This window comes from Oryctolagus cuniculus, chromosome 6 (genome assembly GCF_964237555.1).
Source record: "Oryctolagus cuniculus chromosome 6, mOryCun1.1, whole genome shotgun sequence".
Classification (NCBI taxonomy): Eukaryota; Metazoa; Chordata; class Mammalia; order Lagomorpha; family Leporidae; genus Oryctolagus; species Oryctolagus cuniculus.
In genome coordinates this window covers 63,049,280-63,118,626 of record NC_091437.1, presented here as the reverse complement: position 1 = coordinate 63,118,626, position 69,347 = coordinate 63,049,280, and the positions used below count along the sequence as shown (strand labels likewise).

Sequence of the window (69,347 nt, the reverse complement as noted above, 5' to 3'; positions counted from 1 at the left end):
GCCTGAGGAGCCCGACTCCAGAGAGAACTGGAAAGTAGGAGGCGTGGCTGAGCCTGCTGCAGGCAGGCTGAGGCCCTGACTCGGCGGGTAGGGCATGGGGCTGGGGCTGAGCACGGTACCTGTCGGGCCAGAGGGAAGCGGGACAACTTCTGCACCGTGGCGGGCTGCCGAGCACGCCGGCCGTGGAGCACCTGCCCTCGGTATAACCCGGCCAGCAGCAGGAGCACAGCCAGAGCCAGAGAGCCAGAGGCATACAGGATGATGTCTGTGTACCTGGCCTCGGGTGAGGCTGCTGTCCATGTGGGGTCCTCCTCTGCCCGCGCAGACAGATGCACACAGAGAAAGATGGACAAATGGACTGGTGAGTGGTCAGGCTGGCCAGCCCTGCGCTCTCTGTCTCAGGCTTTGCACATGCACACACACACATACATGCACACATACTAAGAAAGCGGCAGTCAGACCCATCTCAAACACCTATACCCCAGAAGGTGCCACAGACAGCCACGTGCAGAATGAAACCCATAAACCCATGGGCCACACCCCCCAGCCCAGACCTCACGGATTCACCAGAGACCACAATAGGGACCAAGTAAGATGGCAGCCTGCTCCGGCCCCCTAAGGCGCTCACCTGGCAGCACGGTGAGCCAGGCCGACTGGTAGGAGAGGCCGATGGAGTTGCCGGCCAGGCAGGTGTACTCGCCCGCGTCCTCGGCCGAAACGTTTCGCAGGTACAGGACTTCCACTTCGGAGCTGTTGATGTCTGCGGTCTGGAGAAGAGGGACACATTAGGGGGTGACGGCAGGGCTTGGGGCGGCCGCTGGGTCCCCCGCTCCCCAGCCATGGGTGGCAGGAGGGGAGGGCTTATGCACCTTCAGCACTTGCACATAGGGGAAGCCGTCGGCGCCAAAGCTGCTGCCGTTGATGACGATGTGTTTCAGCCACTGGATGTGGGGCTGGGCATCACTGTACACCTTGCACAGCAGCTCCACGTCACTGCCCGCCACAGCCGTGGTGTTGGCCGGCAGCCCCGCCTGCAGGATGGGCCGGTGCGGGGAGCGCTCTGGGGGCCGGGTCGGGCCGTGAACCCTGAGCAGCGGCACCCGGACAGGCACCCTGCTCCCCTGCCTCTTCCAGGAAGGCCCTTCCTAACAGGCAGCTCAAACCGTGGCCAGCGCCCGCTACCCTACTTAAACCTTCTATGGCTCCCTGCTACCTTTGGGTGAAGAATGACTTCTCAGCCTAGCATTCAAAACCCTCCAGGGCCGGGTCCCCCGTAAATGCCACACCTCAGACGGGCATCTCCTTGCAAATGCACTGCACCCCTGCACTCTGGTGCCTTAGCTGTGCTGCAGCTCTCGGCCCCCCTGCTCTTCTCATTCCCGCTCTGGGCAGACCCCCTGACTCCGGGTGTCACCCTCTGGGCCACCTGGTCACTTTGAGCTGCTTGCCCCAGCTGAGGCCCAGTCTGTGTTACCTGCCCTGCCCCCCATGCACGGCTTCCCCCCGCCCATGCGCTCACCCAGCACATCCAGCAGGTAGCTGTAGCGGATGCTGCCCAGAGGGTTCTCCACCAGGCAGGTGTACGTGCCCCGGTCCGAGGGCACCACGCTTTCCATCACCAGGCTCCAGTGTTGGTGGCGCAGCTGGGGCAGAGGAAGGGGCCGCCATGGAACCCCCATCTCCCAGAGGGGACAGGGCACGAGGAGGCTGCGTCTTGTCCACAAGCTTAGACTCTGAGGTCAGGCCAAGGGTGTAGATCTTGGGACACAGGAGAAGGCCTGGGGGACCTGAGAGCCTGCGGTGGGAGACTTTTGAGTCTGCCTCTCCCTCGCTGGGCCACCTGAGCATGGAGTGATTGCCCTCTCTGAGCTGTAGCTTCCTCTGTGCAGGCCGCACAGGAGACCTGGAAGAAGCTCCTGGCTCCTGGCTTTGGACAGGCGCAGCCCTGGCCATTGCGACCATTTGGGGAGTGAACCAGTGGATGGAAGACCTCTCTCTCTCTCTACCTCTCTGTAACTCTGCCTTTCAAATAAATCAATCTTAAAGAGAGAGAGGAGATGCCAAAGCGTCCTGAGGCTTGCTGGCCCGGGGTTCTTCCAGCCGCACAGTTGGGGTTGCTGAGCGGGGAAGGCACTTGGTGGGGTAGCCGGATCGCCCCAGTCTGAAGCCTGGTGCTTCCCAGTTGCCTTCCACATTAGATTCACAGGTGCCAGGGGCCCGGGGGGAAATGAAGTCTGGGAGCAGATGGTCTGGGACTCCACAGCCTCACCCGAATCCCTCCAATGCGGTTCTCCCCATGGAAGGCCTGTCCGTCCTTGAGCCAGCGGATGGTGGGCATGGGGTTGCCTGCGGCTGGGCAGCGGAACTTGATGGTGTTCCCGGCAGGCACTGCATGCAGTTTCTTCTCCATGCGCTGGGGGTGTGTCCAGTATGGAGCTGGGGGGGGAGGAGGTGGGCGTACTGAGTGCCCCCCACCCCTCGTTTCAGTGACCAGATGGGGCGATGTGGACACGAGTCCTGGAAGCCTCACACCGACCTTGCTGAGGGTAACTGTGCCTGTTCGGGGAGCCCCTGTGGGCCTTGGGGTCCTCAGGATCGTCACTGGAGACCGAGGAGTCTGTGTCAGGGACAGAGCAAGCATCTGAGGACCAAGAGAGGGAGTCTCTCTCCCCGGGGACCTCAGCCGCCCCCGCCAGCCCCTCTTACCATCCACAGCCAAGGTGAGATTGTGCAGGACCGTCATGGAGCCTCGAGCCAGGCAGAGGTAGCGGCCGGCATCCTCGGGCAGGAAGCTGGCAATCTCCAGGCGGCCCCTCCAGCCCCGCACCCGGCCGGCAGGTGCTAAGCGACTGCCCTCCTTGTACCAGTGGCCGCCCCGCTCAGCCCGCCTGCAGCACAGCCGCACGGGCTGCCCAAGGGCCACGGTCAGTTCCTGCTCGGGCTGTTCCAGGCTGGGGGCTGGGCAGGGTTCTGTGGGCCGAGCACAGAACGCAGTGAGCCCCGCCACTCCGATGGGAGGCGGCCCCCTTGCGTATGAAGAACATGCTGCCCACGTGGGGCCCGGGCACCCAAGGACACGTGCTGGACATGCCACTCCTCCGCACGCAGCTGTGGGCCCACGCCACAGCGCCGAGGTGGGCCACACGCACACAAGTACTTGGCACGCATGCTGGACATGCTACACTCGGGACACACGTACACACACATACACAGACACTCAAAGGCACATGCTATACGTGCCACACGTGCTGCCTGGGCCGCCAAGCTACACACTGATGCACAGAACACACACACACACACACACACACACCCACGCAGCCAAGCGCTCACCCCCGGCTCTGCAGCCCAGCTGAGGGCCCAGCGCCCTGCAAGGCCCGTCCTCTGGAGCGCAGTGATAGATAGTGGCCGCTTGCTGGGAGCCAGACACAGAGTCTCAGAGGCTGAGGCCTGCCCTGCCACCGCCTTCTCAGGGCTTGGGCTGGGACCCTCTCCGGCTCTGCTCAGCCAGCAGCCCCCTCCCAGGTTCACGCTTCCCACCCCTGCGACCCTCTCCCACCTTTGGGGCCATACCCAGCTCCACTTCCTCAGAAGCCTCAAGGGACAAGGCTGGAGCCCCAGGTGCCCCCAGCAGGACCCCCAGCAGGGCCAGTAGCACCCACATCTTCCTGCAGCTCCCAGGACTCAGGCTGGAACTCCTGGAACAGGGGGCAAAAAGAGCAGCTGCCACACGTGCGTCTGGGCCAGCGCTATTGCCCTATTTTGCAGATGAAGAAACTGAGGCAGGTTGGTCCAAGCCCCTAGCCCGGCTGTGGCAAGGCAGAGACTGGAACCAGCTCTGTTGCTGCTGCCGCTGCCGGAGCCCAGGGCCTCCCCCTGGTTGCTGGTGCAGGGGGAGCTGGGCTCGGCTTCCTGCTCTGCCTGGGTCCTGCTGAGACCCTGGCACAAGTTCACAGAAAGAGCAGTTTGGGGATTCTTTCCTTGGAGCGAGGCAGAGAATGGAGAAATATCTGCTGTTCGCTCTCAGCACACATAATTTACTTTTTGCTGAATAAAGAAATTTATTGCTGAAGAGCCAAAAAAAAAAAAAAAGTGAAATGTGATAGCAGGCCAAACGTCAGCAGCTGCATGTTGTTGGGGCTGACCCCTACCCCTAGGGTATTCCTGGCACCCATGCCTAGCAACTGGGTGCTTGCACCAACAAGGCAGCACTCCCCACGTGGAGCAGGGAGAGGGCCTCATTCGGAAGCCCCGCAACCCCACACAGGAGTTTCTGTAGACTCTAAAGTGTCAGCACCAAGTTCAAGTCTCGGCTCCCACCAGCTTGCAAGTCCTGGGCTGTCCCGCTCCAGGCTGTTTTGAGATAAAAGCGGTGATATATGTGGGGACTAGGCACGTGGCATACTGGCATGTCCTCCCCGCCCCTCTTGTCACCTGTCACCCTGGTCTGCCCTCAGCCGGTCAGCTCTGGTCCTGTCAGGTACGAGGTGCACACCCATCTCATTTGGTCACTTTCTTCCCAGTGCTACTGAGCACGTCTCTGTCCCCCCAAAGGAACACTCAGAACCAAGCAAGGGGACAGGCTGTGGTCCCAGGCAGCCACTGGCTATTCCCTGGGGCTGGGTGCCAGCCAGGTGTCAGTGGTGTCTGCAGATGCGCCTTCCTGGAAGCCCACCACATCTCTCTGCAGCCGGGTCCCCCCCTCCCAGCCCTCTCTGTATTTCCTGTCCCTCCCCGGGGCAGGCCACGGTGGTGTCTGCTTGGGCCTTTGCAAACCTCCTCTGTTCTCAGCCTCTGCAAGGGCTTTGGGAAACACACGTCTGTCAAGTGCCCCCTCCGTCGGTTAAAGGCTCCCTGCACCCTGCAGGAAGCAGTCCCCGCGGCTCGTGTGTCTCCCAGGCCCCCTCTCTGCCCTGGCCAATCTCCCTTCACGAGCACGGAACCCACCGCCTTTCAAAACCCGGCGCCTCCGTGCCCTTCATCCCTCTTCTCCATCCCGCTCAGCTCTTTCTGTGACTGAGCCCAGCCCACCCCAGGGCTCCGCAAAGCGCCCCCTCTGCCTCGGGGCACAGCTCCGCGGGCAGTGGGGTGGGGACGCCTGGGACCCCAGGCTGCCCTGACCTCCCAACCTCAAACCTTGGCCGGGTCACCGCGGCGGCTGGCCACCCGCCCGGCGCGTGGGACCAGAGCTCCCGACTCCAGCATCAGACGGTCCCGGGTTATCCAGCCTCCGCACTCCCGCGCCGGAGGGCCCTGGGCCAGCGCTGCACCTCTCCGGGCGTCGGCCTCCCCTGCTCTGCCGCCCAAGGACAAGAGCGCTCTCCCCACCCGCCCGGCCACCTTCGGGGGGAGGTGCGAGCCGAAGGGTCCCCCTCCCCCGGGAGCTGCACCCGCCCCCGCCCGGGTGGGCAATGAGTAACCAGCTCCGTGGCCACGGTGCTCTTTGGACGGAGCGGGACAAAAGGCCCTGTGTGCGCTGTGGGTTACTGATTTACCGCCCTTCCACCCCCGCGCCGAGAGGACGCCCCCGTGCCGGGAGGGGGCAACCCCTGGACCCCGCCGTCGCTCGCCCCCTGGCGGCAGGGGGTGAAGTCCGGGCCCGCACGGGTCCTGGCTCACCTCGAACCTGCGTGGCTCCGCTGCCCGCACCAGGGTCCTGCTCACCTGGTTCCCCCGCGCCTCGCTCCCTGCTCACCCGATCCCCGCGCCCGGCGGGGCCTGCAGATAGCCCCGGCGCTGCTCCGCCCGCGGCGGGAGAGCCAGGAATAAACTCGCTACAGCGGCGTGGCCGCGGGCAGCTGCCCAGCCCCGCCCCGGCCCCGCCCCCGGCCGGTAGTACCTCTCAGGGGCGTGGCAGGGCTCCGCAGCCACGCCCACCTAGGTCCCAAAGCGGCGACCCAGCATCACCGCCAGCCGGCCAGGGCCAGCCTGGCTACTACAAGCCACCTCCTCCGGCCCACCCAGACCCCTGGCGGGGCTTCCAAGTTCTCGTCCACTGCCCAGCCGTGTCTCCTGCTCGTCACCCCTCGGGGAAGGAAACATTGACCCTAGCCTTGCTCCGCCATCTCTGTGCAGTGGACTGACTGCCCCACGTCCGCTCATTTGGCAACCTGCACAGTGACAGTTCTTTCTAGAAAATATTTATTTATTTATTTGAAAGGCAGAGTGACGAGAGAAGGAGAATCAGAGGTCGTCCATCTGCTGGTTCACTCCCCAAATGGCAGAGCCAGGAAGCCAGGAGCCTGGAAGTCCATCGGCATCTCCCACGAGGGTGGCAGAGGCTGGGCCATCTTCCACCTGCCTTCCCAGGAGCATTTGCAGGGAGCTGGATTGGAAACAGAGCAGCTGGACTTGAACCAGTGCTCTGATTTGGGATGCTGGTGGATGTAAGCGGTGGCTTAAGCCATGGAGCCTCAACTCCAAGTCCAGAGTGATTTTTTAAAAGATTTATTTAGGGGGCCAGCGCTGTGGCATAGCAGGTAATACTGCTGCCTGCGGTGCAAGCAGCCCATGTGGGTGCCGGTTTGAGTCTCAGCTGCCCCACTTCCGATCCAGCTCTCTGCTATGGGCTGCCCCAGCCTGAGAGATCTGGAAGGGAGGAGAGGAGAAGAGGGAGGAGGAGGAGAGGGGAGGGGAGGGGGAAAAGAAAAGAAATCTCTCTTTTTGGCAATGTGGCAATGTAGTTTATGGTTTTTAAAAGTATATTTATTTATTTATTTATTGAAGAGACAGAATTACAGGGAGAGAGAGAGAAAGGTCTTCCATCCCCTGGTTCACTCCCCAAATGGTCACAATGGCCAGGCTGGGCCAGACCAAACTCAGGAGCCAGGAGCTTCTTCCAGGTCTCCCATGTGGGTGCAGGGGTCCAAACACTTGGGCCATCTTCCACTGCTATGATCAGGGAGCTGGCTGGGAAGTGGAGCAGCCAAGATTCAAACCAGCGCCCATATGGGATGCTGACATCTCAGGTGACTGCTTTACCTGCTATGCCATAACGTCAGTCCCACCTGAGTTATATTTTAAATACAAATCTGACTGTTTTATCTTCCCCTTTAATTTTCCAGTAGCTTCTCACAAAATTATATATAGGTTTTTAGCATAACCTGGCCCCTGCCCACATCTCCAGATTGAACCTTCATGCCCTTTTATCTTGCTCCCACCCTGCCCCTGGGCCTTTGCATGTGATTTCCCTCTTCCTGGAACGCGCTGTCCCGTCTTGGTCTGGTGAAGTCTGTCTCCTTCTCAGGTCCTGCTCCTCTTGCTTCTTCTGGGAGCACTGAGCTCACCGGGTGCTGCAGAGCTGCCTTTTCCTGAGTGATTCAGAGCACAGCTTGCAGCACTGGGCTGTGTGCCCTCACCTCTCAGCACTGTCGCACACAGCCTTGGCGGGTCCCTCCATCCCTGTCTTCATCCTGTTGGCAGGAAAGTGGTAGCTGATAGCATCAACCTCAAGAGGTTGTTGCAAGAAGCAGACCTGTGGGTGTGTGCAAAGCCATCATCCAGCATTTGCTTTGCAATGCTAGCTGTGATTACTTCTTATTTTTTTAAAGAATTATTTTATTTATTTGAAAGACAGCATTACAGAGAGAGAGAGGTCTCCCACCCGCTGGTTTACTCCCCAGATGGCCGCAATGGCCAGAGCTGCACCGATCTGAAGCCAGGAGCCAGGAGCTTCTTCCGGGTCTCCCACGTGGGTGCAGGGGCCCAAGGACTTGGGCCATCTTCCACTGCTTTCCCAGGCCATAGCAGAGAGCTGGATTGGAAGTGGAGCAGCCGGGACTCGAACTGGTGCCCATATGGGATGCCAGCACCGCAGATGGCAGCTTTACCTGCTGCACCATTATGATCACTTTTTGATCTGGGATTTCTTCATATTTGCCAGTATTGTAGCTGAACCATCAGGAATGTAAATGATTGTGAAGTGTTCCCTCTGGGGAGGCAGGAGCTGTGCCCACGGACCTGGCCGCCGTGTTAAGTGCAGGGTACACGCAGGTGCCTCCCAGATAGCTCCACTCTCGGTGTGCTCTGGTCGGCCTCACCTGCAGAGACCCATGCTGCGGCCAAACTAGAAGGCCAGGCACCCTCTGACCCTCTGACCTGTGACCCCTCACCTGAGACGAGGCCCTCTCCTCCCCCGCAGGCTCTGGGAGAAGCGCAGAGGCGCTGCCCGCTTAGCAGCTTCCGTCCGTATTGTCATGCGAGAGTCCAGCTCTTCCCGGCCTCACTCCGAAGGCGGGTGGGGGAGGAAGGGGCATCTCTTTGCATAACTAAAAGGCCCATTAATGCAATTTTTTGTTTTTCCTTTTCAGACAAAGGAACACCCTCTTCCCCAAAGATAAACCGGAAAAGAACTGGTTCTCCTTTAAAAACAGTTTGTCAGAATCCATCCCCAGCCCCCGGCCTGGCTGCAGTGCCCCGGGAAAGATGAGACTCCTGCCTTGGGGCGCTGCCCTCCAGGGAGGGGCCTCACCAGACCCCAGGTTCCCAGAGAGGCCCGGCTCTCCATCTTTGGTCCCTTAGTAAAGAGGTTTGTGGGGGACAGAGTAAGCACCAGCAGCCGTCCGACCCTGCCCCGCGGCTGGCGCTCACAGACCAGGGCCTTTCCCAGCTTTATCCGAGCCCTGCTAGCTCACGGTATGTGAGCAGCCGCCTTGTCTCCCTGGATGCCTACCCCTCAGCTCCCAGGCCCCAGCCCACGCCCCCAGAATGTGCCCCCCGCCCCCCTCTGCTCTGCCCCCTCCCCACACTCACAGCCTCCCACACTGGTCCTGTGTACAGTCTGATGCGCTGCCCCCACGCTCAGCCACAAGAATTTGCTGAAAGCTCGCGGGCCCCCCGCTGCTCTGAATCCCAGGGAGAGAGCAGTGAATTGGCCACCCTTCCCGGAGCTGCTGGCCCTGGCGTGGGGGCAGTGAGAGGCGGCCCGGCCTCCTCTCCCTCACACTCTCACTTTCTTGCTAACACTCTCACCAGCCAGGCTTGCAGCCTCTCTCTCAAAGATTTCTCTCTCTCTCTCTCTCTCTCTCTCTCTCTCTCTCTCACACACACACACACACACACACTCTTGCTTAGCAAAGGCAAGACCCTACCATCCTAAGATCCTGCCTTTAGCCTGTCTCTGCCTCAGTTTCTCCTTCCAGAAAAATGGGTGCACTCCTGCGTCTCACTTCAGGGATTCTGGGAAAATGCACAAGGTAGCAGATGGTGAGTTTCACCAGAACAGGAAATTGGTAACACGTACAGCATTGGCTGGGTTCCCACTGGGTGCCAGGTGCTGTGCTTGGTGTTGTCTGTCCTTTGACCTTTTCCCCAGGACAAATGGTTTATGAAGCCTTAGCCCACGGGGCCCAGGGTCCTGGCTGCTCCACTTCTAATCCAGCTCTCTGCTAATGGCCTGGAAGAACAGTAGAAGATGATCCCAAAAGCTTGGGCCCCTGCACCCATGTGGGAGACCTGGGAAAAGCTCCTGACTCCTGGCTTCAGATCAGCCCAGCTCCGGCCATGGCAGCCATTTGGGGAGTGAACCAGCAGATGGAGGATCTCTCTCTCTCTCTCTCTCTCTCTCTCTCTCTCTCTCTCTCCCCCCCTTTCAAATAAATAAATAAACAAACCTTTAAAAAAAAAAAAAAAAGCATAGCCCCGTCTTGTAGGCAAGGAAACAGAAGCTTGGGCAGATGGAATGACTTGGCCGGCACCGCGGCTCACTAGGCTAATCCTCCACCTAGTGGCGCCGGCACACCGGGTTCTAGTCCCGGTCGGGGCGCCAGATTCTGTCCTGGTTGCCCCTCTTCCAGGCCAGCTCTCTGCTGTGGCCAGGGAGTGCAGTGGAGGATGGCCCAAGTACTTGGGCCCTGCACCCCATGGGAGACCAGGAGAAACACCTGGCTCCTGGCTTTGGATCAGCGGGGTGCGCCAGCCGCGGCGGCCATTGGAGGGTGAACCAATGGCAAAGGAAGACCTTTCTCTCTGTCTCTCTCTCTCACTGTCCACTCTGCCTGTCTAAATAAATAAATAAGATGGAATGACTTATTTGAGGTCACCTAGGAAGGGTGTCACAAAACTGAGGCTGCAACCCTAGTTTTGGGGCCCAAGAGGGATTGAGAGCTAAGGGTGACTCCAACGGCTCAGCCAGCAGCCACTTTGGCCCCGTCCCCAGCTGTGGCTCCTGGGGAAAGTGGAGACTCACCCCACATGGAGTGTGCGCCGGACAGCCGCCAGGCCTGGGCTCTGCCCTCCCTTTCGCCAGAGCTGATGGGGTGCCCAAGGAGCCCCAGGCCCGGCTAAGCGTTTGCAGCGCCAGAACCTCTGGAGTGCCGGGCTGGGCCCGGAGGGTCTCCTGAGGCCAGCCTCCACCCCCCCCACCTGCCCAGGAGCAGAGTGTGGGGGGGAGGGCAGACGTCGCCTGGTGCCAACGATGTTGCTGTTGGCTGGCAGCCGGCCGTGGGAACACTGGGCTGTTGTGTGGAGAGCTGGGCCGTGGAGCCCGTGGGGCCTCTGCCCAGGCCCCGCTCCAGCCCTGCTCTGGCCTGAGCGCTGGCCCTCGCCTCTGACCCAGTCCTGTTCTTTCTTGTCTTCCTCCTTTCATATCTTCCTTTCAAAACATATTTTTTTTTAATGTGGGGGAAATCTCAAAAGGCACTCATGCGTCGCGTAAGCATGTTTTTTGGTCAGCAGTGGGTTACGGGGATGGCGGTGCTTCCACGAGGCCGCGCTGGGGCCGAGGAGGTCCTGTTGCCTGGGGTTTTCATCCTGCCTCTCTCCTGTTCGCTGGCTATGGGGCTACAGTCGCCCCCCGTGTTCAGGGCAGAGACACGCTATGTAGGTTTGTAACCTGGGAGCAGCAGGCTGGACTCCCAGCTTAGGTGTGCACGTGATGGTGTTCGTACAACAGAACATTTCTCAGAGTGCATCCCGTCAGTAAGCAACACGGGGTGCTGCGGAAACCGCACACGGGGTAACACCGGTCACCCATACTCAGAATTCACCATTGCTACCCACTCACCATTTTTTGCAAACTTCCCCCTCTCCTTTTTTTTTTTTTTTTTTTTTTTTTAATATACTCGAAGGGCAGAGTGACACACAGAGAGAGGGAGAGACAGAGAAAGAGAGATTTTCCATCCAATGGTTTACTCCCCAAACAGCCACAATGATCAGGGCCGGGCCAGGCTGGAGCCAGGAGCCAGGGATTTCCTCATCCGGGTCTCCCACATGGATGCAGGGGCCATCTGCTGCTGCTTTCCCAGGTGCATTAGCAGGGAGCTGGTTTGGAAGTGGAGCTGGGATTCGAACCAGCACCCTTATGGGATGCTGGCGTTATAGGCAGTGGCTTAACCTGGTACACCCCAGCGCCAGTCCTACAAAGCCTTTTCTACCCACACAGGCTCCAGGGAGGTATGGCTTGGCTGCTTAAAACGGAGGTGACATTGACAGCGACTGAGTAATTAAGGGTTGGTGTTAGAGTCCGGGATATCTGGGTCTGAATCCTGAGGAAGTCCCGGAGCGTCAAGCCTCAGTCTCTCTGTGAAATGGGAGCACTGCTTCTAGTGTGGGGTCTCCGTGTGGCGAGGATGCATGCAATGACCAGTGCGCATACCTGGCGCACAGCCCAGGCCCAGGGAAGAGTGGCCGATAGGAATATTGACAAGGGATGGGCCCAGGACCCACCCAATAGCACTGGGGAAGGGCAGGAGGGAGGGACTGTGAGGGAAGCCCTCGCTCAGCTCTCTTATCGCCCCGTGCTCCACCCAGCTTCAGTTCCCGGCACATCTGTGTCTAATTCACACTCTGGAGACAGCGAGGCGTGGGGTGCAGGCTGCCCAGGGCGTGTTTGGGAAGGCAGGGAGCCCGGAGCTGAGGCTGGCAGCCCGGGAGGGCTCTGGGGGGGGTGTCCTCAGACACAGACGCGTGGGGAGGGGATCGGAGGCCAGCAGATCCCGGCGGGCGCCGTGGTGCAGGCTCTGGTTGGCTAGGAGAGGGACCTCTTGGGGCTGTCAAGCTTTTCAAGGCTCAGCGCTCCCTGGAGCCGAGAACCGCAGGGAAGCGGGAAGCAAGCCTTGGAGGGCACGAGCCTTCCCTGACATCCGCCCAGACCACCGGGGTTTTGTTGGAGCTCAAACAGCAGAGACTGTACGTGGCCCGGGCTTAAACAAAACAGTTTATGGATCTCACCTTAAAGCCCCAAGTCTGGAGGCAGGGGAAGGGGGACCTGAAGTTAGGGTTTTGAGGTCTTTCTACTTTTCTAGATTTTTCTGTCATGATTGCAAGGTGGTGGCTTCAGCTCCAGCCATCGAACCTGTGCTCAGGCAGGAGGCAGAAAGGAAGAAGCCGCGGAGTTGAGTTTGTACCCACAGCTCCGATTCCACCTGCTTGGCCAGACTGAGACACACAGCTGCCCCTGGCTACGAAGGAGGGGGGCGCATATCTGTTCTGCTGGGCGCATTGCCTGGGTCTCTAACAAACTAGGGGCTGAGAGTCTGTATCGTGATCTCATCTGCCTCAAAATGGCTTCATTTGGGGGCTGGTGTTGTGGCCTACAGGGTCAAGCCACCGCCTGTGACACCAGCATCCCAAATGGGGGCCAGTTGAAGCTCCTGGCTGCTGGCTCCGGCCTGGCCATTACAGCTGTTTGTGGAGTGGTCCAACAGATGGAAGGCTTTTTCTCTACCTCTCTCTCTGCCTCTGCCTTTCAAATAAATAAATAAATAATTTTTTTAATAAAATGATTTATTTTTCATTTTTATTTTTTGAAGATTTTTTAAAAAAATATTTGAAAAGCAGAGTGACAGAGAAATGCAGAGACAGAGAGAGAGAGAGAGATCTTCCATCCTCTGCTTCGCTCCCCAAATGATCACCACATCTGGGGCTGGGCCAGGCTAAAGCCAGGAGCCAGGAACTCCATTCAGATTTCCCATATGGGTGCAGGGGCCTAAGAACTTGGGCCGTCTTCCACTGTTTCCCAGGTGCATTAGCAGGGAGCTAGATCGTAAGTGGAGCAACTGGGACTGAAACCAGCACTACTATGTGGGATGCTGGCGTTGCAAATAGCGGCTTTACCTGCTGCACCACAACACCAGCCCTGACTTTTATTTTTGCTTATTTGAGAGGCAGAGAGACAAAGAGGGAGACAGGGATAGCGCTCCCACCTCCTGGCTCACTCCCCAAATGTGTACAGCAGCCCCTAGAAGCTGGGAGCCAGGAGCCCAGTTCAGGTCTCCCACCTGGGTGGCAGAGGCAGAAAACCTCCAGCCATCACCTGCTGCTTCCCAGGGCACTCATTAGCAGGCAGCTGAAATCAGGGGCAGAGCTGGGGCTCAAACCCAGGGACCCTGCCATGCAATGCAGAGCCTTCCAGAGCCTTCCTAGGGGTGGTGCTTGGCACTGCAGCGAAGCTGCTGCTTGGGACACCCACACTCCACATCCCGGTTCCTGGGTCGAGTCCCAGCAGCACTGCTGTCCATTCCAGCTTCCTGTTGGTGTGTGCCCTGGGAGGCAGCAGATGCTGGCTCCAGTAGGTGGACCATTGCCACCTAGGCTGGGTTTTGGGCTCCTACCTTGGAGCTCAAAACTACTTTGGCTCAGCTCTGGCTATTGTGGGTTTTGGGGGAGTAAACCAACAGATAGAGAATCTCTATCCCTTTGTTTCTTAAAAAATTTTTTTGGTTTGTTTGTTTTAACTTGTTTTTGAAAATTTTATTTGAAAGGCAGAGTTACAGAGAGAGGAGACAGAGGAAAGAGAGAGAGAGAGGGAGAGAGAGAGAGAGAGAGAGAGAGAGAGAAAGGTCTTCCATCCACTGGTTCACTCCCCAGATAGCTGCAGTGGCTGGAGTTGGGTCCATCTGAAGCCAGGAGCTTCTTCCAGGTCTCCCACATGGGTGCAGGGGCCCAAGGACTTGGGCCATCTTCTACTGCTTTCCCAGGCCATAGCAGAGAGCTGGATCGGAAGTGGAGCAGCTGGGACTCTAACTGGCACCCATAAGGGATGCTGGCATTGCAGGTGGCAGCTTTACCCACTATGCCACAGTGCCAAGCCCTCCTCTTTCTGTCTTTTAAATAAATAAGATAAATAAAAATGAAATAGAATGAAGACCCTTCCTGACTCCCGTGCACTGGACATCTAAACCCTCTGTCTCTGCTAACAACCCCTCAGGTTTGCTTTGGGGTCCTGGTGCTGTGTTCCTTCCCCGCCGCCTGGGTCTCGATAGGCACCTGCCCCCAGACTCTGCTAGCACCTGGGCTCCGTCTCCCACCATTGTCTACGTTCACTGAAACATCACGCTGTGCCTCATAAATATGTACAATTATTCAGAGTTAATTGAAAACATTTTTAAATGATAAGGAGCTGGAAATGCCAACTAACCTCATTTGGGCATTGCACATTTTTTTTAAAGACAGTAAAGTTTCTGCTTTTGTCTTTTATAGATGTGTTTATTTATTTGCAAGTCAGAGTTACACAGAGATAGGAAGAGAGAGAGAGAGGTGTTCCATCTGCTGGTTCACTGACCAAATAGGCACACTTTCATCTGCTGGTTCATTCCCCAAAGAGCTACAGCAGCCAGGACTAGGCCAGGCTGAAGCCAGGAGCCAGGAGCATCTTCCGGGTCTCCCATGTGGGTGCAGGGGCCCAAGCACTTGGGCCATCTTCTGCTGCATTTCCAGGAACATTAGCAGAGAGCTGGATCAGAAGTGGAACAACTGGGACTTGAACTGGTACCCAAATGGGATGCTGGCATCACAGGCAGTGGCCTTATCCACTATGTCACAGCGTCGGCCCTGGTCATTACACATTGTGTACTTGTATCAGATAATCACACTGCACTTCATAAACATGTCCAGTTAAGATAATAATAATTTGAAGGACAGATGTGTGCAGCAGGTTAAGATGCTCCTTGGGGTGCGCATATCACATGTCGGGGTGCACATATCACATGTCGGAGCGCCCCTTCCTGTGCCAGCTTTTCTGCTTCCAATCTAGTTTCCTGCTAATGTGCCTGAGAAGGCAGAGGAAGATGGCCCTCGTCCTTGGGTTTCTGCCAACAGAGACCAGGATCAAGCTCCCGGCTCCTGGCTTCAGTTTGGTCCAGCTCTGGCTGTTGCAGCCGTTTGGGGAGTGAACCGGCAGGTGGAAGAGCTCTCTGTGTCTCCCTCTCTCTCTCTGTAGCTCTGCCTTTCAAATAAACACATCTCTAAAACATAAAATTCAAAAAATGGAAAAGATTTTTTTTAAAAAGAATATTCCATCTCCTAGGACATTGGGATTGGGTTAGAGACAGAGCTGATTGGGACCCGTGTAGATCTTGTAAAAATTTTTTAAAAGATTTATTTTATTTATTCAAAAGGCAGAATGACAGAGGGAGGGAGAGACAGAGAGAGGGAAAGATAAAGAGATTTTTCACCTGCTGGTTTACTTCTTACAGGGCTGCAATGGCTGGGACCTGGCCAGACCAAAGCCAAGAGCAGGGAACTTCTGGGTCTGCCACATGGGTGCGGGGTGCTTTCTCAGGAGCATTGGCAGGGAGCTGGATCGGAAGTGGAGCAGCCGGGACTCGAACCAGTGCCCATATGGATCCGGTGTTGCAAGCAGCCATTTAACTCACCAGGACACCTATAAATTACTTCCAATGCCTAATGCAATGTAATGCTATGAACATAGTTGTTGCACTCTATTATTGTTTAGGGAATAATGACAAGGGAAAAAAGCCTTCAGTATGGACTGATTTAAAAAAAAACATACACTTGGGGCCGGAGCTATGGTACAGTAGATTAATCCTCCACTTGCCGCACGGGCATCCCATATCGATGCAAGTTCTAGTCCCAGCTAGTCCTCTTCTGATTCACCTCTCTGCTGTGGCTTGAGAAAGCAGTGGAAAATGGCCCAAGTGCTTGGGCCTTTGCACCCGTGTGGGAGACCGGGAAGAAACTCCTGGCTTCTGGCTTCGGATTGGCCCAGCTCTGGCTGTTGCGGCCATTTGGGGAGTGGACCCATTGGTGGAAGACCCTTCTCTCTATTTTTCCCTCTGTCTGTAACTCTACCTATCAAATAAATAAAATCTTAATATATAAATGTATTTATTTTAAAGGCAGAAAGACAAAGAGGGAAAAGACACACACACACACACATATCTGCCATCCACTGGTTCACTTCCCAAATTGCTACGACAGCCAGGACTGGGCCAGGCCAAAGCTAGGAGCCCTGAACCCCATCCTGGTCTCCCACAGGGTTGTGCAAGGGCCCAAGCACTTGGGCCATCCTCCGCTGCTTTCCCCGGGCCATAGCAGGGAGCTGGATCAGGGCTGAGATTCAAATGCCAGCGTCTAAGCAGCAGCTTAACCCGCTGAGCCCCAACACCTGTCCCTGGACCTGATCTTTCCCCCAAATATTTTCATTCTGATTGAATGTGCAGGTGCGGGACCCTGGGGTACGGAGGGCCGGTTGCACTTGGCACTTACAGGTCAGCAGGTGCATCCTGTAATCACCCCTACTTGTTCAAAACCTTCCTGTGAACTGCCTGCCCAGGTAGGAAGAGGGCTTCATGTAGGGCCATTGCAGTAGGCGCAGCAGAGAGATTGGGCTCCACTCTGTCTGCAGCATGGGGTGTGTGTGGGGGGGTGGGGGATGGGGGGGAGGGCTGATAGCCAGGGGGCTGGCTGGGGGCTCTGGAGGGGACTGCTAAGAAGGCGTCCTGGCAGAGGGCGTTCTGGCTAAACCAATCTGACTGCATTCTTGCTGAGGACAGGCCAGGACTCTGACCTCACCTGGGCAGCGGTGGGGATGAAGCACCTGCTCAGCCGGCCAGCGCTGGTGATGGAATGCTGAGGCCGGAGCTGGCTGGCGAACCGGACTGAGCAGGGCTCTTAGCAGAAAATGGCTTTTGCAGGGAACTGGGTTTTATGGGAAGAAGGTCCAGAGGCCTCGGTAAAGTTTGGCCAAGCCAAGGAGCTTTGTCCGTGTCTCTCCTCCCACGGGGCTCCGCAGCTGGGGCTTCCCCTCGGAGCGGCCATGTGTTTTGTGACTTATTCTCAGCAGTCACCCTGGGTCTGCTTTGTTCTCTCTGTGAGTCGTTAGGTACAGCCCCGTGGAGGAGGTGGACACTCTGCCCGATGTCCTGAAAGGGGCATATGAAAATGCTGTGGTCACAGGTCAGAACCACCACAAGACTGTCGCTCGGGGAGGGGTGTGGTGGTCACCGGGACCCTCGTAAGGTTTCAGGAACGCTGCCCGAGGCCCAGCTCGCCTCTGCTGGGAGAGGCTGGAGAACCACGGAGAACCATGCTCCCTTCCTCAGCTTCTCCTCCAACTAAGGTCTCGGCTCTGTCCATGCGTGCACCCTGCATCTCGGACAGCCCGGGAGGACCCAGCCTGGGGTGGGGGAAGTCCAGGAGGAAAGCGCCCGGGAGTGCTTGTGTGTGTGTGTGTGTGTGTGTGTGTATAGGACGCTTGTATGTGTGCATAGGATGCTTGTATGTGTGTGTAGGATGCTTGTGTGTGTGTGTGTAGGATGCTTGTGTGTGTGTGTAGGACGCTTGTATGTGTGTGTAGGATTTGTGTGTGTGTAGGATGTGTGTGTGTGTGTAGGATGCTTGTGTGTATATGTAGGATGCTTGTATGTGTGTGTAGGATGTGTGTGTGTGTGTAGGATGCGTGTATGTGTGTAGGATGCTTGTATGTGTGTGTAGGATGTGTGTGTGTGTGTAGGATGCTTGTGTGTATAGGATGCTTGTATGTGTGTGTAGGATGTGTGTGTGTGTGTAGGATGCTTGTGTGTGTGTGTAGGATGTGTGTGTGTATAGGATGCTTGTGTGTGTGTAGGATGCTTGTATGTGTGTGTAGGATGTGTGTGTGTGTAGGATGCTTGTGTGTATAGGATGCTTGTATGTGTGTGTAGGATGTGTGTGTGTGTGTAGGATGCTTGTGTGTGTGTGTAGGATGTGTGTGTGTATAGGATGCTTGTGTGTGTGTAGGATGCTTGTATGTGTGTGTAGGATGCTTGTGTGTGTGTGTGTGTAGGATGCTTGTGTGTGTGTGTAGGACGCTTGTATGTGTGTATAGGATGTGTGTGTGTGTGTAGGATGTGTGTGTGTGTGTAGGATGCTTGTGTGTGTGTGTAGGATGCTTGTGTGTGTGTGTAGGATGTGTGTGTGTGTAGGATGCTTGTGTGTGTGTAGGATGCTTGTATGTGTGTGTGTGTGTAGGATGCTTGTGTGTACGTGTGTAGGATGCTTGTATGTGTGTGTAGGAGGTGTGTGTGTAGGATGCTTGTGTGTGTGTGTAGGATGCTTGTGTGTGTGTGTGTAGGATGCTTGTGTGTACGTGTGTAGGACGCTTGTATGTGTGTGTAGGATGTTTGTGTGTATGTGTAGGATGCCTGTGTGTGTGTGTGTGTGGTGTGGAGTGGGCACTGTGGTAACAGCGACAGGCTCTGGGCCCAGGCCAGTGGCCCTGGAAGCAGATGGGCGAGTTAGTGGCACCGGCAGCCTGTGAGGTGTGGTGCCCTTCCTGCGCTGTCCCGCAGTGTGATAGGGACGGGACCCCAGCCGTGTAGCCTGAGCCTAGTTCTTTTTCTCTTTCACTTTTTTTTTTTTTTTTTGACAGGCAGAGTGGACAGTGAGAGAGACAGAGAGAAAGGTCTTCCTTTGCCGTTGGTTCACCCTCCAATGGCCGCAGCGGCTGCCGCACTGCGCTGATCCGGTGGCAGGAGCCAGGTACTTCTCCTGGTCTCCCATGGGGTGCAGGGCCCAAGCACTTGGGCCATCCTCCACTGCACTCCCTGGCCACAGCAGAGAGCTGGCCTGGAAGAGGGGCAACCGGGACAGAATCCGGCGGCCTGACTGGGACTAGAACCCGGTGTGCCGGCGCCGCAAGGCAGAGGATTAGCTTAGTGAGCCGCGGCACCAGCCTTCACTTTCTTTTTAAGATTTATTTCTTTGGGGCTGGTGCTGTGGCGCAGTAGGCTAAACCTCCCCTTGTAGCACTGGCATCCCATGTGGGCGCTGGTTTGAGTCCCAGCTGCTCCTCTACTGATTCAGCTCTCTGCCATGGCCTGGGAAAACAGTAGAAGATGGCCAAGTCCTTGGACCCCTGCACCTGCGTGGGAGACCTAGAAGCTCCTGGCTTCTGGCTTCGGATTGGCCCAGCTCTGGCCATTGTGATCATTTGGGGAGTGAACCATGGATGGAAGACTTCTCTGTCTCTTCCTCTATGTCTGTAACTCTGCCTCTCAAATAAACAAATAAAATCTTAAAAAAAAAAAAAAGACTTTTTATTTGAAAGGCAGGAGAGAGAGACAGAGACAGAGAGACACGGAGAGAGAGAGAATTGTCCATCTGCTGGTTCATTCCCCAAATGGCCACAACAGCCAAGTCTGGGCCTGGGCTTAGGCCAGGAGCCAGGAGATTGAACTCTCTGGGTCTTGCACGTGGATGGCAGGGGTCCAAGCACTTGGACCATTCTCCACTGCCTTCCCAGGCACATTAGCAGGAAGCTGGATTGGAAGTGGAGGAGCCGGGACTTCAACCAGCACTCAGATATGGGACGGGATGCGAGCATCCCACACGGTGATCCAACCCACTGTACCCCAGCGTCTGCCCTGAGCCTAGGTCTTGAGCACTCCTGGGGAGCTCCTTAAGCTCATAGGAGCTGCTTTGTTTCTTGTGTCTCCTGCAAGAAGTCTTGATACTCTCGTGGGGCCTGACTCCTGCCATCCTCTAGTGGCTGCCTGGTGGCTTAGTCTCTTCCTGTGAGGTGAGAAGCACCTTCCTCCCTCAGGGCCTTGGCACATGCTGCTCCTTGCCTGGATTTCCTCTGCCTCCCCAGCCTCCCTCCCACCCTCAGGCTAATTCCTCAACTTCAATGTCCACTCCTCAGGGAGACAGCTGGCCCTGCCCCTGGCCTGGGCTAAGGCCTCCTATTATTCTCTGGCTACCTTTGGGTTTTCCTTTGTGGCGTTTGTTACCATTGCAGCATTGTTTGTGTGATGCGTCCCCTAGGAGAGACTGTGTCTCCTTCCAGGGCCCTGGCATGCAGCAGGGAGGGGCTGAGGAAAATCGAATTCCCTGTTGCACAGTTCCTAAGGCCCCTCCCAGTCCAGTCCTAAAAGCCCTCTGGCCCACCCCCATTCAGCCCTGCTCAGCCCTGCTCAGCCCTGGCCACTTCCCGACCTTCAGGGCGCTAGCTCTTCAGCTCTAAGCAGCAGAGATGCCAACTCAGACATTTTTTTTAAAGATTTTATTTATTTATTTGAGAGGCAGAGTTACAGAGAGAGGGAGAGACTGAGAGAAAGGCCTTCCTTCCACTAGTTCCCTCCCTAAATGGCCGCAGCTGATCCGAAGCCAAGAGCCAGAAGCCAGGAACCAGGAGCCAGGAGCTTCTTCCGGGTCTCCCATGCAGGTACCAGGGGCCCAAGGACTTGGCCATCTTCTACTGCTTTCCCAGGCCACAGCAGAGAGCTGGACTGGAAGAGGAGCAGCCGGAATTAGAACCGGCAGCCATACGGGATGCCAGCACTGCAGGTGGAGGATTAACCTACTGTGCCATAGTGCCGGCCCCAACTCAGACATTTGAAAGTCCAGGTAAAATCAGGTTTCGGGAACATCTGGATCCTAACGACCTAATAGTGTGGCGCTCAGACTCATTCTCTCTTCAGCTGTCTTCCCCAGGGCTCCATTCTCATTCTGAGGCCGGTGTTCCCCAAGAGGTGACAGAGGAGGCCTCTAACAGCTCCAGGCTCCTTCTTGATTGCTTTAGGAAAAGCCAGGAGGGTGGAGGTCATCCTGCCCCTGACCAGAAGCTGAGGGTGCGGCTGCCCTAGGGCGATCCCATCACAGGTGGGAAGGTAAACAGGTCCCAGGTGGATAAGCGGAGGTTACTGCACCTGACAGCTCTGGGACCCAGGGATGTAAAACCTTTCAGGATTCCACGAAAGGCTGTGCGCCCTGGCTTCTCTCACGTGCCAGCAGGGGACATGCAAGGGCTTTTTTCATTTAAGGTTTTTAAATTTATTTGGAAGGCAGAGTGACACACACTCGCGCACACACACACACACACACACAGAGGGAGAGAGGGGAGGAGGGGGAGAGGGAGAGGGGGAGAGAGAGAGGGGGAGAGAGAGAGAGAAAGAGAGAGAGAGAGAGAGAGAGAGAGAGAGAGAGAGATCTCATCTGCTGGTTCACTCTCCAAGTGGCTGTAGTGGCTGGGGCTGGGCCAAGAGGAAGCCAGGAATCTGGGACTCCATTTGGGTCTCCTACATGGGTGGCAGCGGCCCAAGCACTTGGGCCATCCTCTGCTGTCTTCCCAGGCATATCAGCAGGGAGCTGGATCAGAAGCGGAGCGGCCAGGACCCACACAGATGCTCTGAGAGGGGATGCTGGTGTCTCAGTTGTTCCTCAGCTCTGCTCCTCCCACTCCTAATCTTGAAGGGAGAAATGACAAAGTCACATTGCAAAAGGACAGAGACACAGGGGGACCTACTGCTTTCCCAGGCCACAGCAGAGAGCTGGGTCTGAAGTGGAGCAGCCGGGACTCAAACCTGTGCCCACACGGGATGCCGGCACCACAGGTGGCGGCTTTACCTGCTATGCCACAGCACCGGCCCCTAGGTCCTTTCTTAACCCCCTTCCCACCCCAGAAACTGGCTCTTCTGACCAAGGACTGTATTCAAGTAGCCTGTCTTGTGAAATTCTAAGCTCCATGGTATGGCCTGGGAGAGCAGTGGAAGATGACCCAAGTCCCTGGGCCCCTGCACCCGCGTGGGAGATCCAGAAGAAGCTCCTGGCTTCAGATAGGTGCAGCTCTGGCTGTTGCAGCCATCTCAGAACCAGCAGATGGAAGACCTCTCTCTCTCTGCCTTTCAAATAAGTAAGTAAATCTTTAAAAAAAATCCCGGCAGTGGCCCTTACCAGCCCGGACCCACGCTTTATTCATTTGCTTATCAATTTACTTGCTCACCAGTTACTGAAACACAATTGTAATCCTATGGGAGGCTCCAGGGACCTGGCAGGATGACTGAGACCCAGTGCTGTCCTCAACGAGCTTCTGGATTGAAGAGGAATTCAGCAGGTCACCACAACACAGTGCGGTCAGGGCCGTGGCAGAAGGACGCATCGGAGGACCAATGGCTCACTCGGGGGGGGGGGGTGATCTCGGGGTGAGTGGTGGTCGTGGGTGACAAAGGGGAACTGGAGGAAGCGTTAGGCAGAGCTCTTGGCTGTTGGTGACAGAAATCCCGCCCGCCCTGGCTTAGGGAGAAGTCCCAAGTGGGAAATCCTGGAGATGACTATTCCCAGGCATGGCATCTGGCTCCTCTGCTCTTGCCAGTCCCCTCTATGTGGGCTTCAGTCTCAGACAGACTGTTCTGAAGTGCTGGCCAGGACGGCCACACACCTGTCCTCACATGGCTCCATCACACGGGCTGGGTTCCTCTGGAACCAGGCGCCCAGAACCACAGGGTGCAAGAATGACGCAGAGATGTCATCCAGAGGGAGTCAAGCAAGGACTGGGAGCAGGCCCGACTTCCGGTGCGCTCCCAAGCAGGTGACTAAATTGCAGCCCTCCCATGTGGGAGGGGTCGGGCAGCCTTGGGAAGGGAAAGGGAACAAGTTGCTGGTGCACACTCCGCGAGACTCCGCCCCTGGTTTCTCCTGTGAAGCGAAGCCTGTCCAGCTGTCTTTGTAGAGTTAGACGGATCCCAAATATAGGGGCCCAGGAAACATCGCCCTTTTCTCTTTGAATAGGTTGGGTCTGGGTTTGAACAGGTAGGATGGGGGGTGGGGGTGGGGGTTGCTCTACTTCGCCTAGCGGGAAAAAAAAGGCAGCGTGCTCCACCTGGTGGCCACCAGGAGCACTGCGCTATTGGGTTGACTCCGGAACCGGCCTCTTGAGTTCCTGGAGCATTTCTGCGCACTGAGCTGGGGACTTTTCTCGGGCTGGGCCTGGTGAGATTGCGAGGCAGATGGACTCGGGGAGCTGGTGTTGTTCTATCGTATTTGACGGGAGAGACTGAGCATCAGAGGGTCTGGTCGGGGCTGTTGGGAGGGAAGGGCTTTCTTCCGAACCTGAGCCCTCCCCCCACGCCCCAGGAACTGTGGTTTATTGCGATAACCACTTCACAGACAGTGACAGGGCCTCAGGTTGGCAGCAGGAGGGTCCCAGACCAGCATCCCTCACGGCTGCTCTCTGGGCAGCTTTGTGGATCTGTGTCTGCCCCGGAGGTTATTACGTCCCAAACACTTGCTCTGCATGCATCTCTGGGATAAGAGCGCGACTTCCTGTCTTCTCCACAGGGGTCATCCGCCTCAGTCTCTGGGGACCTGGGATAAGCTGGTTCCCCAGCAGTGCAGTGGGCGGTAGTTTCTTGTTGGAGCCCAGGGAAGAATCACCTGTGGTCACTATGTTGTACCCCCCACCCCCCGCCATCAAATTGAATTAGGTTTCTGAAATTTGATAAATCAATGAATCTTTTTTTAAAAAAAGATTTTTATTCATTTATATTTGAAAGGCAGAGTTACAGAGAGGCAGAGGCAGAGAGAGGAGGTCTTCCATCTGCTGGTTCACCCCCCAAATGGCCGCAACAGCTGGAACTGTGCCAATCCGAAGCCAGGAGCCAGGAGCTTCTTCTGGGTCTCCCATGCAGGTGCAGGGGCCCAAGGACTTGGGTCATTTTCTACTGCTTTCCCAGGCCACAGCAGAGAGCTGGATCGGAAGTGGAGCAGCCAGGACTCGAACCGGTGTCCATATGAGATGCTGGCACTGCAGGCGGTGGCTTTACCGCTACGCCACAGCACCGGTGCCAAATCACTGAATTTTTTTTTTTTTTTTATACAGGCAGAGTGGACAGTGAGAGAGAGAGACAGAGAGAAAGGTCTTCCTTTGCCGTTGGTTCACCCTCCAATGGCTGCTGCAGCCAGTGCGCTGTGGCCGGCGCACCATGCTGATCCGATGGCAGGAGCCAGGTGCTTCTCCTGGTCTCCCATGGGGTGCAGGGCCCAAGCACTTGGGCCATCCTCCACTGCACTCCCTGGCCACAGCAGAGAGCTGGCCTGGAAGAGGGGCAACCGGGACAGAATCTGGCGCCCCGACCGGGACTAGAACCTGGTGTGCCGGCACCGCAAGGCGGAGGATTAGCCTAGTGAGCCGCGGCGCCAGCCCCAAATCACTGAATCTTAACACAGGGCTCTGTGTCAGATGCTGTCTGCCTGTGGCCTCATCTCCCCAGGGCACTTGGACAAAAACAGAAGGAGCAGCAGCCATCATTTATGGAGCACTCATCACGTCTCAGGCGTGCAGTTCACGTCCGCCCAGTCTTCTCATTTTCGCCAAACCCCTGTGAGGTAGGGATTGCTGTTCCACCCTGAGGCAGAGGTCACGCGATCACACGGCAGTGGCAGAGTTGGGACAGGAAGCCTGGCTGCCGGGTCCCGGATCCCGAGGCACTTGCCATTACCCCACACAGCCTCTCCAAGGCAGATCCTCCCCAGGGCGCCCTCTGATGTTTACCTGCGGGCACAGATGTCTGAGACCATTCCAGACTAGAAACATCCAAACAGTTACTTATTATTTGCAGGACAGAGACAGAGATAGAGAGAGATAGAGAGACAGAGACAGAGAGAATTTCTCGCATATGCTGGTTCACTCAATCAGGCCTCCCTTATGGTGACCCCAACCACTTGAGCCATCCCCACTGCCCCCAGGCTCTGCGTTGTTAGGAAGCTGGAGTCAGGAGCAGGAACTGCAAATAGAATTCAGGTACCTGAATGTGGGACGTGTGTGTTTTAACTGCAAGGCGGAACGCCTGCCTCTTAAGCCTGATATTAGGGAAGCTAAGATTAAAAAACAACAAAATAAAACAGGGGCTGGTGTTGTGGCACAGTAGGTTAAGCTGTCACCTGCGACACTGGCATCCCATAAAAATGCCGGCTTGGGTCCCAGCTGCTACACTTCTGAAGCAGCTCCCTGATTATGCACCTGACAAAGCAGTGGAAGATAAACCAAGAGCTAGGGTCCCTGCCACCCACGTGGGAGACCTGGCTGCTGGCTTCAGGCTGGTCCACTCCCAGTCTCTGCGGCCATTGGGAGAGTGAAACCATGGATGGAGGATCTCTCTCTGTCTCTCCTCTCTCTCTTATTCAAATAAATAAATAAATCTTTTTAAAAGGTTTATTTATTAGCCGGCGCCGTGGCTCAATAGGCTAATCCTCCACCTTGCGGCGCCGGCACACCGGGTTCTAGTCCCGGTTGGGGTGCCGGATTCTGTCCCGGTTGCCCCTCTTCCAGGCCAGCTCTCTGCTATGGCCAGGGAGTGCAGTGGAGGATGGCCCAGGTGCTTGGGCCCTGCACCCCATGGGAGACCAGGAAAAGCACCTGGCTCCTGGCTCCTGCCAGGATCAGCGCGGTGCGCCGGCTGCAGCGGCGGCCATTGGAGGGTGAACCAGCGGCAAAGGAAGACCTTTCTCTCTCTGTCTCTCTCTCACTGTCCACTCTGCCTGTCAAAAAAAAAAAAAAAAAAAAAAAAAAAAAAAAAAAAAAAAAAAGGTTTATTTATTTATTTGAAAGGCAAAGTTACAGAGAAAGGGGAGAGAGAGAGACTGATTTTCCATCCACTGGTTCATTCCCCAAATGGCTGCAATGATCGGAGCTGTGCTGATCTGAAGCCAGGAGCCAGGAGCTTCTTCCAGGTCTCCCACGTGGGTGCAGGGGCCCAAGGACTTGGGACATCTTTTTCTTCTTCTTCTTTTTTTTAAAGAAAAATTGTATTTATTTGAAAGACAGAGTTACAGAGAGAGGTAGAGCCACAGAAAGGTCTTCCATCTGCTGGTTCACTCCCCAGTGACCACAATGGCCAGAGCTGAGCTGATCTGAAGCCAGGAACCAGGAGCTTCTTCCGGGTCTCCCACGTGGGTGCAGGAGCCCAAGGACTTGGACCATCTTCTACTGCTTTCCCAGGCTACAGTAGAGCTGGATAGGAAGAGGAGCAGCTGGCACTCGAACCGGTGCCTATATGGGATGCTGGCACTGCAGGCTGGGGCTTTAACCTGTTGCGCCACAGCACCAGCCCCAACTTGGGCCGTCTTCTGCTGCTTTCCCAGGCACACCAGCAGGGAGGTGGATCAGAAGTGGTGCAGCCAAGACACAAATCAGTGCCCATATGGGATGCCAGTGCCACAGGCAGCAGCTTTACTCACTGCCACAATGCCAGCCCCAAATAAATGAGTCTTAAAAATGTTTATTTCATTTTCCATTAACCTTTTAAAATTCTTATTATTTATTTTAAAGGCTGAACGACAAAGGAAGAGACAAAGAGAGAAATCTTCCATCTGCTGGTTCACTTCCCAAAGGCTCACAGCAGCTGAGGCTGGGCCAGGTCAAGGCCAGGAGCCAGGAGCTCCATCCATGTCTCCCACATGGGTGGCAGGAACCCAAGCACCCGGGGGCCATCCTCTGCCTGGCTAAGTACATCAGCAGGAAGCTGTCCTGGAAGTGAAGAGAAGCTGGAACTCAAACCAGGCCCTCTGATCCAGGATGCAGGCATAGCAGAGGGTGCCAGCCTGGGAAGCTAAGATGGAGAGGGCTTTGTTTGATTTTTGAATCAGAATCCTGGTTTCAAATTCCCGAGTGCCGGCAGAATGGCCAAGGCTAAAACAACTGGCGACACCAAGGGCTGGCAAGGGTGTGGAGCCACTGCAACTCTCACTGTCACACGGGCAGGAAGGGCAAGTTGGAAGAGTTCCTTTGGAAAAACCACTGGGCAGAATCTGGACAAGCTAGGCACATACTTGCTGTGTGATTCCACTCCTAAGTATACGGGTACACGTGTGTGCCATACAATGTAGACAGAATTTTCCACAGCAGCCTTACGGATACAGGCTCCAAACTAGGAGCAGCTCCGTCGTCCATCCATGGTAGCTCAGCTAAACTGTGGCCTGTTACTCCAGACAGAGCGCGATGAGCGTGAACTTCTGATCTGACAGTGGCACAGATAAATCTCACAGATACGACACGCAAGAGGATAGATGAGGTATTTCCAAAAGCATGTGGCGGACGGAACTCAAAGGTAAGCTGAGGGGTGGGTGTTTGGTGCCGTGGTTAGGATGCCACTTGGGACGCCCTACAAGCCATATTGCTGTGCCTGGGTTTGGGTCCTAGCTCTACTCGTTTTCAGCTTCCTGCTGGTGAACACCCTGGGGGGCAGCAAGTGATGGCTTGAGTCCCTGCCACCCATCCAGGAGACCTGGGTTGAGTTCTGGCAACCTGGCTCCAGCCTGGCTCAGCCTAGGCTGTTGCAGGCACTTGGGAAGTGAACCAGGAAGTGAAAGATCTTTGTCTCTCTCCCTTTCAAATAAATAAAAATAAGCACAAATAAAATTATAAAAGATACGATTATTTTGGTACAAAAGTCTTCGAAATCCAGTTTTTTCATAATATAAAAAATTTTATTTATTTGTCTTCATTTATTTCACCTAAATGCAGGAGACCTGGATAGAGTTCCCAGCTCCCAAGTTCATTCTGTCCAGCCCTAGCTGTTGCGGGCATTTAGGGAGTAAAACAGATGATGCAGCTCTCTTTCTCTCAAAACAAAACCACCAATTGGCTCCTTTTGGGTGGTACTGACTCAGTAGGGGAATGAGGGAACCTTCTGGGGAGCCGGCAACAGCTGGTGCCTAGACCTGGAAGGTGACTGCCCAGAGGTACACACCTGGGAGGTGCGTGTCACTAACTGGAGGCTGTGTCCCAGAAAGTTAGGAGACAAGGAAAAAGAGTTCAATGTGAGCACTTTCTGGGGCTGGCGGACAAGAGTTTTCCACCTGTAGTTATTCCTCCTTAACCTGGGAAGAGCCCCACCATCTCCTGCTTCGGGGGCTGCATCTCTCCCTCCTTCCCAGGTTTTCGGCCCAGGCCCCAGGCCTGTGCAGTGTTTCCCTCAGCCACGGTGACTCTAGGGATGGAACAGGACCAAGCTGGCTGAGTTAACCCCAGGCTTCACTGGAGCTGCGAGGAGAGTTCTTCCCACTGTTGCTACTGTAGCAGGACACGTGCCTGGAGGTGCCGCTGGCCATGTGCCCAATCTAGGAGAGTCTGTCTGGAGAGGAGGCCTCGCCTCGGGAGGGGGAAACAGCGAGGCGAAGGCATCCTGATGGCAGCGTCAGTCCCTGGGCCCAGCAGCCTCACCACACAGGCGTCCTCAGGTGAAGCCACCCACTTCCTGTTTAGCTAACCACTCTGATTTGGGTCTTTTGCAGTTATAACTAGGGTCTAACCCAGGGGAAACTGGGTAACATTATGAGGAATTGGGGGGGAGGGCTTGGGATGTCAGACAGAGATGGTGTCTTGTCTGATCTGAATTGTGGGAGCTGTTACTGCCCTTGTCCTCAGTGGCTGCTCAGTGGCCACGGCCCTGTGGGACAGGCGAGGCAGGCCACAGGGGGTCCCATGGGAAGGACTCTCTTCTAGTTTAATTATTTATTTTTAAAATTTATTTTATTTATTTGAAAGAGTTACAGAGAGGGAGGTAGAGAGAGAGAGAGAGAGAGTGGTCTTCCATTCTGTTGGTTCACTCCCCAGATGGCCGCAACGGCTGGAGCTGCGCCTATCTGAAGCCAGGAGCCAGGAGCTTCTTCCGGGTCTCCCATGCGGTGCAGGGACCCAAGGACTTGGGTCATCTTCTACTGCTTTGCCAGGCCACAGCAGAGAGTTGGATCAGAACAGGAGCAGCCGGGACTCCAACCGGTGCCCATATGGGATGCCGGCACTGCAGGCCAGGGCTTTAGCCCACTGCGCCACAGCGCCGGCCCATCTATTCTAGTTTAGAAGAGTTCTGGCTAGGAGTCTAGAGAACCAGATTCCACTTTTCCATGTTGTCCCATCTGAGAGGCAAGACCTTGGGCAGGGGCTGGTGCTGTGGCACAGGTGGTTAAGCTGCTGCCTGTGATGCTGCTGGTATCCCCTGTCAGAGCGCCAGTTTGAGTCCTGGCCGCTCTGCTTCTGATGCAGCCCTCTGCTAATGGGCCGGGGAAAGCAGAAGATGGCCCAAGTATGTGGGCCCCTGCTGCCCACATGGGAGACCCAGGTGGAGTTCCAGGCTCCCGGCTTCTGCCTTCCCAGCCCTGGCTGTTGGGGGCATTTGGGTAGTGAGCCAGTGTACAGAAGATCTCTGTGTCTCTTTGCTTTTTAAATAAGGTAAAAAACAAACAAACAAACCGAGGAGGGGCCTCCGGGACCAGGGCTCACACACACCCGCCTGATCTGTACCTCCTTGCCTGGTAGAAGGAGTGATGCTGGTGGCATGAGGCCGCCCGGAGGGACTCGGGGGGAAGCTGCTTTGGCAGTCTGCTCTTGGGAAGCTGTGCGCTGAGACCCTGGAGGCTGTGGCGAGCCGGGCATAGCTGGCCAGCAGCAGGCGTCGGCAACAGTCTGCCGAGAGAAGACTGGGAGCCGTGACGCTCACGGCTCACGCATTCCTCACGGCCGGCTGCTCATGACAGGCTGGATAAAGGGCTTCCGAATCACAGCACTCATTTCTTTCCCAGCTCATTTCTGGGCTGGGGAAAAGGCTCTCCCAAGAACCACCAGGCCAATGAGTCCCACAGAACAAACTTATCACTGCGTGTTAAGGGTTGAGCAGGAAAAGGTCATCTCCTTATTCATTCATTCAACCAACACGTCACACCACACCACTGTGGACGTGAGGGCAGAGACGAATGGGGCTGGGAGCCTGCACAGTCTATGCTGGCCTCCCTGCTGGCCCCCGCTCCCCTGCTCTGCTTCTCCACACAGCAGCCAGAATCCTACTCTGCAACTTAGAGCATCCCCAGCTTCTGTCCTGCAAAGGCTGCTGGAAGCCCTCTGTGACGAGGGGCACGGGTGGTGGGGGAGCTGGGAGGTGAAGACAGACACACCGCATCCAAGAGCAACACACGTAGGACCCCACACTCCACATCCATTAGGGTACAGTCTGGCTCAAGGAAGAAGTTCTTTATTTGGACGATTCAGTGACCAAGAAACAGAGCGTAAGCACACACACCCACCACACCCACACACAAGGCATTGCACGGGTGAAGGGATAGGGCGTGGGGGTGGGAGGCCACAGGAGCAGCGGGGGCTTCTTTGACCCAGCAGAGAGGGGCCTCAGATGACACTCTCTGGAATTCTTGCTTGCAAGCTGCAATGCAAAATTCAGCCCAAGTCCCAGGCCAAAAAACAGCAGAGTTAGAGAAACAGTTTGGAGCCTGTGGAACTCCTGCTGGCTCACCCTAGAAGCCTGCACCCGTGCCCTCCGTCTCTCTCCCTGGTGGACGATGAGGGAAGGCTAGCACCTGGACAGGGAGGCCACAGGGCTCAGCCAGCTGGCCTGAGGCAGTGTAACTCTACGGGCACAGACCATCAAGGAAACGGCCATGTGTCAGCTTTCTCACGCGATGCTGGCTCAGGGCTCCTCTGATGGTGGAGGGCAAAGGTCCCTGTTATAGCTTCCCATGATGCCACGGGGCACTGAGGTCCCCTCCTGCTCCAGCTTGTGCCTAGCTCCTGCAGATCTTTAGCACCATTCAGGAGCTGTGAGAAGGGGCGGGAGGGACAGCATGGCTCTGCTGGGACTGTCGCTGCTCCAGGAACCAGCACAACTGGCCAGTGTCTGGGCCAAGGCTCAGGAAACCCATGCCTGTTTGGGCGAGGGGAGTGTCGTATCAGCTTCCAGGCCCCAAGCGGCACATACCTCCACCAACTGTATCCTGCCCTGGCAGTGGCTGGCACGAAAGCTCTGGGCTTCACCGGAGATGCCTGGAGTCCAGGAAAAGCTCAGTTTTTTAGCTGTGGGAACTGGCCCGTAGGGAAGATGGGGCAGGACCTCAGGACAGAAGGCCAGAGGGCTGGCAACGGGACAAGGCCATCTCCAAACTCTCACCCCGAGGCCACTCGAGACTCCTGCCTCCCATCATGACCAGCAGGGCCCATGCCACAGGGAAGGCGGTCTATGGCCCAATCCTGCCTCAGGCCTACACACAAGGGGACTTCAAAAAGTTCATGGAAAATGCGCATTATGAAAAAACTATGCATGGATTTCAAATCTTTTTACACCAAAATAAACTTATCTTTTAATTCCGTTTTTCCACAAACTTTTTGAGGCATCCTCATATTCTCCCGGTGTGAGAAAGGGGGACGAGAGCGCCACGGCTGACACAGTCATGGGCAGCTGGCTAGCGGGTGCCGGCAGCAACACTTCTAGTCTTCCAAGGCAGTGGCGTCCTTCTGCATGGGTTGCCGTTGCACGGGAGTCTGGCCCAAGGGCGAGACAATTGTTTTTGGTGACCTGTATCGAGAAGGCAGGAGGGCACGGTGTCAGTGGGTGGCGCTCGTGAGGACAACTGGTAGCTCACGCTAGCATGGTCAGGTTCTTCCAGAACCCGGGAAGAAGCAGCAGGCAGCTCCTCTACCGAGGCCCACTGAGCACTCAGCCCCCCCAACTCCCTCCTCACATCAACTCTGCGCAGTTAGGAGCAGCACCCTGTTTCACAAACGAGCATCTTCAAGTTAGAAAGTTTAAGTGGCAGGCCTGGGACCGAGTCCGTGCCTTTCCATTTCACCCGCCCATTACTGGATGCTGTTTGTCTCCAACCTCATTCTGCACCCTCTCTTCCCTCCCGGTTTGAGCTGGCTCTCCTGTTACTCTCCAGTCCACACTCGCTGGGCCACGGCATCACGTGACGCTGTCTCATGTGCATGTGGATTTGTTTAGATGTGCTCCTAGCACCACAGGGAGGATCAAAGGTCAGGGGAAACGCTGGTGCTGGTTCCCGCTGTAGCCCAGTGCTCCAAATAGGGACTGACTATAATAGGAGCTCCCTGCAACACCACCATCCCATATTGCAGTGCTGGTTCTAGTCCTGGCTGCTCTACTTCTGATCCAGCTCCCTGCTAATAATGCACCCGGAAAGGTAGTGGAAGATGGCCCAAGTCACCACGGGGTCCCTGCCACCCACATGGGAGACCTGGATAGAGTTCTGGCCTCCTGACTTTGGCCTGGCCCAGCTCCATACATTACAGCCATCTGAGGACTAAACCAGTGGATGGAAGCGCCCCTTCACTCTGTCACTCTGCCTTTCAAATGAATGATTTTTTTTAAAGAAGCTCAATAAATATTTGTTGAATAAATGAAAGCCTATTTGTAATAGTTCCCCTTACTGGCACCAGCACTTCACATATTTTATCTCCAACTCTCTCTGCCTGTATGGCCCAAGGGTTCCATTTGGTACTGACAGAGAACAGTGAATGGACTTTGGAGTCAAAGAGGTTTGCATCCCCGTTCTAACTCCTAGCAACTATGTGACCTTGAACAAACCACTTAGGCTACCTGACACGAGGCTTCCCTTGGCTGTAAAAGCTGGACAGCCTGGGAGTGGTGGGAGTTGGGGAGGGTGGGCATCCTAATTCAGAACTGTTGCTGAGAACTTAATAAGACTGAGTCAGTGGGCTCCACAAATTATAGTTTCCATCTTACAGAATTAAGAGACTCACAGAGGTTTATTGACGTGCCAAGGTAACAGCTAGAAAACTCAGCAAGAACAGGAAATAACACTCGCATTTCAAGCCTGAGCAGCCCCAGGACAGGGCTCTGGCTGGCTCCGAGTTGCCTACTGAGGCTGCCACTGGCCAGGCTGTGGGACAGCAGTGCTCGTGGAGGCTTGGCGGAAGTCCATACCCAAATAAGCCTCAAGTATGCTCCAAATCAGAGAGGCACAGACAGAAAGGAAGATCCACTATGATGTGGGAGAGGAGAACCAGGCAAGTGAGAGAGGACCAAAGTCAGCTCTGGCTCTAACACTACTTTCTTTTTTTTTTTTTAATTTTTTTTTTTTTGGACAGGCAGAGTTAGTGAGAGAGAGAGAGAGATAGAGAGAAAGGTCTCCCTTTTTCCGTTGGTTCACCCCCCAAGTGGCCGCTACAGCTGGCGTGTTGCGGCCGGCGCGCTGCACCGATCCAAAGCCCAAAGCCAGGTGCTTCCTCCTGGTCTCCCATGTCGGTGCAGGGCCCAAGCACTTGGGCCATCCTCACTGCACTCCCGGGCCACAGCAGAGAGCTAGACTGGAAGAGGGGCAACCGGGACAGAATCCAGTGCCCCGACTGGGACTAGAACCCGGTGTGCCAGCGCCGATTAGCCTAGTGAGCTGCGGCGCCGGCCTCCAACACTACTTTCAAGTCACTTGGCTCAATGAGTGATGCAGAACCAACTAAAAGCAAATCAATCATTTTAGTAAACTTGTCCCCTTATGACTCAGTTTCTTCATCTGTAAAATGGGGCTGATGATACCAGTCTCAATGTTATGGTACGACTTGCACTACTCATCTCCCTTCAGAGGGGAAGAGACTGAGCCCATGGGCCCTATCCTCGTCCCATCACAGGCTGACACAACCGCTTTTTTTTTTTTTTTTCTAAAGATTTATTTATTTATTTGAAAGGCAGAGGTAGAGAGAGACAGAGGCGGGGGAGGGGGGTCATCCATCTGTTGGTTCACTCCCCAGATGGCCGCAGCAGCTGGAGCTAGGCCGATCTGGAGCCAGGAGCCAGGAGCTTCTTCTGGGTCTCTCACATGAGTGCAGGGGCCCAAGGACTTGGGCCATCCTCTACTGCCTTCCCAGGTCATAGCAGAGAGCTGGATCAGAAGCATAGCAGCTGAGACTGAACTGGCACCCACATGGGATGCCAGTGCTATAGACCGGGACTTTAACCCATTGTGCCACTGTGCTGGCTCCCACAACCTCCCTCTTAGGCCTGATGCCCTGGGGTGACCTGTCAGCCAGACAGGCTTTATTTATTTTTTTGAAAATTGAATTATTGGGGCTGGTGTTGTGGTGCAGCGGGTTAAAGCTCTGGCCTGCAGTGCTGGCATCCCATATGGGCGACAGTTTGAGTCCCATCTGCTCTAATTCCGATCCAGCTCTCTGTTATTGCCTGGGAAAGCAGCAGAAGATGGCACAAGTCCTTGGGCTCCCGCACCTACGTGGGAGACCCAGAAGAGGCTCCTGGCTTTGGATTGGCTCAGTTCCTGCCATTGCAGCCATTTGGGGAGTGAACCAGCGGGATGGAAGATCTCTCTCTCTCTGCCTCTCTGTAACTCTGCCTTTCAAATAAATAAATAAATACATCTTTTTTATAAAAAAGAGATGAAGCTTCTAATTACCTCTTCTCTTTAAAAAATTTATTATTTTCATTTTATTTGAAATCAGTCTAAGAGACAGAAACAGACACAGAGAGATCTTCTATCTGCTGGTTCACTCCCCAAATGCCCACAAAAGCCAGGCCTGGCCAGGCTGAAGGCAGGAGCCTAGAACTCCATCCTGGTCTCCCATGCGGGTGGCAGGGACCCACGTACTTGAGCCATCATCTGCTTTCCATCAGGGTGTGCGTTAGCAGGAAGCTGGATCAGGGAGGAGTAGTCCTCATGTCCTGGACAGGGTACTTCAGGATGGGACGCAGGCATCCCAGCCATGACTACACTGCTCTGCCAAATGCCTGCCCGCAGCATCTCTCTGCATGCTGGGCACCCACGTCTCAAAAATATCATCCCTTCCGCCCAGGGTTATTGTGAAGATAATCTGAGAGAACTGGTTTGGCATATGGCTTGCAACAGAACAGGGGTCCAATTTTCAAGATTATCATGAATGAGGGCTCATTTACTAGTTCCCTTCAAAACAGGTATCACAAATTTGACCTGTAGGGGGAGCTCCCGTCACAGAATTGATGGCAGTGAGGACCAGGGTGTTTGGGCCTTGGGAACAAACTTTCCTTCCCAGATTGCTATAGGCTAGGTACTTGAGGGGCTGCCAAAGAAATTATCTGCGCTGCTCTACTAAGACCTTCAGTCCAGCAAGTCCAAGGCTTGGGAGACGCTGACGGGAGAAATTTTTTTTTTTCCTGTTAACTGAGTAATCTGAGAAACGGGTAGCGGGATTCCAGTAGAGCTGAGGACGAGGCTGTGTTCCCACTCAGAAGCCCTGAGCTCCGAAAACATGGTTACTCACTGGTTCTTGTGTTTGTAGCCGCTGACGTGAGCTTGGTACTGTTCGATGGAGTTCAGCACTATCTTACACGTCTTGCAGGGGTAGCCCTTCCCGGCTGAAACACATCAAAATCAAGACGCTCAGTTCTCCAGTAACAAGAGACCTGGGGACTGGTGCTCTGCACTGAGGCATTCAAATGCTCTTCTGAGCACTGACGGGTGCAGCGAGGGGGGGTGCCTGGCCGGATGCGTCCGGGAGGCCTTGGGCTAGGAGGCACAGCAGGTAAGCCAACGTGCTCTCTGGGGATGGGAGCCTTCTCTTTCCCCTTTGCTCCCAACCCCAGCACAGTGGCTGGCAGTGACTACCTGTCTGAGGAGCCCAGAATATCAAACAAACAGGCGACACTGGTGTGCTAAGTGCCTCGTTAAGGGTGCCCTTTGCTGAGAGATCTCTGGGAAGGTGCCCCCTCCCCTCGGGTCAGCAACAACCGTAATTAATGAGAAGGTGGCTGGGAAAATCCATCTGTTTTTCTACGTTGCGGCTCCAGACCCCCGCCTCACTACTAGGGCCCCTCCAGTGCGGTGTAGCAGTGAGTCAGGAGCCGACACAGGACTGGACACCTGGTTCTGCCAGCTAGCATTCATCTAGTGTCTGATACAGGCCATGCACTTCCCGGTCTGGCTCGCCCCTCCTCATAACCCTGTGAGACTCATTAACTGATACTCTATAGAGGAGGAAAACAAGGCACAGTGACCTGTCCAAGAACACGGAGATGGCAATTAGCAATCTCAGGCGTGGCTGACTATGGAGGCCGAATTTCCCCCAGCATGCCAGGTGCTAGCTGTACAAGACGCGCACATGCAACTTCAAGGGCCCTTCTGCCTCTGACATGTTTTGAACCATCTGCCCCACCCCCCCAAGTCTCGCAGCTCTGGAGCCAGATCACCTAGCTTCAAATCCCAGCTTGACCCTTGCTCATCTGTGGGACCACAGGCCAGGTACTTATTAACCCATCTCAGATTTGGTTCCCCTGTTTCTAAATGTGGGGCTTCTCTGAGATTCAGGCTCTCAACCTATAAAATGGGGTTAATTTCAGTACCAACCTCATAAGGAAACTGTAACAATTTAAAAGTATTTGGCACATAGTAAGTACTCAAAAAAAGTTTTTTAAATAAAACATTCCCTTTTTTTAAAAAGATTTATTTGAAAGGCAGTTACAGAGGGAGGGAGATCGTCCATCTGTTGGGCCAAACTGAAGGCAGGAGCCAGGAACTCCATCTGGGTGGAACTCCCATACGGGAGGCAGGGGCCCAAACACTTGGGCCATCCTCTGGTTGCCTTTCCAGGAGCATTAGCAGGGAGCTGAATCAGAAGCAGAGCAGCCAGGACTTGAACTGACACTCTGATATCAGATGCCAGCACCTCAGACAGTGGTTTAACCAGCTGTGCCACAACACCAGCCTTGGAATATGAGGTTTTAGTGCTATTTTTTAAAATTTAATTTTATTTGAGAAATAGAGAGTGAAAGAGGGTTCCAGTTCATTGGATCATGCCTCAGATATCTTCAGTGGTTGCGGTGTGATTAGGCTGGTACTGGGAAGCTGAGGACTCAATTTAGGGCCCTAATAACTTGAGGTTTCACCACTGCCCCTCCAGGGTCTGCATTAGTGAGTGGAGCTGAGAATCAGACCCTTAATGTGGGATGTGGCCATCTTAACTCCTAGCCCAAACACGTGCTCCTTACTGCTATTATTATTATTATTTTAAAGATTTGCTTGAGGCCAGCAACTTGGCTCACTTGGCTAACCCTCCACCTGCGGCACTGGTACCTTGGGTTCTAGTCCTAGTCGGGGCGCTGGATTCTGTCCCGGTTGCTCCTCTTCCAGTCCAGCTCTCTGCTGTGGCCCAGGAAGGCAGTGGAGGATGGCCCAAGTGCTTGGGCCCTGCACCCAGATGGGAGACAGGGAGGAAGCACCTGGCTCCTGGCTTTGAATTAGTGCAGTGTGCCAGCCGTAGCGGCCATTTGGGGGGTGAACCAATGGAAAAAGGAAGACCTTTCTCTCTCTCTCTCTCTCTGCCTGTCCAAAAAAAAAAAAAAAAAAAAAAGATTTGCTTGAAGGGCAGAGTTAGAGAGAGAGAGAGAGATCTTCCATCTGCTGGTTCACTCCCCAAATGGTCACAATGGCCAGAGGTGGGCCAGTCTGAAGTCAGGAGCCAAGAGCTTCTTCTGGGTCTCCCATGTGGGTTGCAGGGCCCAAGCACTCCACTGCTCTCCTAGGCACATTAGCAGAGAGCTGGATTGGAAGTGGAGCAGCTGGGACTCGAACTAGTGCCCATATGGGATGCCAGCACTGCAGGAGGTGGCTATACTGGCTATGCCACAGTGCCTGCCCCTCTCTATTATTATTATTGCTACTATTATTTCACTATTATGGGCTGGCAAAGGGAAACCAGTATCTTTTAAATAGCCTTCCATGGTAACTGTAGCTCCTGAGAACACTGACAATCTTAGCCAATGTTCCCAGCTCTGTTTCTTTCTCTCTTTCTCTCTCTTTTTAAAAATTTATTCATTTGAAAGTCAGAGTTACAGAGAGAGTGGGAGATAGAGAGATCTTCCATCTGCTGGTTCACTCCCCAGATGGTCACAATGGCCACAGCTGAGCCAGATCAAAGCCAGGAGCCAGGGGCATCATCTGGGTCTCCCACGTGGGTGGCAGGTGCCAAAATACTTTAGGTTCATTAACAGGAAGCTATATTGGAAGTAGAGAAAACCGAACACAAACCGGTGCCCATGTGGTACCCATGTGCTATACCACAATGCCGGCCCCAGCTGTTTTTCTTGTGTCTTCAATTGTTTCTTGGAAGATACATCCCTTTAAGGTGTTTCAGGGAAAAATTACTGCAATCAGAATTGAGGATCCTGAGGCAGTGCTGAGCTGCCTGTATCCCACAGTGGAGTGCCTGGGTTCAAAATCATGGCTGTGCTCCTGACTGAGCCCACAGCTCCTGGCTTCAGCCTGGCCCAGGCCAGACCCAGCCATTACAGGCATCTGGGGAGTGAACTAGTGAATGGGAGCTCACTCTCTCTCCCTCTGCCTCTCAAACAAATAAAATACATAAAAAACTGAAAGAAATCCAAGTCCTTTTCAGCCATGCAAGGTCAGTGGCATGGGTCAATCCTATCAGGGAAAAGGGATAACTCCCACTAAGGTCGGGGCGGGACCTGGGATGGGTGTGGGGGGACAGCTACCAAGGGTTAAGAGTCACTGAGGTCCAGATTACAAAGCCCATGCTTACCACCCACCAAGAACCAGAGACCATGCTAGCACTCAGTGTATTTATGGCCTTGGATTCTGAAAAGCGCCTTGTAAGCGAGGTGGTTATCTGCATCTGTCAGAGCTGGGACTTGACCTCTAGTCAGGGTGTGAAGCCCCTCTTCTTCAGATACCACTGGTCTCTGAACCCTCCCTGTGTTCCTTAGATACAATTTCAGCGTGATTTACTTACCTGTAAGTGAGATTCAAATTGACATTTGGGGCAATTATAGAATCTGTTGATGCTTCTAAGAAACCAAGATCTGTCCAATACAGACACGAATGACTTTCCATCTGCCTGTTTTACATGCTTGGTATTCCGGCTTACTCACTGACTTGATGAGGTCACTGCGGTGACTGAGTTAGAAAAGCATCTATGGTGGAAGAACGTCATTTGTCTTAAGTTGACTGAGGCCTTTCCTTCATCCTACTTCCCTCTCCAGCTATTATTTTTTCTCTCTCCTCTCCTCTACTCCCAAGTCTCATGAAAAAAGCTGTCTATGTAGGGCCGGCGCCGCGGCTCACTAGGCTAATCCTCCGCCTAGCGGCGCCGGCACACCGGGTTCTAGTCCCGGTCGGGGCGCCGGATTCTGTCCCGGTTGCCCTTCTTCCAGGCCAGCTCTCTGCTGTGGCCAGGGAGTGCAATGGAGGAGGATGGCCCAGGTGCTTGGGCCCTGCACCCCATGGGAGACCAGGAAAAGCACCTGGCTCCTGGCTCCTGCCATCGGATCAGCGCGGTGCGCCGCTGCGGCCATTGGAGGGTGAACCAACGGCAAAAAAAGGAAGACCTTTCTCTCTGTCTCTCTCTCTCACTGTCCACTCTGCCTGTAATTAAAAAAAAAAAAAAAAAAAAGCTGTCTATGCTTGTTTCTCCATTTCCTTGCCTCTCAATCACTTAGTAACCTACCCCACTACACACAAGGACACACACACAAGACCAAGGCCAATGTACCTAAATTTACTGAGGGGCCAGTGTTGTGGTGCAGTGGGTTAAGCCACTGCCTTATGACACGGGCATTTTGTGTTAGTGCTGGTTAGAGCCCCGGCTACTTCTTCTTTTCAAGATTTCTTTCTTTATTTGAAAGGCAGAGTGACGGAGGGAGAAAAGGAGAGACAGAGATCTTCCATCCACTGGTTCATTCCCCAAATGGCTGCAACAACCAGGCTATGCCAGGCTGAAGCCAGGATCCAGGAGATTCTTCCAGGTCTCCCACATGGGTGCAGAGGCCCAAGGACTTGGGCCATCCTCCCTTGCTTTCTTGGGTACACCAGCAGGGGGCTGGATCAGAAGTGGAACATCAAGGACTCGAACCAACACCAATATGGGATACTGGCACTGCAGGCCATGGTTTTAACCTGCTGCACCATATCCCCAGCCTCTGCTTCACTTTTTTTTTTTTTTTTTTTAAGATTTTTTATTTAGGGGTCAGTGCTGTGGCATAGTAGGCTAAGTCTCTGACTGTTACACTGGCATCCCATATTGGTGCCAGTTTGTGTCCCTGCTGCTCTTGTTCTCAATCCAGCTCCCTGCTATGGCCTGGGAAAGCACTGGGAGATGATCCAAATACTTGGGCCCCTGCACCCTCGTGGGAGACCTGGAAGAAACTCCTGGCTCCTGGCTTCAGATCAGCCCCGCTCTGGCCATAGCAGCCATTTGGGTAGTGAACTAGTGGATGGAAGACACCTCTCTCTCTCTCTCTCTCTCTCTCTCTTTCTCTCTCTCTCTCCCTCCCTCCCTCCCTCTCTTTCTCTCTCTCTCTGTAACTCCACTCTCCACTATGGCCAGAGCTAGGCCAATCTGAACCCAGGAGCCAGGAGCTTCTTCCAGGTCTCCCATGTGGGTGCAGGGGCCCAAGCTCTTGAGCTATATTTCGCTGCTTTCTTAGGCACATTAGTAGGGAGCTGGATCAGGAGTGGAGCAGCCAGGATTTGAACCAGTGCCCATATGGGAAGCCAGCACTGCAGACAGAAGCTTATCTTTCTATGCCACAGCACCAGCCCCAGTTTTCAATTTTAATAAGTTATTCTTGAGGGGAAGAGAGATATTTTGCTGGTTCAAATAAAATAGAACCCAACAGGACCAAATTTAAGTTATAAAAATGAAAATTAGGGTCAAGCAATGTGGTGCAACATGTTAAACTATCACCTGTGATGCTGGTATCTAGCTCCCTGCTAATGCGCCTGGGAAAGCAGCAGCGGATGACCCAACTGCTTAGGCCACTGCACACCTACATGGGAGACCTGGATGGAGTTCCAGACTTCTGGCTTTGGACTGGCCTGACCTTGGCTGCTGCAGCCATTTGGGAAAAAAAAAAAAAAAACAGTAAATGGAAGATATCCCTCTCTCTCTCCTCCCTTCTCTGTAACTCTTTTAAATAATAATAAAAAATCTTTTTTTAAAAAATGTTCACTTTATGATGGCATTAAAAATACTGACACTATGAGCAAAAGTTAAACACATGCTTGGTTATAGTAAATGGATCCTGCAAGGCAATACAAAGTTTCGTGTTTTTTCTCTCTCCATATATATGCAAGTGTGTTTGTATATAATTTAAAGATTTATTTTGTTTATTTGAAAGGCAGAGTTACAGAAAAGGTGAGGGCAAGGCTGAGACAAAGATAGACTCCTTCCATCCGCTGGTTCACTCAAGGCAAGCCTCCTGCCTTGTCCCCTTCCTCTATTGTTCTGCTGAAGCATCTCGTCACAAGAACGGAGACGCTGGCGCCTGCACTGTGTCACAGCAGGTTAAGCTACTGCCTGCAGCACCAGCATGCCACATCAGAGCACTGGGTCAGGAACCTGCTGCTCCACTTCTGATCAAGCTCCCTGCTAATGTGCCTGGGAAAGCAGCGAATGATGGCCCAAGTACTTGGGCCCCTGCACCCATGTGGGATACCCAGATGGAATTCCATGTTCCTAGCTTTGGCCTGGTCCAGCCCCAGCCGTTGTGGCCATTTGGTGAGTGAACTAGCTGACAGCAGATCTCTTTCTGTCTCTGTTACAACTACTCCAAACTTATAAACATGCACATCAGGGCCAATTCTTCACTTGCTCCCTGACAACTTTTCTTTCTTCCTCAGAACGTCTTGAATTTTCTAGTTCATAACCTCAGGATAGGAAGCAGCATCCTGTGGCTTCAGTTCTTGTTAGGGCTCCATGTTGTTTATCACTGTCAAACACACCTGGCGGCCTTATTGGTAAGCCACAATGTTCTACTCTGTGTGATTCTGGCCTGGACCTACAAATACCATCCATTACAAGGGGTCTCATCACACAGTTCAAACCGTAGGTCTGCATGCAAATCCCTGTCTCATCTGTCCTATGTATCACGGAAATCTTTAGGTGAATTTCAGTTTTTCAGCTTGGACCCCCCTGATGACAGGTCCTTCCCAAAGGCCAATGTGGGTATGCTTGGGAATGTACTTTTTTGGAAAACATCCCTCCAAAGAACTTGGCCATGTAGAGACCAGGGAGAGACTCACTCTCACTTGAGTGAGCATGGGCTGGCTGGAGATCAGATGCAAGGGGCCCACAATTAGGGCTGGTATTGTGGTGCAATGGGTTAAAACACCACCAGCAACACTAGTATCCCATTTGGGTGCCAGTTTGAGTCCTGGATACTCCATTTCTAATCCAGCTCCCTGCTAATACACCTGGGAAAGCAGGAGATGGCCCAAGTACTTGGGTCCCTGCTACTCATGTGGGAGACCTGGAAGAAGCTCTTGGCTCCTGGCTCAGCCTGACCCAGACCCAGCCATTGTGGCTTTTGAGGAGTGAGCCAGCAGATGGAAGATTTCTCTGTTTCTCCTTCCCTGTAACTCTTTCAAATAAATAAATAGCTTTTTTTTTTTTTTTTAAAGGGGCCTTTTAAAAAAGAGCAAGCTCCCTGAGGCTAAGTGGCTGTACACCTAGAGACTGAGGGGATCTCAAGTGTGACTGTCCAGCGCTGCATCTCCATGGCCTGGGGAGGAAGATGGTTCCCTGAGTGAACCCTGAGTATCAACACCAGTGCTCACGCAGGCTCCATGAGGCAGGGACTGCGTCAGCCCTGTCACTGCTGCTCACAGCTGGGGAACACAGTAGGTCTACAATACAAATTTACTGACTAAAAGAGGAAATAACAACCTTCCCTCAACATATACTCTCTTTCTCTCCCCTCCTTTCCCAGGCGGTGAGAAGTTACTGTGAGGGGAGGGCCCTAGTCTTTTGTGACTGCTCACTCCTGTGATGCCAACTGGCATCCTGAGGTCAGGGAAGTGGCTGATCTTCTCTGAGCCAGAGCGTCTCCTCTGGCTCACCACCCCAGTGATGCAGCCAGGCCTCAGCAGTGCAGGGAGGCAGTACCCCAGCGTGGGCTGCTGAGGCCTTCACACAGGTCAAGTGGACGACACTTAGTGAGCTGAAACTGGAGGCTACGAACGAGTAGTGCTTGGCTCAAATTCAGCTTACAGACAGGTAAGACTCACACAAGCTTAGAAAATTAATTTAGTTGCACATTAAAAAAAAAACAAACAAAAAAAACAAACAAAAAAAAAACAGAGAAACTCTTACACACACCCTGCCTTTCAGAATCTTCAAAAACGGAAAGGTTCAGGAACACTACCTAGAGCTGGCTAGGAGTGGCTTGCTCTTCAGTTCACCACACCCCTTCCTGGTTCTCACTTATTTCAATTTTCTGCTCAACTTCTGTAGGTCTCGGAGTTTGCAAACTCTGCGTTGGAGACTTACGTGGGACAAGCACAGCCTTGGCTGGGCCAGGTACCCAAGTGGTCAGGCCCTGATCCAGCCCTGGTGTGAGCCAGGCTCCTCACCTGACAAGTCAGCAACAGCCGGGTCTGCCAGCCGCCCGTAGTGTGCCACGAGCTTGAGCTTGGTCTCCTGTTTCCTGTGCTTCTTGCCCATGTAATGCTGTTGAGCCATGACAGGGTCGTTGAAGGTCGCGTGGCAGAGGCTGCAGAACTTGTCTGGGTCTATCATCTCTCTATTCTGGTGCAACACTAAGGTGCAAGCCAAAAGGAGAGGATTTGTTAGGCATTTGACAGAGCTGCGGTGAGAGAGTTTAAACAGAAATAATGAAAAACAAAACAAAACAAAACAAAACACCCAGAAGGTAAGGTTCTTGAGTGTGCTGAACAGAAAAGTGATGCCGTGTCACTAGTCAGTCACACTGGCAGGTGTGGCACGCCTGTGTGAATCACACGGCAAATGCCCTCTCTGATTGGCAAAACTGGGAAGATTAGGGGGAGCCCGAAGACCAGCTAGTTTGTTCCATAGCTTTGACAACTTTAGGCACATGAATCCTATTTTTCTCATTTTCTGAGAAGGCTTTGACCTTCTGCTCTCAAGTTTCCGAATCACAACAGAGATACATATATCTGCAGTCTTCATGCCTCAGAATGCCCTAGGACTTCACAGCAGGAGGGACAAGAAGTGGGTATTTTATTCTTATCCTCAAGTGCCCCAGCCACAGAGCTGAGAACCAGCATACTGAGGTGAGAGGTGCTGGAGCCCAGGTAGTCACCCAGAAAAGGCGACCACACTAAGGACGCCTTGGAGGCTACGCAGCACGGCAGGATGAGTACAGCAGAGAAGAGGGTGACAGCAACACTGAGTTCCATGTTCTGTATGTATGCCAGGGCTTCAACAGCTTACAGAAAAATGGAATTAAAAGATCAGTTCATTGTGGTGCAAAAGTTTGATATCCATGCAGGATTTTTTATTAATACACATTTTTAATGAAGTTTTTGAAGACCTTTTCATGCATTTTCTCCTTTGGTCCTCAGAACCACCCCAATGAGGCAGTTTCATGCCACATTTTAGAGAAAAACTGGAGTCTCAAAGGGTGAAGTGGCTTGTCCAGGGTTACCCAGCAGTAAGAGGGCCCGGTCTGTGTGACTCTTATGCGTGTGCTTTCCTTGCTATGCCAGAGTGTGGCAAAAAGACCTGAGGACTACAGCTGATGCCGTAGCTTCAGGAAACATCCCTGACTGGGGGCCCTGAATCCAGTTAGTGAGAGCCGGGAGCCATCTGCAGGCTACGCTGCCGCCTTATAAAGTGTTGTGACGACTCACGGGCAAGAACGTGGGCCTGCAGTGGCGTTAAACTAGCAAGCATTGAAAAATGTGGAGCCCAGAATGTGCAGCCCTGCTGGAGAAGGGGTGGGGCTCAGTGGCACTCACAGACAGAGGTGCCTTACATGCTCTTCTACCCCGGACCACAAGACATTTGCTGGCTTTTCCCACAGTAGTTTCCCAGTTTAGGGAATTTCAATTTTTCTGGCCACTGGTTTTGTTTCAGCAAGTCAGTCAAAAAGTAACAGACAAATTGTATAATATTTTAAAACACAAGAAAATATTTGGTTGTAGTGTTCAGTTAAAAAAAAGTAATGTGTGTCTTATGTCCTTAATTTTTTTAAATTGATAACACACAGATGATGTAAGGAAAAACAGATAAAAAGCATAGAGAAGAGAGTGCTTTGCACTGCTTTTCAACTTCTCTACCAAGAAATGTCAAGTATAACGTCAGAAAAAGATAATGGCAGTCATCAAAGAGAGAAAAGACACTCTTTAAAAGATGTTGCAGAGAGGCCGGCGCCACGGCTCACTAGGCTAACCCTCCACCTAGCGGCGCCGGCACACCGGGTTCTAGTCCCGGTCGGGGCGCCGGATTCTGTCCCAGTTGCCCCTCTTCCAGGCCAGCTCTCTGCTGTGGCCCGGGAGTGCAGTGGAGGATGGCCCAGGTGCTTGGGCCCTGCACCCCATGGGAGACCAGGATAAGTACCTGGCTCCTGCCATCGGATCAGCGCGGTGCACTGGCCGCAGCGCGCCAGCTGTGGCGGCCGCTGGAGGGTGAACCAACGGCAAAGGAAGACCTTTCTCTCTGTCTCTCTCTCTCACTGTCCACTCTGCCTGTCAAAAAAAGAAATGTGGTATGATGTAGTTAATAAAGATGTTTATGAAAAAGTTTTTAATAAGAAGAGGAAATGTGATGCTTCATGAAAGATAAAAGGAAATTATATATATGTCATATCACTGTGAAGATATACATGTATACTGGTATTATGAAAATTACCAAAATATTATCAGTATTTCTTGTGGTAGTAGGATTTGGGTGATACTTTTCCCTTCTTTATGACTTCTCCATTGTTTGGACTGGAATTACTCATTATGAGTATGCATTCTTTTTATAAAAACTATAAGGTTATTTAAGGTATTCTATGTCTATATGTATATACACAGAGTTAATCTAGAAATACAATAAAACAAATATATACACGATACATAACACACATATACACATAACAAGAGATTATATGGGAAATTTTAAAATGTTAACAATGTTTATCTCTGAATGGCAAGAGTATGGGTAGTTTTTCTTTCCATGTATCTACATTTTCTGTAATATACCTCTGTTACTTTTATATTGTGAAAATGTCTTTAACTTCAGAAATACAGCTATAAACTCAAATACTAATATGGAAATGGACTTAAACTGCACACTCCAGTGAAGAGTAGAAGCAGGACGCACAAAGGACACGCACTAGGACGTAACTACGTAAAAACAGATTGCACGTGGCACAGGCTGAAAGTGAATACAGAAAAGAACTTCTTGAGTGTGGAATTTCTGAAGCCACATCCTCACTCATGGAAAGGTAAGCCTGTGACCTTCAAGTTCAGTTCTTAAGCTAGTACCATGAATGGTACCAAAAGCTGACTTCAAGCAAAAGCAGTCAGAACTAGTCTAAGTTCCTGATGAACCAGCCTAAAAGCAAGGCCAATGGCATGTTGCAGGTGGTGAATGCCTGGCCAGATATGACATTTTTCTGAGGCTATCTTAATGGTGACAATAATAATAGAAATAACAGCTGCTATCTACTGAGCATCTGTGATATCCTAGGTTTTAAAATATATTTTATTTTATCCTCACAATCCATGAAGTAAATGGCTTTTTAATATTTTATAGGTGAGCTAACTCAGACACAAAGAAGGCATCTGGATGATAAATAATAGTTCCAGGATTTAAGCCTGGGTATCTGTGATTTTCAAAGTCCTTATTCTGTTGTTTCATACCAAGAATAACAAGATTTGGGTGTAATAAAGGGCATAACTATGAGCGATTTTTCACCCTATCTTCAAAGCCTTCTAAAGCTTTGTTGTCTTGGTTTCATAATACTGTAAAACAAAAGAACAGTAAGTATTACAAATAGTATAGTCTACTTCTCAGTCCAAAATAGAGAAGCCAAAATTACAAGAAAAAATGAAATAAAGATCAAAGAACTTTCACTCTTGACTAATTGCAGTTAGCAGAGGTTAAAGACCCCAGAAAGTCAGGAGTTAACAAGATGAAAGTGAGGGCTGAGCCCCGTGGCGAGGAGACAAAGGAGGCCACTTCAGAAGTCACTGCGCTGGGGATGAATTCACAGCAGCTGCAAACAGCTTGCTGGGCAGCAGTGGCAGCCGTGAAGTGCTCCACTTTGAAAGGCAAGTCCCTGTCTTGAGAGGAGCAGGCAGCTTTTGAGGATTAAAGTGAGCAGGGCATAACCTGAGCACACAAAAAAGACAAGGATTTTGCTTTCAACTTGGAACACAGAGTAATAAGGGCAGGTGGATGCTGGGAGGGAAAAATCTAAGTGGGAAATGTAGGCAAGAGAATGCTCTTATGGTGTGCGTGGCCTGGAGGACTCTGGCACTCCTGAGTGATGACCGTTAGTTAGGACAAAAGCTTAGGCTAAGCTGTTTCTGCTGAGATAAACTCACGTCACCAAGGAAAGGGAGTTAGGTGGGCACAGCTGAGACTGCATTTCAGTGAAGCTGGGTCTGCTTTGGTATTTTATGGGCTCTCAAAAGCAATTCAACCTGTCCAAGTCTGTGACCCCAGACAGCATTTCTGGGAGCATCTCAGACAATTGTGGTTTGAGGACTGGAAGGGTCCCAATATAGCACTACTCAGGAAAACCAGTACCTTCCACCTTAGTGGATTGCTGCTTCAGCTTTAAGTTCTTTGCGTGGGTCTTCCCCAGGTAGTGCGACTGGGCCACAACAGGGGAGGAAAAGGTCATGTTACAGATGGGGCAGCACTGGTTCTTGTCTTTGCTTCTGCTGCTCTTCTGGTTGGGAGAAAGAACACAGGTCTGATCATGCCACTGCCCAGTCAGAAAATCTTTAATGGTTCCCCACTGCCCATAGGAGAGTGGGCATTTAAGGCCCCCTCATATGTTAACCCCAACCTACCTTTCTGCATTCTTCTTCCGCTACTTCGTCTCAGGCTCTATCCACCATTCCTCATTTTATTCTCTGTGGCTTCCTTGCTTGGCTTGGGCCATTCCTGCTGTCTAGAATGTTCCTCCTTTCCTGCCTGGTCTGCTTAGGCTTCAAAGTCTCATGTAAACATGAGTTTTTCTTCTGGGAAACTTTTACTCAAGAAAATAATTCAAGGCCCAGTGTTGTGGCACAATGGGTTAAGCTGTGGCCTGTAATGCTGGTATTCCATGTGGGAGCCAGGTCCCTGCTAATCTGCCTGGGAAGGCAGCAGAAGACTCAAGTACTTGGGCTCCTGCCACACACATGGGAGACCAGGATGAAGCTCCTGGCTCCTGGCTTCAGCCTGACCCAGCCCTTGCCGTTGGGGCCATTTGGGGAGTGAACCAGCAGATGGCAGATCTCTCTTTCCCTCTCTCTCTCTCTCTCTGTAACTCTGCCTTTCAAATAAATAAGTTGATCTTTTAAAAGAAAGAAAGAGAGAGAGAAAGAAAAAGAGAGAAAGAAAGAAAAAGAAAGGAAGGAAGGAATAAATGAAGGAAGGGAGGGAGGGAGGGAGAAAGAAAGAAGACAATCTGGAAAGAAGACAATCTGGCAAACAATGATCAAGCCTCTTGGCATGGCGACTCCAGGAAGAATTAAATCTTGCTCCTCCGCTGTACTCCCTGAGAGCACTGGACTCCATCCTTCCACCTGCCACTCTATGCTGACAGTGTCACAGCTCAGGAGCATTTTCTGTGAACTCAAGGGCAACAAAGCAGATGCTCAGGGTTCACTGAACAAGCAGACCACTGGGTTTTATTTGTTGATTAAATTAATGCTACTATATTTCAAACCTATATGAAGGGCCTCCAACCTCTGAGAAAGTCTGATCCAACAGGGTATTCACTCATCGTTTTTCAAGATTCACATTACTGACATCTGGGCTTAACAATTCTTTGTTGTTGCTGGTGATGGTGGTGGTGGTGGTAGTGGGGGTTCTGTGATCTCATTTGAACTACCAGGCTACTCTACAGGAGCTGATGGAACTAACTGAGGTACAAAGAGACAAAGTGACTTGTTTGGGGTTACAAAACTGATCTTGTCTTCCTGAATTAGTAAGAATGGTAACAAGGGGACAGCCCAGTGAATCTCGAGAAGGGACAACCAAGACCCTTCCAAGAGGTGGGAATTTGCAGTCAACTCTTACTTATTAAACATCTTCTAGGAACTGGCATTCCACCTCAGAATATCCATAAGAGGCAGGAATTATCCCTACATTATGGGTGAAGTTCAGAGAGGTTAAGTGACTAGACCAGTCACCCAGCTGGTAAGCTGCAGAGCCAGTACTGGGTCCTCCTCTGCTGGCTTCTCTTCCCATGACACTTGCAAAGTTGCCCACAGAACAAAAATAATGGTACTCCTGAGAAATTTGGGGTTGTGTCAGTATTTCTGAGCCAAAAAGCAAACACTACTAACTTTTACTCAGAGTAGGCACTTGGAGAGGTTTTCTTGTTTATTCAACACACTCAAAGGCTGAGCCGTTTTTTCCCGCGGCCCTCAAGAATGCTAGTAGCCTGATTGCTTTGTACTTTCTTTGCTTGAGTAGTGACTGGGCAGCTTCTCGTCCTGCTCTAACAAACCACTGGATGCTGACAACACATGACAATGGTGCCACTGGCTGAGTCCTCACTAAGGTGCCGGGCTCCATGTTGGGTGCTTCCTATAAACCTTTCCTAGTTTTAGTTTGGAGAAGTCCTCAAAGGTTGCTGAAATTAGCAATGTTAATTTTCCAGAGGAAGAAATCAAGACTTAGCGATGCCACAAGACTCGCCCAAGTCACACGACAAGGCTGGGGTTTGGAGTCAAGTCAGTCTGACGCAAGGCCCACACTCTTCCCCTGCACCAACCTGCTTGCTGACTGCATGAGGGACTGAGTGGTCTCAACACAGCAGCTGTTTTACCTGATCTGAGTCTATTCTCTTCATGTCACCCTTTAATGTCTCCATTCCATGGATTGCAAGGTATCTCTTCACCTTGTTGGCATGTTTTTTGCTCTGCAAGAACCCAGGAAAAAGATCAAAGATAGCCAAATGCCATTTCAAATCTAAAGCACTCAAAAACGCTCACTAGATTTTCATCTGATTCACCCTCACAAAAACTTCTGAGGAGGAGAGTATGGTGCAAGACACTCAGTTTACTGAGTTCCTACCCTGTGCAAGGCACTCTACATGCTTCATAATAGTCTATGGGAAAATTATAATTTCCTTCTTATAGATGAAGAAATCGAGGCTGAAGATGGTAAAGTTTCCTGCCCAAGATGAGTAGCAGAGTTGTGATTCAAACTCAGGTCTATTTAAAGCCTAAACTTATAGTTCTACTGTACTGAGCTGCAAGGGAAGATACACATATAGCAATCCTGATTTGGCTGACAGAAATAAGACTCAGAGAAGGGAAGTCAATCTTCAAGTCACAAGCCAATAGGCATGAAGGCAACATCTGGGTAGCTAAGAAGGAATTCTACTTCACTGTGCAAGCCTAGGAGATGTGAGGGCTTGGCACTGGGTCTGAACAGTAGAATGGTTTAAAAGGGGCAAAAGCATACCTGGTAATGGGCCAGCTTCTGGGACTCAGAGATCAGCAAGGCGCAGCAGACTTTACACTGAGTGTTGGTGAAGAGACACTGGTTCTTCTGGATCATATGCTCCACTACAGACAGGAAATAAGAAAACTCTGAGTGGACAAACACCAGCTTAAAAGCACCGTCTCCGAACCTGCACTGAGTAACACAATGCCGTACCACTACATCCGCAGACTTCACTCCTCTCCTGCCAGAGTCTCCCATGCTACATCCTCACACCACTTGTTTTGTTACTTATTTCATAATATATGCCAACTTGCTTTACTTAGTAACTTATTTATTTATTTGAAAAGCACAGAGATGGAGAGAATCTTGACTCTTCAAACCTCCTTACAGTACCTGGGGTTGGGTTAGATTGAAGCCAGGAAGGAATTCAGTTCAAGTCTCCCACATGGGTGGCAAGTACTTGAAACATCATTTCTTGCCTCCCAGGGTGTGCATTGTCAGGACGCTGGATTGGAAGTGGAGACAGAATTCAGATCCAGAGACTTCTATGTAGGATGTGGTGTCCTGAGTGATTTCTTAACCACTAAGCTAATGCCTGCCCCTCCTGTCTCAGTGATTGCCTTTAAAGTTAAGTAGATACCAATAAAACTAGGACAATTCTATCCACATACTGGCACCAGAGGCCTGGAGTGCTCCCTCAGGAGAAGAGAAAGAGATGTGAAGACTCAGAGGTAGCTAACTGAGACTTAGAATCAGAATTGAAAGCCTTGAGAAGGGGGCCAGTGTTGTGGTACAGTAGGTTAAGGCATCATTTGTGATGTTATGTCAGCATCCCATATGGAAGCGACAGTTTGGTTGCTCTACTTCTGATCCAGCTTCCTATTAATGTGGGAAAGCAGCAGAGGATGGCTCAAGTGCCAGGGCCCCTACCACTCATGTCAGAGACAAAGATCGTGTTCCTGGATCCTGGCTTCAGCCTAGCCTAGCCTTGGCCACTGAGGCCATTTTGGGAGTGAATCAGCAAATGGACTCTACCTCTGTCTTCCCCTCCTTCTGTTGTTCTGTCACTCTGCCTTTCAAATAAATAGATCTTTTTTTTTTTTTTAAGAAAGCCTTGAAAAGGAAATAATTTTTTCACTGTTCTTGATCTAACATTTACACTACCTGACCTATTAAACAAGTTCCACACTGCAAGAAACAGGGCATTAATCTGTGTTTAATTGTTGGCCCTGGAGAACAAAGCTTTACCTCTTTAAGACAGAGGTATGGCCGGCGCTGCGGCTCACTAGGCTGATCCTCCGCCTTGCGGCGCCGGCACACCGGGTTCTAGTCCCGGTCGGGGCGCCGGATTCTGTCCTGGTTGCCCCTCTTCCAGGCCAGCTCTCTGCTGTGGCCAGGGAGTGCAGTGGAGGATGGCCCAAGTGCTTGGGCCCTGCACCCCATGGGAGACCAGGATAAGTACCTGGCTCCTGCCATCGGATCAGCGCAGTGTGGCGGCCATTGCAGGGTGAACCAACAGCAAAGGAAGACCTTTCTCTCTGTCTCTCTCTCTCACTGTCCACTCTGCCTGTAAAAAAAAAAAACAAAAAAAAAACAAAAAAAAACAAAAACAGAGGTATGAGTTTTATCATGGTACCACGATAGAACCAAGACAGAGGTGGAATCCAGAAGGTGGGAGGGTGGGCCAAGTCCATTGTTCTTTAACTCCTAGTCTTGACCAAAAAGTGGCCAAGATGCCCTGGAGGGAGGTGCTCGGTGGAAACTTCTCAGATGCCTTTCCTTATGCCACAGAACCTAAAGCTGACCTGGCCAGCCGTTTTGGGCAGAAGGGCTGCTGTCTGGCCCTATTTTTCCCCTTAGGAACTACTGTTTATCTTCCCATTTTTACCCTGCAGCATTCTGGTAAATTTTTGTGAAAGATCTTGCCTGTCTCAGCTGTGTTCAGCAAAACCAAGGGGAGAGATTTTGTGAACACAGCTGGGCCAGAGCTTTTTTTTTTTTTTTTTTTTTTTTTTTTTTTTTTTTGACAGGCAGAGTGGACAGTGAGAGAGAGAGACAGAGACAAAGGTCTTCCTTTGCCGTTGGTTCACCCTCCAATGGCCACCGCGGCCGGCGCACCGCGCTGATCCGATGGCAGGAGCCAGGAGCCAGGTGCTTTTCCTGGTCTCCCATGGGGTGCAGGGCCCAAGCACCTGGGCCATCCTCCACTGCACTCCCTGTGGGCCAGAGCTTTTTAAAGGAAGGTGAGCAGTCCCACAGAATGGAAGCCCAGGGGAGAGGGCAGACAGGGAGGCTGGATAATAGGCACCAGAACACAGATAGAGTAGGCGCCAGTGTGCCATAGCACTGTGGGGCAACCATAGTTCACAACACTGCATTAGACACTGAGTAAAGAACTGGAAGAGAGGTGTTGGGAAGATCCAAACATAAACATAAGACAACAGAAATGTAATTGCCCGATTAAGTTCAGTTTATGCTGTATACCAAAATGTAAAACTATTACATGTTAATCAACATTTAAAAAATAATAGCAACAAAAGAATGAAAAGCCTAGAGGGGAAGTATATACGCAGAGGTCAGAGTCCAGCCACCTCCTCCTTGCGTGGAGAACACAGATTTTGTTTTGTTAAAGTAGACAAGGCTTCCTTTTCAAGATCTCACAATCTGACTCCCAGAGACTGCAGAGGGCAGGGCCCATGTCATTTCTGACTTTGTATCCTCAGTATCTAGAACTATGCTATACCTACAATTCAAGACCCACAACAGGGGACTGATGAGTGAGCCCCTCCCGAACAAATGAAGTGCACCGCTCTGCTGGAACCCACTCTGACCCAGACAGACTCACACAGGCCATATGCATATATCTGGAGTGCCTTCTACATGCCAGTGCTGGGCTTGGTGCTGGGGCTATGCCAACAAATAAGACAGGGAACAAAGGAAATACATAAGCAAGATGATAGAGAATGAGAAGTGTTATGGAAAGAAACAAAGTCAGTGGAAGAAGATGATCAGGGTAGGAATGATGGAAGCTCGGACTAGGCAGATTGGCAATGGAGAAAAGTGGATAGATATGGAATTATGTCCTGGAGGCAGATATGGTATCTTACACTGGATGTAGGGGTGAAGGAAGAAGTCAAAGATAACTCTCAGGTTTTGAACTTGAGCACCTGAATAGATTAGAATTGGAAGAAGACAACCTTGGAGAAAGTAAACACTTATTTCCTGGCTATGTTTAATGGAGACAGCAAGTAGCCAGTGGAGACTCAGATGTGCTAGTGAGTTAAGTTCAAGGGGGAGGTCACAGCTGGAGATATAAACAGTAATCACCAGTTTATCAATCATATTTAAAACTGGAAGAGAATGCCTAATATAGAGGGAGAAGGAAAGAGGGTCTGAATCTTAGCAGCCTCCAAATTTTGAAGTGATGTTAAATATATAGAATGTGGGGGCCAGTGCTGTGATGTAGTGGGTTAAAGCCCCAGACTGCAGCACTGGCATCCCATATGGATGCTGGTTCAAGTCCCAGCTGCTCCACTTCTGATCCAGCTCTCGGTTATGGCCTGGGAAAGTAGTAGAAGATGGCCCATCCTTGGACCCCTGCACCCACATGGGAGACCTCAAGGAAGCTCCAGGCTCCTAGCTTCAGATCTGCCCATGTCTGGCTGTTGTGGTCATTTGGGGAGTGAAGCAGCAGATGGAGACCTCTCTCCCTCTGCCTCTGTGTAATTCTTTCAAATAAATAAATAATCACACACACACACACACACACACACACATATAAAACATGGTGAATAGAGAGGGTGGAACTTACAGGTATAGTAGAGTGAGATCTTCTCCCCAAAAGGTAAGTGTAAAATTGGATAAAACTGACAAAAATAACCACTTCAAAAATATTAAATTAGCATACTAGGAGTGGACGTTTGGTCTAGTGGCTAAGATAATGGTTAAGATGCCTGTGTCCAATACTGGAGTGCCTGGGTTCAATGCCTGGCTCTGGCTCCTGATTCTGGCTTCCTGCTAATGTGGACACTGGGAGTCTGTGAGCAAGTATCTGGGTTTCTGTCACCCACATGGGAGACCTGGATGGAGTTTTCTGCTTATACCTTTGTAAACGTTTGGGGAGTGAACCAGCAGATGGGTGTGCTCCCTCTGTGTCTTTCACTCTATTTCTCTGTTGCTAAAAAAAAAAACAAAAAAACAAAAAAAACCAAACAAACAAACTCCAAAATGGTACAGTAAAATAATTAGTACAAAAGAAGTCAGTAAAAGAAAAGAGGAATAAAACACAAAGGAGATAAGATGGAAAATGTAATTATTTTCCAATATCAATAATTAAATGAGAATAGTCTAAAGAGTCCACTCAGAAGGCAGAGAACATCAGGTTGGATAAAAAAGCAAGATTCCACTGTATGCTATTTATAAGAGATATATCTTATAAATTCAAATATAGAAACAAGCAAGAAAAGGATGGAAGAAGACATTGTGAGCAGGGGTAGACGCTTGGGCTACTGGTTAAGACCACTTGGGATGTCCTTACCCCAAACTGGAGGACCTGGGTTTGAACTGGGGCTCTACTTCTGATTCCAGTTTTCTGCTAATGTGCACCCTGGGAGGCAGCAGGTGATAGCCAAGTAGCTGGGTCCCTGCCACCCAAGTGGGAGACCTGGGTTGAGTTTCAGGCACCTTGGCTCTCAGCCTGGTTCAGCCCTGGCTGTTGTGGGAATTTGGGCAGTGAACCAGTGCATGCGAACTCTTTCTCTGCCTCTTAAATAAATAACAATAAAAAATATATACTGTGGGGCTGGTGTTGTGACAGCATGTTAAACAGCTCCTTGGACAACACTACCCTGTACTGGAGTGCTGGTTTGAGTCCTAGCTGCTCCACTTATAATCCAGATTCCTGCTAATTTTAGTTCTTCCTTCCTCTTGGGAGGTAGGGTTATGAATTCCAATTATCTGAACATATGGTTGGTTTCCCCAGTAACCAACCCTCTATCCTGTATTATGTAGGAACTTTCCAAAAATCATCTCATTACCATAAACTCAGGTTTGGCTGACAGTGGTTTGCTAATAAGGAAAGTACCTGGGCTCCGGCCACCCTTATGGGAGACCAGAATGGAGGTTTGGGCTCTTGATTTCAGCCATACGCCACCCTGGCTGTTCAGCAGTCATTTGGGGAGTGAACCAGTAGACGGAAGTCTCTGTCTCTCCCTCTCCTCTGTCATTCTTTCAAATAAATACATATTTAGAAATATATACTATGCAGGCCAGCGCCGTGGCTCAATAGGCTAATCCTCCACCTAGCGGCGCCGGCACACCGGGTTCTAGTCCCGGTCGGGGCGCTGGATTCTGTCCCGGTTGCCCCTCTTCCAGGCCAGCTCTCTGCTGTGGCCAGGGAGTGCAGTGGAGGATGGCCCAAGTGCTTGGGCCCTGTACCCCATGGGAGACCAGGAGAAGCACCTGGCTCCTGCCTTCGGATCAGCTTGGTGCGCCGGCCGCAGTGCGCCAGCTGTGGCGGCCATTGGAGGGTGAACCAATGGCAAAAGGAAGACCTTTCTCTCAGTCTTTCTCTCTCACTATCCACTCTGCCCGTCAAAAAAAAAAAAAAAAAAAAAAAAAAAAAGAAATATATACTATGCAAAAGTAACCAAGAAGAGCTAGAATATTACTATCTACATATTATCTATAGATTGATATGTAGATTTATATAGATAATTCTATAATGATGAAAGAGTGACTACATCAGGAAGATAGAAAAAGCATAAATGTGCATATATGTGACAACAGAGCCTCAAAATGCAGACAACAGATAGGATTTAATGGGAAAAAATCAGGGCAGGAGTTTGACACAGTGACTAAGATGACATTTCTGATGCCTGCATCTCATGTCAAAGTACTTGGGTTCCAGTCCTGGCTCTGTTTCCAATTCTAGCTTCATGCTAATGTGCATCCTGGGAGGAGTGGTGATAATACACATTGCAGACCCAGATTGAGTTCCCAGCTCCTGGCTTTAGCCTGGACCAGCCCCGGCTATTGTGGGCACTTGGGGATTGAACCAGCATATGGAAAATCTCTGTCTGGCTACCTCTCTGTCTCTCTGCCTTTCAGACAAATAACAATTTAAAAAAGCAGACAAACCAACAATAATAGCTAAGGATTTCAATATCTTACTTTCAATAATAGGACAACTTTTCAGAAAATCAGTTGTCGTCTACAATAAGGCTACCAATCAATTTGATCCAACTGACATATATAGATCACTCAACCAACAACTGCAGAAGATGCACTGTTGACTAGTACACAGGGCACATTTCCCAGGATAGACCATATGCCAACTTCAGTACTTCAAAGGACTGAAGTGTGAGCATTTGGCTCTGAGGTTAGGATCCATATCTCATACCTGAGTGCCTGGCTTACAGTCCTAGCTGTGTTCCAATTCAAGCTTCTTGATAATGTGCACCCTGGGAGGTAGCAGGTGATGGCTCAAGTGAGAGAACCGGAAAGAGTTCTAGGCTCTAGGCTTTGGCCTGGTGAAGCCCCAGCTATTGTAGACATTTAGGAAATAAATTAGTGGATAGAAGATCTCTTTCTGTCTGTTTACCTATGCCTCTCTCTGCCTTTCAAATAAAATGAAATTTTTTTTTTTAATTTTTAGAAGGAGGACTGAACTTGTACCAATATGTTCTCTGAGCACAAAAGAATTTAATTAGAAATCAACAGTGGGAAGAAATTTGAGAAGTCCCCAGATATCTGAAATTGAGTAACATTGATCAAAGAAGAAATGACAATGGAAATTAGAAATTATTTTGAACTTATTTAAATGAAAACACACCATACAAAAATGTAAGGGATAAAGCTAAAGCAGTGGTTTGTAGAAAAAAACAAATCCAGGGGCTAGTGTTGTGGTGCAGTGGGTTAAGCTACCACCTGTGATGCTGGCATCCTATATGAGCACTCCTCTACTTCTGATCTAACGTGCCTGAAAAAGCAATGGGAGATGGCCCATGGACGTGGGCCCTGTCACCCATACAGAGTTCCTGGTTCCTGGCCAAGCCTCAGCCATCAAGGCCATTTGGGGAGTGGATCAACAGATGGAAAATTCCTTTCTCTCTGTTACCTCTTTCAAATAAATAAACAAATATTAAATAAAGTAAAAAACAAAACAAATTGTTTCTCCTACTATATTTACACAACACAGAACACATCTGTGGCCAAACGTAGGGGAGAGGGTTTCCTCACACACCAATGCAATCAATTCTCTATTCAGTTGCGTGTCTTCTAGTTCAAATAAATTCTGACACCATCTACCTGGATAGACTTGGGCTTGGGGTGTGCTACCCTTTGGGTATGGCATGTGTTTACCTTCATGGGAACCCCTGAACTTAGTTGTCTGGGTTTTTATGGGGACTTCATTATGTAGCACAATCGATAAAATCATTGGCCAATGGTGATCAATTTAATTTTTACTTCCTTCTTCCTCCTGCGAGGTAGGGCTATGAATTCCAATTTGCTGAACACATGGTTGGTTCCCCCAGTAACCAACCCTCTATCCTGAGGTTGGGTAGGAACTTTCCAAAAATCATTTCATTAACCTAAACTCAGGTATGGCTGACAGGAATTTGCTAATAAGGAAGGACTGTCATTTACCTTTGTCCTGCTGGAGCCAGTTTAGGAACCAAGGACAAAAGGCCAAATACTTTAACAAATGATATCCTTATTACTCTAGTTACTTAGGGAATTACGATTATGGGAGCTATAAAGGAATGTGGGAGGAAACCAAGTATATATACATACATGTACAAATGTATATATGTACATATATATATATATATATATATAAAACAAAGAAAAACTCTTGAGATGTCCAAAATTTAATTACAAAGGCTGGATGGTGGGTAGGGGGGAAGTGATCAAGGAAGTTAATCTGTAACAGCTATAGGCCAGACTATTACACACTCCTGAAAGTTAAAATCTTGATTTAAAACTCCTTGGGGTAGACCCCTAGGCACCACAGCCTCCTGCTTATGTATAAACTTTATGGATGCCAAGCAATCCAGCAACAATGTCTTAAATACTGTCTTATTCCAAAACCTTTCCCTAGTCCTTTGTTCCCACATCTCTCTTACTCTCTCTTATTCATAGCCAGTATAAGTCCAATGTAAACAATTTATACTTTCCTTCTCTCCATTTTCATTACAAAATCACTCTTGGTTCTTAGGTCTAGTGGATGTATTTCCACTGCTATCCAGCCTTGCTGCTGGTAGTGTGGAACTTGTCCTAGGACTCATTCCCTTTTCAGATAGCATTTGTAATGGCTCAGTAATACTCTCTATTTCAGGAAATCCTGGCTTTCAAGAGTTTTGGTTTAACAATACTATAATATCACAAGTGCTTAAGAGAGGAATTTGTAATTTTAAGCATCTATATTTTAAAAGACTGGTTAGGGGACCGGTGCTGTGGTGTAATGGGTTACGTGGCCACCTGCAGTGCCAGCATCCCTTATGTGTGCCAGTTTGAGTCCCGCTGCTCTGCTTCCACTCCAGCTTCCTGCTGATGCACCTGGGAAAGCAGTGGAAGATGGCCCAATTCCTTGGGCTCCTGCACTCACATGTGAGACCAGGAAGAAGTTCCTGGCTTCTGAGTTTGGCCTGGGCCAGCCCTGGCCACTGTGGCCATTTGGGAAGTGAACCAGCAGATGGAAGATCTTTATCTCTCCCTCTATCTGTAACTCCACCTTTCAAATAAATAAATCTTAAAAGAAAAAAAAAAAGGAAAGAGAATAGAGGACATATGATGATCTTACTAGATACAGAAAAAGCATCTAATAAAATCCAATACCCATTCACCATAAACACAGGGCTCTCAAAACTAGGAATAGAAGGGAACTTCCTCAATCTGATCAATCTGATAAGCCATCTGTGAAAAACATAGAGCTGATGTCTTTTTTTTTTTTTTTTAAGATTCTATTTATTTATTTGAGAGGTAGAGTTACAGACAGTGAGAGGGAGAGACAGAAAGGTCTTCTGTCCGTTGGTTCACTCCCCAAATAAATGGCTGCAATGGCTGTGCCAATCCGAAGCCAGGAGCCAGGAGCTTCTTTTGGGTCTCCCACGTGGGTGCAGGGGCCCAAGCATTTGGGCTATCTTCTTACTGCTTTCCCAGGCCACAGCAGAGAGCTGGATTGGGAGAGGAGCAGCCAGGACCCGAACCGGTGCCCATATGGGATGACAGTGCCACAGGCGAAAGATTAACCTACTGCGTCACTGCGCTGGCCCCAGACCTAAGGTCTTTTTTTTTTAATTTGACAGGTAGAGTTATAGACAGTGAGAGAGAGAGACAGAGAAAGGTCTTCCTTCCGTTGGTTCACTCCCCTAATGGCCACTACGGCCGGTGGGTGGCGCTACGCTGATCCGAAGCCAGGAGCCAGGTGCTTCCTCCAGGTCTCCCATGTGGGTGCAGGGGCCCAAGCGCTTGGGCCATCCTCCACTGCCCTCCCGGGCCATAGCAGAGAACTGGACTGGAAGAGGAGCAACCGGGACTAGAACCCGGGGTGCTGGCGCCGCAGGGGGAGGATTAGCCTAGTGAGCCACAGTGCTGGCCCTAGACCTAATGTCTTTCAAAAACACTGGAAAACAATGTTTTTCTGCTGAGACAGAATGTTTACTCTTGTCGCTTCTATTCAAAATTGTATTTAAGTACAATGTAGTATGCTAAATCTCTCTTGGTTGCTATAAAGAAAACTACAGAATATTGCTGAGAAAAAATAGAGATCTGAATAATTAATATCCACATTCAGGCGCTGGAAGACTCAACATTGTCTCAGCAGCAATTCGCCCCAGCTGCTTGGCATCTGCTGAGGGCCTCTGCTGCCTACTCACTGTGGAAAGTGGAAGGGCAGGAGGGTGTGTGGAAGAAGCAAAATAGGAGGGCAGCCTTTCTACTCTAGTGGAAACTAACCTAGTTCTTAGAGAGTGGAAACTCATTCATTCAAGAAAGGTATTAACTCTTTCATGAGGGCTGCACTCCCATAACCCAATACCTCCCACTAGGTCCCACTTCCCATCACTGATGAGAAGAAACTGTCAACCCCAGTTTTGGTGGTGACAAGGCATATTCAAATTATAGCACAATTCAATAAGGAAAGGATAGTCTTTCCAACAAATAATGCTTAGACAATGATAATGCATGTAAGAAAAAAAATCTAGTCACTTACCTCCTATCAGACATAAAACTGAACTCAAAATGATTCCATTCACAGACTTAAATATAAGAGTTAAAACTATAAAACTTCTAGAAGCAACCACAAGAGCAAACCACCACGACCCTCACTTAGGAAGAAGTTCTTAGAACTAGTACTAAAAACACAATTCATAAGAGAGAAAAACATTTGACAAGCTGATTTCATCAAAATTAAAAACATTTGTGCTTCAAAAGACACTCTGGGGGGGGGGTGGAATTGTGGTATAGCGGGTACAGCCACTGCCAGTGACACTGACATCCTACATGGGCACAGGTTTGAGTCCTGATTGCTCCACTTCCTATCCAGCTCCCTGCTAATGCACCTGGAAAAGCAGCAGAGGATGGACCAAGTGTTTGGACCCTTATATCCATGCGGAAGACCCAGAAGTTGTTTCTGGCTTCAGCCTGGCCCAGTCCTAACCGTTGTGGCCAACTGGAGAGTGAACCAATGGATGTAAGACCTCTCTTCTCTGTCTCTCCCTTTCATCTAACTCTGCCTTTTGAATAAATCTTAAAAAAAAAGAATAAATCTTAAAAAAAAAGAAAGACATTGTCTGGAAAATGAAAAGACAAGTCCTACTCAGGGAGGGAATATTTGGATATCATTTCTCTAACAAAGGTCTACTATTCAGAATATATAAACAACATCTACAAATCAATAAGAAGCCAAACAATCATTATAGAACAAGCAAAGTATGTGATATTCTACTAAAGAAAATATACAGGGGCTGACACTGTGGCACAGTGGGTAAAGCCGCCGCCTACAGTGCCAGCATCCCATGTGGGCGCCAGTTCAAGTCCCGGCTGCTCCACTTCCAATCCAGGTCCCTGCTAATGCACCCGGGAAAGCAGCAGCAGAAGGTCCAAGTCCTTGGGCCCCTGCACCTATGTGGGAGACTTGGAAGAAGCTCTTGGTTCCTGGCTTCGGATCAGTGCAACTCAGGCTGTTGTGGCCAACCGGGGAGTGAACCAGTGGATGGAAGATCTCTCTCTGCCTCTCTTTCTCTCTCTGTGTTACTCTGACTTTCAAATACATAAATAAATCTTAAAAAAAAAAAAAAAAGAAACCCAGAACTTTTTTTTTTTTAAAGAAGATATACAAATGGGTAATAAGCACATGTCAAGGTGGTCAATTGAGATCACTAGTTTAGGACACCACTAGGTATCACTGCATACCTACTAGCATGGCTACAGTCAAAAAAGATAAGACACTCATGGCACGAACAGAGAGAAACTGAAACCCTCATGCAGAAATGTAAAAAAGATGGCAGAACTGCACAATGGTGAAGCCATTGTGGCAGTTCCTCAAAATGTTCCTGTTACCATATGACCCAGCAATTCCACTTGTAGGACTATAACAGATATGAAACACACACGCACCCAAAGCCCAGAGCATCAACGTTCACAGCATTATTCATAGGAGTTTGAGCTGGAAACAACCCAAATGCCTACAAACAATGGATTAAAATAATGTGGTATACCCAGACAACAGAATTCCATCAGGAATAAAAAGGCATAAAGTACTAATACATACAATTTGGCCAAACCTCTAAAACATCCTGAGAGAAGTCAAACTCCCAACATTACATATTGCATGATTCTACTCGTACGAAGTGTCTCGAAAAGGTAAACTGACAGAACACAGACCCGTAAGTGCCTAGAATAGGAGGTAGCAGTGGGGTGATGGCAATATTCTGAAAGCAGACTGTGGTTACAACTACACTACTCCACACTTTTATTAAAAATCAGTGAGCAGTATACTTGCAATGGAAGGATTTTAGGAATACAAATTTATAGCTCAATAATGGTGCTACGAGAAAAAAGAAAAGTTGCTGCTGCTATCTACCTGGATCTTACGTTAAGTACAGGAGAAGAGAGGCTGGGGAAGTGAACAGGGTCAGGAGAGACACGGTCCACCCGTACACACACAAGCACGGTTCCCCTTTCAGAACACACTGCTGCTCTAGGACATGCTCTCCCCGTCTCCCCAGGGCCACAGGTCGCTCCCTGCTGTGCACTCTCAAATCTGGCACTTTCTAGCTCGCTGCACCCCTTACTGACACCGGAACCTTTTTTTGGTGCCAGTGTCCTGGACTAGACCAAGGCTCTCCACGGCAAAGACAGCTTCTTTCTTATCTCTACAGCTACAATGCCCAGCCAGGCCTGGGAACCGAGTAGGCACCGTGAGTATTTGTCAAATCCATGAAAGGAAAATTGGGATCCAACAAGTGTGAAAGCAGCAGGAAGAGAAAGGCCCAGAAACACAGAGTTAGGCTATACTTTTTTTTTTTTCCTGAAAGTATACCCCAGGGTATAAATCTGTATATCCCCTCAAATGTAAACATATATCTTTCTTGGATATTCCATTTTATCCAGGATAGTTCTCAAGGAAACATTAACTTCCCAAGATGAGTCTGCTCAGAGAAAACCGACCACGAGAGGCCCCATGTCCCACAGACACCTGTCAGGATTAGCCCAGCAGCTCAGGCACAGCCCTGTTTCCTGGGTTAGCGCGAAGCAGCTAGCTCTGCAGAGGACTGGCATGGGGTTCACACCACCAGGCCAGGCCCGCTCCTGCCACCCTCCGTCATCTACGTTCCTTTTTACCAGGACTCAGGTCAAACGCGGAGCACGCTAGGATGTTTCTGCCCAGAAGGGACCCCAGTGTGGCCTTGCCTGCGCTGTTCTCAACCTCGGGTCAACAGCAGGACACCAAGAGGCTGGAGCCAAAAAGCATCCTCAGGCCAGTTTCTCCGGCTTCCAGCCCCCATTCTGGAATAGGGACCCAGCCAGTAGCGGTCAACACCTACCAGCGCGGGTAAGCCAGGGCGCAGTCACCAAGGCCAAGGGTGGGGGGTAACAGGGCCACCCAGAGCCCTTGCAAGTGAGGGGGCGTGAGCGAAGAAGGGAGCCAAGGGACATCAGGGTGGGGAGTTCCGGAGACGGGGACGCTGAGGGGTACTTGGCTCGGCCCTGGACGTGCATAGGGATTCTAGCGGATAGGGACCACAGTCCTTGAGTTTGGGGAAAACTGCGCTCTGGTGGATGAGGCCCTGGACCCTCTGCGCCAGGGGAACCCGATGGGGAGCAGAGTCCGGGAGCCCCGGGACGCGTCACGCCAGGGGGCAGGCCGGGCGCCTGGGCCGTGACCGCGGTCGCGTCCCGCGTCTCCGCCCCGCCCAGCGGGCCGAGCAGGCCAGTGAGGGGCTTCCAACCTCTGAGGCCCCCGGACTCACCTTCCTCCCTCCCCACCGGCTGGGCGCCGGACACGGCTTCCCACAGGCGGCGCGCCCTCTCGCGGTCGAAGCGCACCCCGTCCGGTTCCCCGCCCTCCCGCTCCTCCGAGCTGCTGTAAGGCCCGGCCCCTCCGCCGTCCGCAGCCTCCACGGTGCCCAAAGCGGGACACTCCATCTTCCCCGCAAACCCTAACCGGCCAGAAGCCTCTCATGCGCCTGGCTATCGCGAGATGTGGGTGGGAAAGGGACGTGGCCCAGCCCGCAAATCTCGCGAGGCTTGAGCGCCGCATCCCGCGTCGCGGTGCCGGCTTTGGCGCGTCTTTTTCGTAGCTGCCTTGGGGACTTCGGAGCGTGTGCGGTGGCTTCGGAAACCCGACTCTCGTTCGCAGGCCGGGCTCGTGTGGCTCTTGTGCGAGGTTCTCGCCTCGCTCGCGGTCGGCCTTTGACACTTTGTCACTTCGTTCTATAAAGGTTTCGTTCTGCGGGAACATTGTCCCGTTTCACTAGTGGAAATCCTGAGGCCCGGAGCCAAGAAATAGTTCCGTAGGAGTTGGCTCCGAGTAAGTGGTGGAGCCGAGCGAGGTTCCTTCTCCTGTGCTACCATCTGAGTACTGCTCTCAGCCCAGCCTTAACCCTGGAACTCCAGACCTGTCTGTCCAGTTGCCTATTGCACGCTTCCGCTTGGATGTCTAATAACTGCCACGACCCCGGGCCTGCTGCTCCGCAGCCTTTGGAAGCAGTACCTCTTGCCCAGGGTATTCCACCCTTGCCCTCTGGGTGTTTCCAGCGCAGCAGTCCCAGGGGCACTGTTGGAGCAGGTGAAACCATGGCCCCACTGTGCTTGGCCCTCCAACGGCTTCCACTCTTAGCAGAATCCAAAGTCCCAACTTGGACCAACAAAGCCTTCCTGTAATCTCCTGGACCTCATTCTGTGTTACATTATCTGCCCCCAAACCTGTTTAGTTCTTGTCCCAGGTGCCGTGGCCTGGAATGCATTTCTCCCCTATACCTAAGGCTGAGTCTTACTTTTTAATTAATTACTTTTTTAAAACAACTACTAGATTCTATTATAAAGCACATTATATTTATTTATTTTTAAAGATTTATTAATTTTATTTGAAAGGCAGAGTTACAGAGAGGCAGAAGCACAGAGAGAGAGGTCTTTCATCTGCTGGTTCACCCCGCAAATGGCCGCAGCAGCTGGCGCTGGGCCAGACTGAAGCCAGGAGCCAGGAGCTTCTAGGTCTCCCACACAGGTGCAGGGGCTCAAGGACTTGGTTCATCTTCCACTGCTTTCCCAGGCCGTAGCAGAGAGCTGGATCAGAAGTGGAGCAGCCGGGTCTTGAACCGCTGGATCAGAAGTGGAGCAGCCGGGACTTGAACCAACTCCTATATGAGAAGCCAGCACTGCAGGTGGTGGCTTAACCCTCTATGCCACAACACCAGCCCCTAATTAATTAATTTTTAGAAATATTTCATGTATTTATTTGAGAGGCAGAGTTACAGATGAAGGGAGAGACAGAGAGAAAGGTCTTCCATCCACTGGTTCATTCGCTCGGTGGCTGCAACAACCAGGGCTGGGCCAGGCTGAAGCCAGGAGCCAGGAGCTTCTTCCAAGTCTCCCATGTGAGTGTAGGGGCCCAAGCACCTGGGCCATCTTCCACTGTCTTCCGAGGCTGTAAGCAGAGAGCTGGATTGGAAGAGAAGTAGCCGGGACACAAACCAGCACCACAGCGCAGGGCCCCGTGGCTGAGTCTTTCACTCCTCCTTTGGCTACTCGTATCCAATTTGTTTTTGAAGATTTATTTATTTGTTTGAAAGTCAGAGTTACAGAGAGGCAGAGGCTGAGAGAGAGAGAGAGAGAGAGAGAGACAAAGAGAGAAATGTCTTTCATCTGCTGGTTCACTCCCCAAATGGCCACAATGGCTGGAGCTGGGCTGATCTGAAGCCAGGAACCAGGAGCTTCTTCCGGGTCTCCCACCTGGGTGCAGGGGTTCAAGGACTTGGACCTTCTTCTGATTTCCCAGGTGCATTAGCAGGGAGCTGGATTGGAAGTGGAGCAACTGGGACACGAACCGGCACCCATTTGAGATGCCGGTGTCTCAGGCAGAGGCTTAACCCGCTACACTACAATGCTGGCGCCTTTACTTTTCTCTTTAATGATTTTTTTTTTTTTATTTGAAAGGCAGAACAACAAAGAAGGGAAGATAGAGAGAAAGAAATTTTTCATCCTCTGATTCACTCCCTAAATGACCACAACATCCAGGTGTGGTCCAGGCTGAAGCTAGAAGCCTGGAACTCCATCCTGGTCTCCCACATGGGTGTGGCTCCCAACTACTTGGGCCTCCTGCCTTCCCGGGCACGTAACAGAAAGCTGGAGTGGAAGCAGAGTAGCTGGGAATTGAACTGGCACTTGATAGAGTTTGCCAGCATTGCAAGTGACAGTTTAACTTGTTGCTCCATAACACCAGGCCCTGTATTTTACTTTTTTATTGTATTTTTTAAAGATTTATTTATTTTTTTATTATTTTTTATTTGACAGGTAGAGTTATAGACAGAGAGACAGAGAGAAAGGTCTTCCTTCCATTGGTTCACCACCCAAATGGCCGCCATGGCTGGCACTGCGCCAGGAGCCAGGTGCTTCTTCCTGGTCTCCCATGAGGGTACAGAGGCCCAAGCACTTGGGCCATCCTCCACTGCCCTCCCAGGCCACAGCAGAGAGCTGGACTGAAAGAGGAGCAACCGGGACTAGAACCCGGCACCCATATGGGATGCTAGTGCTGCAGGCGGAGGATTAGCCAAGTGAGCCATGGCGCTGGCCCCTTATTTATTTTAAAGGCAGAGTTACAGAGAAGCAGAGAGAGTGGTCTTCCATCTGCTGATTCACTCCCCAAATGTCCACAATGGCCGGAGCTGGACCAATCTGAAGCCAGGAGCCAGGATCTTCTTCTGGGTCTCCCACGTGGGTGCAGGGGTCCAAGCACTTGGGCCATTCTCTGCTGCTTTCCCAGGCCATAGCAGAGAGCTGAATTGGAAGTGGAGCAGCCGGATCTCTGGCGCCCACATGGGAAGCCAACATTGCAGGCGGCAGCTTTTCCTGCTATGCCACAGCGCTGGCCCCTACTTATTTTTGCTTATTTATCTCGCTACTAGAAGGCAAACAGCTGAATTCCTAGCACCTTGAAATAGAGTCTGGACACTCTGTCATACAAAATATTTGTTGATGAATGAAGCCTTTAATGTCATTACCCTATTTCAGCTTCATTTATTCAAATCTTTCTTAGAGTTTACAATAAGTTAAACATTTTGGACACTGGAATACAGTGGTGAACAAGGCAGGGAAGCTTCAGTAGAGTTTACTTGTAATAGAGTTTACTTGTAATGGAGAAGAGCAGAATAAAAAAATTAATGGATAGGAACAGTACTAAGAAGATAAAACAGGACTACATACTGGAAGGATGGTTTAGGAGGAACATTAGGATAGTTGTGGAAAGCCTCTGAAGAAATGAAATTGCAGATAAAATCCAATTGATGGGAAGGGGAAGGCCATGGAGAGAGCTGGAGAGGCAGTAAGAATAGCAGGTGCAAAGGCCCTGAGGTAGGAGAGCGCTTGATGTGTTGGAGGCAGGAAAATCAATATCAGTATGGCTGGACCCCAGTGTACAAGGGGGAAAGTGGTGTCCAAGGAGACCAACAGGAGACATGTGGGATTATCCTCGCCTGAAATCACACAGCTCATCCGTGCAATGTATTCATTTGTATTGTAAGTATTTACTTCCTCCTCATACAGTGGTACCCTCTTCTCTGTCGGGGTATGGATTCCAAAACCTTTCAGGGATGTGTGAAACCAGGGATAGTGTAATCCTACACTATATTTTTTCCTATCCACATATACCTGTGGTAAAGTTCAGTTTATAAATTAGGCACAGGAAGAGATTAACAACATAAATAAATAAGTAAATCTTTAAAGTCATGTTAAAAAAAGAGAGATTAACAACCACAATAATAAAATAGAATAATTACAGTTTGTAAGCTGTAATGAGAGTCATTTAGAACTTAAAATTGTTTATTTCTGGAGTTTTCATTTACCCTGTTTGGATCGTAGTCAGCTGTGGTGAACTGAAACCATGGAAGGCGAAACCACAGATGAGGGGACCGCTGTACTATACAAGCCTGAGCACAGCTCTATGCCGCAGGCGCCAGGGCTTCCAGTACAACGGACGACTGCCATTCGTGCAGGGCTTAACAGTCCTGGGGCGTCTGTACCCGCGTCACAACATTTAATCCTCAGGGCGGTTCTCCTGCAAGGGATCGCTTCCATATTTGACTAAAAGCACAGACTGTGAGAGCTAATGGTTTTGTCACCTAACTAGATACCTGCAGAGCCCACGCTTGAATACTGGTTCTTGGACCACAAATGCACATCTTTTTGTGCCAACACATATGACCAGACATAAAGCTGAAAATTTCTGTTAAAGATTTATTTTATTTGTTTGGGGCCGGTGCTGTGGTGCAGCGGGTTAACGCTCTGGCCTGAAGCGCTGGCATCCCATATGGGCACTGGTTCGAGTCCCGGCTGCTCCTCTTTCAATCCAGCTCTCTGCTATGGCCTGCAAAAGTGGTAAAAGATGGCCCAAGTCCTTGGGCCCCTGCACCCGCGTGGGAGACCTGGAAGAAGCTCCTGGCTCCTGGCTTCGGATCAGCGCAGCTCCGGCCGTTGCGGCCATCCTGGAGAGTGAACCATCAGACGGAAGACCTCTCTCTCTCTCTGCCTCTCCTTCTCTCTCTGTGTAACTCTGACTTTTATTTGTTTGAAAGGTGGGATTTCAGAGAGAGAGAGAGAGAGATAGAAAGTGATCTTGCATCTGTTGGTTCACTCCCCAAATGGCAATGACGGTCGGGGCTGGGCCAGGCTGAAGTCAGGAGCTGAGAACTCCATCCACATCTCCCACGTGGGTGGCAGGGTCCCACATAGTTGGGCCATTTCCCACTGCCTTCCCAGGCACATTAGTAGGGAGCTAGATCAGAAGCAGAGCAGCTAGGACTTAAACCAGTGCTCCAACATGGAATCTGAGATCACAGGCGACTCCTGCTGTGCCATAATGCTGGCCCTACATTACTAATTTATCTTAAGCAGGAGTTCTGATTACTCATATTTGTTTATTTTTTAAAGATTTGTTTTATTTATTTGAAATACAGAGTTAGAGAGAGAGGTAGAGACAGAGAGAGAGGTCTTCCATCTGCTTGTTCACCCCCCAGATGGTTACAATGGCCCAAGCTGAGCTGATCCAAAGCCAAGAGCCAGGAGCTTCCTCCGGGTCTCCCACACAGGTGCAGGGTCCCAAGCACTTGGGCATCTTCTACTGCTTTCCCAGCCCATAGCAGAGAGCTGGATCAGAAGAGGAGCAGCTGGGACTAGAACTGGCGCCCATATGGGATTCCAGCACTTCAGGCCAGGGTTTCAACCCGCTGTGCCACAGCACTAGTCCCTGGTTACCCATATTTGGATAGCATGAATTATTCAACTAGAAATCCCAAGGAATAGAGGGCATTTTTGTTAAAATCTCAGAATACACAAGGATATTTTTGAACACTGTGGAATAAATCCTGGATGTGGAATACAGTGGCCTGCCATGGATACCAAAAGCCAAGGATATTCAAGTCTGTTATATGAAATGGAATAGTGTTTTATTTATTATTTGAAAGGCAGAGTTACAGAGAGGCAGAGGCAGAGAGAGAGAGAGAGAGAGAGAGAG

General features: G+C 51.2%; 2 protein-coding genes across 8 annotated transcripts in view; both read right to left on the bottom strand.

Moving 5' to 3' along the window:
* Positions 1–5,797, bottom strand: part of FGFR4 (fibroblast growth factor receptor 4) — a 9,586-nt gene extending 3,789 nt beyond the window's left edge. Inside the window, exons 1-10 of one of the 5 annotated variants that reach the window (XM_008255456.4) lie at positions 5,662–5,797; positions 3,571–3,695; positions 2,707–2,970; positions 2,537–2,617; positions 2,270–2,436; positions 1,520–1,643; positions 870–1,060; positions 629–767; positions 120–313; positions 1–27 (exon numbers count right to left, since the gene is read on the bottom strand). The exon at positions 1–27 is cut by the window's left edge and continues 119 nt beyond it. In XM_008255456.4, coding sequence (XP_008253678.1) covers positions 1–27; positions 120–313; positions 629–767; positions 870–1,060; positions 1,520–1,643; positions 2,270–2,436; positions 2,537–2,617; positions 2,707–2,970; positions 3,571–3,661 — 1,278 coding nt within the window. In that variant the 5' untranslated portion in view covers positions 3,662–3,695; positions 5,662–5,797. Of the gene's footprint in view, positions 28–119; positions 314–628; positions 768–869; positions 1,061–1,519; positions 1,644–2,269; positions 2,437–2,536; positions 2,618–2,706; positions 2,971–3,556; positions 3,696–5,126; positions 5,296–5,616 lie in introns of those variants that run through there. The other 4 variants (XM_008255455.4, XM_051844460.2, XM_002710419.5 and 1 more) reach the window with 4 other exon arrangements.
* A 24,144-nt stretch (positions 5,798–29,941) lies between these two features.
* On the bottom strand, positions 29,942–63,840 carry ZNF346 (zinc finger protein 346). 3 transcript variants are annotated; one of them, XM_002710418.5, is made up of 7 exons: positions 63,592–63,840; positions 50,135–50,238; positions 49,494–49,586; positions 47,255–47,399; positions 43,105–43,290; positions 35,000–35,093; positions 29,942–31,289 (listed from the first exon to the last, which is right to left on the bottom strand). In XM_002710418.5, the coding sequence occupies exons 1-7, from the start codon at positions 63,764–63,766 to the stop codon at positions 31,202–31,204; spliced, it is 885 nt and encodes a 294-aa protein (XP_002710464.1). In that variant the 5' UTR covers positions 63,767–63,840; the 3' UTR covers positions 29,942–31,201. The 3 variants fall into 3 exon arrangements, with proteins under 3 accessions (XP_002710464.1, XP_008253676.1, XP_051700427.1); XM_008255454.4 differs by lacking the exon at positions 49,494–49,586 and having other exon boundaries at positions 63,592–63,817; XM_051844467.2 differs by lacking the exons at positions 47,255–47,399; positions 49,494–49,586; positions 50,135–50,238 and having other exon boundaries at positions 63,592–63,818.
* Between the last annotated feature and the right edge of the window lie 5,507 nt (positions 63,841–69,347).

What these genes read in the sequence shown, in the direction of transcription:
- ZNF346 (XM_002710418.5), bottom strand. Translation starts at nt 63,766, where the DNA reads ATGGAGTGTCCCGCTTTGGGCACCGTGGAGGCTGCGGACGGCGGAGGG. An exon ending in GCCGGTGGGGAGGGAGGAAG is followed by an intron (nt 50,239 to 63,591) that starts GTGAGTCCGGGG and finishes TCCTGTCTGTAG; the next exon opens with TGGAGCATATGATCCAGAAG. An exon ending in GGCTACAAACACAAGAACCA is followed by an intron (nt 31,290 to 34,999) that starts GTGAGTAACCAT and finishes TTCTCGATACAG; the next exon opens with GTCACCAAAAACAATTGTCT.